Raw genomic sequence first — 72,089 nt, forward strand, 5'->3', positions numbered from 1 at the left:
TAACGAGAAGAATCTCAGCTAACTGACGATACGAACCATTTTTACAGAAACAAAACACAAGTCTCACAAGAAGCGTTAGCATTAGCCCTTAGCTAAAACGGGCAGATGCTACTTCCGGTGCTAACTAACAAAAACGATCTTTAAAACTTAATATTTTCTGCACAAACTACATATCATCTGAAAGCTGATACTCCACAGATTATTCGGTTATAAATTAGTTATAAGGTTAATCCAATGTCTCTTAGTCACTTTAGAATTGTTCCTGATAATCTATCATTACATTCATGGCAGCAGAGTAGGTTTAAAGTGTTGCAGTCCCGAGCTAACGCTGTCTCACGTGCTGTTTACGCAAACCTCTCTCTACTTGACGTAAGTGTTTAGCGGGACTTACTAACTGTCACTCGATTTTATTGGCTCTAACGGTTCAGAAAAGGTGTCAATCACCCAAATCGACCAATGGGTTCCAAAGATATGATCCTGCGTAGTATAAACTAAGCCCGCTCCGGCTCCATTACGCATTACGCAGCCAGAAGGGAGAGCTTCACCACAGAGCAGGTGCTAGAGATGCTAGCTGACGATAGCTATGATCATACCAGATGACTCTTCGTCGGATGATGAAGATCTCCTCCAGCCAGACCTGGATCCGGACAGTAGTGACTCGGATGTTGAACTTCCACCACGGGAAAGGTATGTAATCTCTCTGTTTTTATATATTATGTGGTTGGTGAAACTGCGTCACAGTGCTAGCTTAGCCAAGAAGCTACAGGAATGATTAGGCAAAATGCTAAATAGTGTTACTTGTCTTTTTGGAGTTACATTTTCTAAATGAATGGCCAGCGAATAAATATACATGTGTTTACTTATTTATTTGGTGTAATATTATTCATTTATAGTCCAATATTATCCTATAAATATAAGCCAGTGAATTAATCTAATCTCTTTTTTTTCCACATTTGTTAGATGAGGTGTGACCCCAGCAGGACAAAGCCACACACCCAGAAGACTTTCAGGGAGCAGCTTGCTGCAGAATTGTTGGAGTTTGCTGAAGGCCCTGCACCTCCACCACCCCCTCCTCCACCACCCACATGCATGCCCGAGTATTATGGGGAAGATGCCACCAAGGTCAGGAAGAACTGCAGGAGGTGCCTAGATGCTGGACTCAAAAGGGTGAAGACACCTGTGTACTGCAGGAAGTGCCAGGTCCCTCTGTGCTTCACTGTCAAAAAGAACTGTTTCAGGGAGTGGCACGTCCTAAATACTGGAACATTCAGGTAGGTATAAAGTTCAGGTAGGTTTATTTAAAAAAAAAAATACTTGTTTTTATATACCTAGTGTGATTTTATTGTATAGTGTGTTGGTAACATATTTGTTGTTTTTACAAACCTACAGTGTGGTTTTATTGTATAGTACGTTGGTAAAATGTTTGTTTTTACATGCCTATAGTGTGTTGGTAAAATGTTTGAAATAAATCTGCCCCAGTTGGAGTCAAATGTTACCTATGTTTCCGGTTGTTTTGATTGTGCAAGTACACCTACACATTGTATAGTGCGTTGGCACAGTTACATACACACACAGCTACACTTACACATACACACACAGCTACACTGACACACAGCTACACTTACACACCGACACTTACACACCTACACACCTACACACACACACACACACACACACACACACACACACACACACACACACACACACCACACACACACACACACACACACACACACACACACACACACACACACACACACACACACACACACACACACACACACACACACACCACACGTACCCACACAGCTACACTTACATACCCACACAGCTACACGTACCCACACAGCTACATACACACCTACACACACACACACACACACCTACACACACTCACAAAAATATTTTTAACATTTTTTTTTTTTTTTTAAGAGATTTTTTTTTTTAAGACATTTTTATTTATTTGTTTTGGGTGGAATGAATACCTATAGTGATAATTCAATATAATACAATAATTGTTATAGTCTGGTACCTGAAAAAGGTCAAATGGCACTGATGGAACCAAATGTGCCCAAATGTGCCCAAAGCTTATTCCGCCTGGACTTTATTTACATAAACCTCTCTAAAAAGGTCAAATGTCACTTGTTTTGCCTCAATCTTGATACAGGGTACTTATTATGTTATACTTTGGATTCCTAAAGCTTTTAGGCTACTAACCCATCATCCAAGGTTGGTCTTCACTATAAGTAATGGGTTTTCTTTAGGCGGAGACAGGAATTTACATTTTTTTGCTATGTTCCATCTAAATTTACTCTGACACAGAATAATCTATATTGATTCTGACACTTCTACATCCAACTCACAGATGTAACCTTGCTTTGACAACAACAATTATTCATATAAACTTTTAGAAGTGAAGTTATAGTCATTTGTTCTGGGAATGTCATTTTCGAGCCTGAAACCTGAAAAACAGGCTCGGGGTTTAACAGGTTAAAGGTGGGGTAGGTAAGTTTGAGAAACCGGCTCGTGATACACTTTTTGTTATATTCCATGGAATGCTCTTAACATCCCGATAGCAATGAATATCTTAAATGCTTTGACAAAAAATCTATAAACAAATGTCATCTGTGGAAGCCATAGTACTGTAAAAAGCACGGCCAATCATTTTTGTTTCTTCTTCTTTTGTTAGTACCAGCCAATGGGAAAGACTTGCATTAAAAACATAGGAAGTGATACCCACATGTGAGTCGTGGTTGAAAGGGACAGAGAGGAGAACTATCATTGTTTGAATCCATCCTTCTTTGCTATATTGTTGAAAGCATTGCTTGTAAGTATTTTTGGCTTTTGTAAATATTCTTAAGAAAATATCAACGATTATTTTGAGGTTTCAATGTTTAAGTAGATTGCTATTCATTGATGTTTGAGGTATGGTTAGCACATGTTTTGCAGTGTGTATTACACACAGTGGTGAACCGTGTCTATCACAACTGGACCTTCTGTAGACACACACACCCCCCGCCGCCGCCCCCCCCCCCCCCCCCCTCCGCGTTATTATAATGTCCGTCTTTTCACTGAATTGTCGTCTTGAAAAGGGTACTTACAACAATTCTGCGACAACTTCGTCTTCACCTGTTGCACTTGTCATTTCAACATTAAAAACAATAAAACGGCATGAATTGCTTCGTCGCCTTCATCTATCCCCTGCAGTGGCGAACCGTGTCTATCACAACTGGACCTTCTGTAGACACACACACACACACCCCGCCGCCGCCACCCCCCCCCCCCCTCCGTGGCATTATAATGTCCGTCTTTTCACTGAATTGTTGTCTTGAAAAGGGTACTCAACAATTCCGCAACAACTTCATCTTCACCTGTTGCACTTGTCATTTCAACGTTAAAAACAATAAAACAGCATGAATTGCTTCGTCGCATTCTAGATCCTCTGTCTCAAGCCAGTTAACTAGCGGGCCTTCTAGAATACCCTGGAACGTTCCAAGGTGTGGTTAAATGTTACCCGTCTCGATGTGGACAATGCTCGTTGCCAAAAGTGCTTAATAGTTCATTTGTGAAAATACAAACACAGGTGGAAGGCTGAGGTTACTGCAGCAGGCCAGGATCATGTGGAACTACTTGAGCAGGTCTCCCTTGGAAAAGAGATCAATGATCTCAAAGGGATTTTATCTGTATAAATAAAGGTTTGAAATGAAATGAATCAGAATCAGAGAGTGAACCTCCCAGCTGGGCAAGCCTTTATGCCTTCTTGTATTTTCACAAATAGAATAAAGGTTTCACAAATCTCAAACTGTGTTATAAAGAACCTTTAGAGTCTCTGGGATAATCCAGTCCAGATTTGATGATTCTAGGTCTAGTGGTTTCAGATCAGGACCTGGTCTAATGTGGTCTAGATTTAAAAAAAAAAAAGCAGCAAAATCTCCCTTTTTGTTTTGGCAAATGTTTATGTTAAAGATGAGATTTGTTTGTTTGTGCAATGCCGAGATCTCATGACCATTATTCTATTATGTATTTGTTCTCTAGTCGAATCTCAGGTTTAACATGAATTATACCGGTGCTATAACGGTCTGTTTGCATTGACATGATGTGCTATTCACGCGGCACACCTGATGGCGGGTATTATAAAAGATATTCCATAATCGGTTTTCTTCATATTTTTTATTGTGTGTTCAGTACTAAAAGGTCCAAGAAGTCCCACAATTGAATTGAATATTCATTTGACATGTTAACTATATCGTAAAGCGCTTCATGGGAGTAATTGTGGGATGATACATTTTCAAAGTATCACGATATGTATCGGTTGAGTATCGGTATCGTTCAGTGGTATCGGTATCGTAAAAAAGTCAACGATATGCATCCCTAGTAGGTCTAGTGGTTTCAGATCAGGACCTGGTCTAATGTGGTCTACATGTAAAAAAAAAAAGCACTGAAATCTCCCTTTTTTGTATTTTCACAAATAGAATTAAGGTTTCACAAATCTCAAACTGTGTTATAAACAGTGTTGTGCTAGTTACTGAAAACCAGTAACTAGTTACCATTACTAGTTACTTCATTTCAAAAGTAACTCAGTTACTTTACTGCTTACTTACACCAAAAAGTAATGCGTTACTGTGAAAAGTAACGTTTTAGTTACTTAAAAAAAGGGCTCCCATTATATTAATGCCCTTATAGCCTTCATTTCAGTACTGTTATTGCATTGGAGAATAATACAATCTGTTGATCAACTTGACATGCATTATATGCAATCTGGATAGCATCAATATTAGCTGGCTTTACATTTTTGTATATTCTTTCTCCAGGTAGTTGGAAAAAGTTTTCCGTTTCATATGCCGTGTGCCGCCCGGACATGCTATCATGCTAACTAGCTCCCTGAAAGCGGGTGACTCCACTGTAGCAATAGCCTGCATGTGTTCTACAACATACCGTGCAATGGCTTTATTGACTTTTCCCTGGCTAGCAGTCCCTTGGTTAAAATCCAGCCGCTGCTGCTTAGGTGCAGGTGGAGGTGGAGTGGCGTCGGCTGAGTCTCTGTGGTTTTAGCTACTAGCTTCGTCCCAGCATGTTGTTTCTGCAGATGTTTTAAGAGATTTGAATGACTGGTTTGGGCAGTAGATAGGCTCGTTGACCCGCCAGGACACAACTTACATTTAACTAAAACGTTTTTACTTTTCTTTGTGCTCGACAAAAGTGAAATAGTGAGAATATCTCCAGGTGGAGAAACTAGACTTGAGCTCCGCCGCCGCCATGATAGTCTTGTTAGTAAACAACACAAACACGCCCACAGCCCGTCTCCGCATGTGACACAGGAAGTATTTAAGTACATTTACTCAAGTACTGTACTTAAGTACAGTACTCATCTCTGTTCGCCTGGCTGTTGACTATATAAAAAAACTAACGGAGTAACGCACCATGTAGTTACTGCCAAAAATAACGGCGTTACAGTAACGCGTTACTTTGTAACGCGTTAGTCCCAACACTGGTTATAAATAATCTTTAGCCTCTCTGGGATAATCCAGTCAAAATAAATCGGCTATGCAGCGATTTAAGAGGTTCAAACACGGAGGATTGTTCGCTCAGCGCTGTAAATTAAATGTCCCTTAACTTTCCCCTTAACTGCCGAATCGGATGCTCTGAATCGGAAGCCAACTTCAGCGTCGTGGCTGCTTGGAGGTGTGGCGGGGCACAATGGCGGCACTTTCACACCAAGCCCCCAGGAAGTGTGCCGGACTCTGATTAGAACATTCTAATGCGCTATGCGCGCGACCTGCAAGTGTTTGTGTTACGTGTGACCTGGGCATTCTGATGAGAGTGATACTGTGTGCCAGGAGGTTGCAGTTTCAACGAGCGTTGGCTAGCAGCAGAAGACAAATACAAGCCATGGCTGAGGGTGCATTCACACCTAATAGTCCGCTCTCTGGTGCGCACCAGACCACAGTTTGTTACATTGTTTCATTTCTCAGAAGGTTCGGTTTGCGTTCACACGGGCAAAACTCAAACGGACTATACACTTTAAACACAAGTCATGTGCTCGGAAATGCTGTTCAACCATTGGTCAGACATTAAGGGGGTAAAAACGCAAATCCCGGCAATTTCTAGCCAGGTTATTCTCATGCTGCTTTTAGTCTGGAGATCAACAGACACTAGCGGCACACGCATATGATTATATAATCAGACAACGTCCGTTAAAAAACATTATTACATGGCATTGTTGAATACTCGATTCTGATTGGTCAATTCAAAACACGTGACACGTTTTTAATCCAGAACAGACAGACCGCTGTCAAGGATTTATTGACGGTTGTTAAGGACGCTCACATCTGTACAAAGAAGTTCGTTCGATTTAACTGTATACAGTTTGGCTGAAACTGACTGACAAGACAAGAGCGACAAGAAAACAGCGGAGAAGTAACGGGCAGAAACCCTCCTTTTTACGCAGCGGTCCAGACATAGGTCAGACGGCGAGACATATTCAGTTGCCAGTTACTTTGGCATTAGGGCAGGGATATCTAGATACGTCCCAAGGTTTGACATAATGAATTGTGCTACTTTTAAAGCAAGCAACGATGTTTTCAAATCTGTAATCAAAAAGCTCCTCAAAAACGCTATCGAAGCAGTTCCTGCCGTTGCTACGTTAGTTCAAATAGTAACAACGGACTATTTTTCTTAGCGGATGCATGTCAATTTAAATCAATACAACTATTTTTTAAATCAATAAAATCATTTTCTAAATCCACAAAAGCATTTCAATTAATATTGGGAGTCATGTCGTTACTTTGTTGAGAATGTGGCCATGTAATAAGCGGGATAATATGGGCAGCGACTTGGTCATTATGGGGAATCCGACAGGATCAAGATCCCTCCGCTTCGCGTCGGGCTCCTGATCAGCCTGTCGGTGTTCTTTTCCCCATAATGACCGCGCTGCTGCACATTATCCATGAGAGACGTTCTGCAGAGGAGGGGCGTTTCACCGAGGACAGGTGTTCTTACTTTTATGTAGCTGACGGAGAATTTTTACTTTACACGACACTATTCAACACTTAATTCTGCTTTACTCTTTAACTAAACAACCGCGGATGTCTTGAAAGACTCTTTCGCTAAAGATATTTGAAGAGATCCGCGTTCTTGTGACACGTAAATACTGCGCTTCCTATGTTTTGGTGCGGACTGCGTTCACACCAGCAATGCACCGCTCCAGAGTTCGCAAGCAAGCGCTCCGAGACCACCTATTTTAGCGGACCAGAGTCCGGTTGTTTAGTTCACTTCAGAGGTCTCGGACTGCGTTCACACCGACCCAAATGAACCGCACCAAGCGGCTAAACGCACCATAGTTCGATTCAACCGGACTATACAAGGCAGGTGTGAACGCACCAAGACGAGGGTCAAGCCCACGAGTAGCCTCCTGCAAAGTTTGCAAAAATAACGATGCGAGAGTCTGCGCTGACGAGCAACATGAAAGGTACGCCGTAGTAGAGCATTTTAGATTAGGCTAACGTTGCATGTTACGTTTGTTTAAGCTAACGTTAGCGAGCTGAATAGCAAACTCCATGAGGGATAATAATAATTGCAGGGGACAATCATTTCAGAGGAGCGTCCCTATGTTATGTGCGTTACAGTCGCCATCGTGTGGTGTTCAGAGGATGAAGCTCTCACGGCATTTCGTCATAGTCATGAAATATAATTATTGATTCGACACAGAGCGATTTTGAAAGCAATGTATTTCTACTGGTAGTATGTTTCGTGCCTAAACCAAATGTGACTTGCTCTATCGAAGTCAGTCACATTGACCCGAAGACACATTTTCATTTGTATTACTGGTCTCGGGGAAGCTCGCGAGTGTGTTTGTGTATTATTGCGTTTGTGCACCGGGGAAACACTCACGAGAAACACCGGCTGTTGTTATGCTTGCTGTGACGTTACATTAGTCCGTTCTCCGCTTGTAATCATGCCGAAGCTTCAAAGTTGTATTTATCATCTGAATTTGCCGAAACAAGTTTAATATTCTGAAAGCCAATACTTTGTTTATTTGAAAACATGAAAACAAACTGTCTTTTATATAAAATTGAAGTATTATTCAATTAAAACTACATGTTGCTTTAATCCCATGTAATTGTAGAATGAACACAGTCTTCCTTTGCAGATGTCTAAGTCAGGAGTCTTGAGTAGTCAGCATTACCTAGAATCATTGGACACATTTGTAAATATTATTTTCCACTTGTTACCATTGTGAGTCTATTTGTATGCAGCTCTGCGTGATTTTGTGGCAACAATTCAGGCTAATACACTACCAGAGGTGGATAAGTACTCAGATCTTGTACTTGAGTAAAAGTAGAAGTACTCAGATCGTGTACTTGAGTAAAAGTAGAAGTACTCAGGTCTTGTACTTGAGTAAAAGTAGAAGTACTCAGGTCTTGTACTTGAGTAAAAGTAGAAGTACTCAGATCTTGTACTTGAGTAAAAGTAGAAGTACTCAGATCTTGTACTTAGTAAAAGTAGAAGTACCAGAGTGTAGGAATACTCTGTTACAGTAAAAGTCCTGCATTCAAAATGTTCCTCAAGTGAAAATAGAAAAGTATTCTCATCAAAATATAGTGAAAGACAGTAAAAGTAGTCGTTGTGCAGATTGGTCCATTTCAGAATAATATGTATGATATGTTTTATAATGATTGATCATGAAAGTGTTCTCAGAGCTGGTGAAGGTGCAGCGAGTCTGAAGTACTTTGTAGACTGCAGGGTAGCTGGTGAAGGTGCAGCTAGTCTGAAGTACTTTGTAGACTGCAGGGTAGCTGGTGAAGGTGCAGCTAGTCTGAAGTACTTTGTAGACTGCAGGGTAGCTGGTGGATTTACTCCAGGTGGAACTAAAGTCTGATTCAACACTTGATTAGATTTCACATCATTCATCTGTGAAGTAACTAAAGGGATTAAATACATGTAGTGGAGGAAAGTACACCATGTACCTCTGAACTGTAGTGGAGTAGAAGTACACCATGTACCTCTGAACTGTTGTGCAGTAGAAGTACACCATGTACCTCTGAACTGTAGAGGAGTAGAAGTACACCATGTACCTCTGAACTGTAGAGGAGTAGAAGTACACCATGTACCTCTGAACTGTAGAGGAGTAGAAGTACACCATGTACCTCTGAACTGTAGTGGAGTAGAAGTACACCATGTACCTCTGAACTGTAGATAAGTAGAAGTACACCATGTACCTCTGAACTGCAGTGGAGTAGAAGTACACCATGTACCTCTGAACTGCAGTGGAGTAGAAGTACACCATGTACCTCTGACTTGCGTTCACTACCAACAATGAATCAATAATGTATTGAAAAGTTATTTGGCTGATTGTTGTATATCGGCTCAGCCAGGTTATATGGGAGGCCCAGTCTATGTACAGGTCACTAATTTTGAAATATTAAACTTAGTTTTCTTTTCTTTAATTTTTCATCCTCGTGTAGAATGCTATCACAAAACACACATTTGGTTGTTTATAGCATACAGAACATCTGATTTAATGTGAGGTAGGGAAATAATCATTTGAGTATGTGTATATAAATATGTAATGTACAACAGCTGTAAGATGCTTGGAAAGCTGGAAAATGCACCTTGAAAATGCTTGAAAAGTGCTTGAATTTGACTTTGGAAAAGGTGTAAGAACCCTGATTTAAGTTTTCCGCACTCTCGCGGGAATATCTCCGCAATGGAGTGAGGTTAAGTTTCGTACCATTTTCAGGCGATTTGTAATCTGTTTTTTGATATTTGTGGAGTTAGGTGGTCCGCGAGTGTTTTTGTATTGGTTAAGTGGTCCTTGGTATGAAAAAGTTTGAGAAACACTGCTCTAAAGTTATCTTCCAAGATTCATACTTCATAATCTTTGACCAAAACTTGGCCCATCTCTTGAGTCACACACACACACACACTCTCTCTCTCTCTCTCTCTCTCTCTCTCTCTCTCTCTCTCTCTCTCTCTCTCTCTCTCTCTCTCTCTCTCTCTCTCTCTCTCTCTCACACACACAGAGACAAACACGTATTAGGAGTATAGAGGGCCAGCTGCAACAACACAGACATGAATCCCTGTGAGCATAGTGTGTATGTGTGCATGCCACAATGAGGGAGAGCAAGGGACATAAAGAAATGGAGAGACCTTGGCAGAGTGGAACTGGTGTTCTGTTAATCGAAGGGAAGGGAAGGGAATGGGGAAAATGCTTGGCTGAGGGAGAAACAAAGCATGGCCATTTCTCTATGTTTGCATGGCAAATGCCTTCATCTGCAGAGAGACTGCTGCATAGGGGAGAGTGCACGTGAACAGTTGCTGCTACTGCTGCTGCACACTCACACACACTCACACACACACACACACACACACACACACACACACACACACACACACACACACACACACACACACACACACACACACACTCACCTTGGGCACACAGACATGCGCACACTCCTCACACACTTCCGTTCCGTGCTCACCTCTCGCACACACTCCGATGGCTGAGAGCAGCAGGACGAGGCTGCTGGCTGACGTTACAGCAGCACTGGGCTTTTTGGTATTCTATCTGCCTCGATGGGAGCTGCTGCAAGCCCCCAGCCCCAGGACTTAACACCTATCCCCTTCTGCCAGCTCCCCTCAACAACATCAATACAACATGGTGTGGAATGACTGACAGACTGAGGGGGGAGAACAGGTGATGGCTTAGGGACAGCTTTTTCTGCACTGATGAAAGTCTTCAAGCTTACCTGGTAAGACTGCTGATATACTCTTTTCTGAATGTGCATGCGTGCACATCACTGCAAGTTGCTAGATGCTGAAGTTAAAGTGGAAATAATGCAAAAGAGGATATTCGTATAGGTTATTAATGGTGTCCTGATATAGTCATCTTAGTCTGGTGTGTATTGCAGCAGAAACACCCAGCGTCTGGGTGCACATGCATGAACATATGTCTGTCTGCAGGGAAAGTAGAAGGACAGCTTTCATTCATTCACTGCAGCTTCCATGCTAGCAGCTAGCAACAGTGGCACTACACTGCTCTCCAGCCAGGACGTGTGCATCTACTGAAATGGCTACATTTAGGAGGGCATAGAAACCCTTTCCCACCAAAGTGACATGATGAAGAGCAACCTGCCAGACATTTTACTTTAATATAATGGTGCAGTATAATGTTAATTTACCTCAAACTAACACGTTTTCTGCAGCTCAATTTTCTAAAACAAATGTTGTTGTTATATATGATTGTTATTTAATCTCAATGTAATTTTACAATTAAACCAAAAGCATGTGACGTACAGACAGGTAAGCTGAGATCAGAGTTTTTACACAACCCTGTGTCCTCTGAAATTATTCTTTGGAAAAAACAGATTCTGATAACTTGCTAATGGAAAGTAACAGATGTACCGGCTGGTAATAGAATCGAGCTGTCAACGTGAACAGCATTGTTGCCCTGGTCAACTGATCAAAACGAGTTGTTAAGGCTCTAGTCCTGAAATGACATTACGACATCACAAGTAACCCCATAGCGCTCAGTAACAGCTGCCCTTAGCCTGGTAACATTAGAAAGTGTGTGTGTGCAAAAAAGATACACACATTAAAAGGCAGCATTTCCTGTCTAACTAAGAAAGGATCCTTTGGGACAGCTGGTCGTCATTGTACCTCATCAACACAGCTCAAAAGTCGATCAAAGTCACCTAGAAATATGATGATATAGAGAACAGTGGCCCCAGGGTTTGTTAAGCATGAGCAGCAGGAAGGAGTGTTTTGTGCTGACAATAAAAAGGAAATGTGTCGATATGAACAAAGAAGACCGAATCTGCAGAGATGTTGGAGCACAGAAAAACAGCACCAGAATTAGCTAGCAGACACAGTATTATTACCACCTGGAGCGGCTCTAAACAGGAAATGACATACATGCACAGTGGGCTGTATGATGGATGTATAATAGGATTTTCACAGCGGCCATGGCCGTCGTTGCCCCTCGGTGTGGCCATGAGGCCCCACACATAATTGTCCGTCCTCCGGCCACCATGGCCTTTGTGCCCCTCACACTGTTAAAATCTCAAAGTTGCTTTAAAAGCGTAAGAGCCGTGTAAGTCACACGTTGTCTCCTGCTTGTCTCTATATTATTAGAGAGCATCACATTTAACAAGTGATGGTCGCTCACTAACACAACATAACTTTTCAAATCCTACAGAGTTCCAAGCTCATGCGCATCAAAGTACTGTATGGCCTTTGTCTTCCTTTGTGAAGGATTAGCAGGAGGACAGGACTGTTTCTTGCTGATTTGGCCCAAAAGGCCCCATGGCTAGCCAGCATGCTGCCTGGAAGCATGTTAACGCTGTCCTACATCGTGATCATGGCTGCAGGCTATCATAATAGATACAGAAGCTGTAGTGATGACCCCTCTGTCATGGTGATAACTGGGGCAGATGAAACCTATTGAATGTACATCGTGCCATTCGGTCTCTATCTTGCTGATGGATATTGAACACACCGTTGTGCTGGCTGTAGGAGCAAAGAAAATATGACATTATTGATTCATCTTGAAATCCTGACAAACAATACAGTATATGCAGTAAGCTCAAGTATATAATATGAATTATCCTTTTTTCCTCAGTGTGTAAGGACTTGCTAGGATATGAAATACAAAAGGGTACTAAAGCATTTAAAAATCTCTATTTAAGCAATCTGTGATATTAATGAAAGACAACAATAATAAGAATCTTGCCTACTGTGGACATGGCCGTATCCACCATTGAGGTCACCGAGGTCCGGACCTCGGTAATTTTTTTCGAGCTGTGTATATAACTAAACTTGTGAAATAATTGCACTAAACGGGGTTCTTTGTAGTACTTCCATTTACTGACGATGGGGGCGCTGCATAAGTACGTAGCCTCGGTTAAAGCAAACAGAAGAAGATGACATGTATCAACAAACAACCGCAGCTCGGACTTGAACCGGAGCAGCAGAGGAGTGATGAGGTATCTAGATCTGAGTCCAGCGGGCTGCTTGTGTTTCTGTTCCTCAGGACATCATATGAGCAGCAGATCCTGTGTGAACGCTCTACGTTAGTCAGTGGACGTCCGACAACATGCACACTAACTTATATTGCAGCTATAGGCTATACTTTGGTTTACATTGCGTGAATAAACTAGCTAGAGAGCTACAGTTAATTACATTCATCCAATGTCAGAAGGATTACCTTTTAACAAACGTTGTAATGCTTTTCTTTCATTTCAATTTGAGTAAAATATTGGAGATATAACATTGTATTGTTTTCTTTGTACACTGACTCAGATATAATGAAAAGACTACGTCAGTCGAAGCTCAGCTTTGGTAAGGAAGAGACAGGACAGGCAGAGAGAGAGAGATGGAAGTCAGGGAGGAACTGCAGGTACAGTCACACAAAAGAATGTAGGCTTAATAACCCCATCTATCTATCTCTCTCTATACATCTATAACAATAGTCTTCATTTACAATATAGACAATAGGCATCATTGTAAAACAACATACATCTATTGCAGTTATGATGTCATAATAACATACAATTGTATAAAACACAATTTGCTTACATCTTTGTTCTCTTTTGAGAATCAAACAAAACAGATTAAAAAAAAAAGAATGCAAACAAACAAGTGAAATGAACTAAATGGCTGAATTGCTTTTAATTCACTGGCAGGAGCGACAAGTGAGGAGGCGACAAGTGAGGAGGAGCAAAAAGTGAACAACGAGGGAGAGATTGAACAAAGAGAAAGAGTAGAGGACAGAGAGAGTAAAGAAAAGGAAGAAGACAGAGGGACTAAAGAAGATGGAAGAGAGGCTGCAGGTTATGGAAAGGAGAGAGACATGGAAAATGAATGTTAACAATGTGTTGTGATCATGTTAGCCTCTTCTGCATGTCCAGATCATTAATAGTAACAATCAACTGATTCTTATGTATCACACTTTCAAAAATAATTTATGCTGACATTGTCAGCTCACTGACATGGTTTGAAATCAATATATTATCCAATGTGTGACCCCCCACAGGACTTAAAAAGCACCTAACTAGATCATGAAAGTCCCCCAAATCTCGGGGCGTATCCCCCGAACCCCCCTAACATATTTGGACCTCGGTATTTAGGAAATCCTGGATACGGCCCTGACTGTGGATAAGAGCTCCTGTTTGAACGGATGCCTCCCTGATTGCATCTCTGGAGTGGGTACAGGTGGACAATCGTGTTGGTTTCCAGAAAGGAACAAACGAGTGGGCAACAGTCTCTCAAACAGCACTAAACGTGCTCCTGCTAAAGAAAGCTTCACCTACTAATCATGGCTGAGCATTGATGCTGCGTACTGCAGACACAACAACCCCATCAGGTCAGAGGATGCTCTGATGTGAAGGGCTTCAAGGAGTCTTCCTGATCCGGTCCCTGGAGCAGCACCAGCCTTCAACACTGCTGAAAACATAAGGGAAGAATCCTGGACCATATATGAATGTCTACTAATTAATAATAATAAGGAGGAGGTGTGTTGCAGTGGGTTGTTGGTGTTCGGATCAGGGTTCAAACCCCGCTGCAGTCAGCATGTCGTTGTGTCCCTGAGACACTTCACCCCAAAGTGCTCCTGTGTGTGGGATTGCCCACAGTATTGAGTATGTAAGTCGCTTTGGATAAAAGCGTCTAACATGTAATGTAATGTGATAATACATGTAATTTATAAAGCACTTTTCAAGACATACAAAGACGTTTTACAAAAGTTGAGGGTGGTTTATTGTGCTAATTATAAGACTTATTGTTGTATTATGACTAATTATTATAGATAGACTAGATGGATATCATATTTTTATTATTTTGTCATTGTTTTTAATTATATATTTATGTATCATTTTTCACATTGCAAAATCATTTACATAACAAAAGCATTTACAAATATAAATAATACTTACACATAATATAGAAATATAATAATAAAGTATATTATAATACATATATCAAAATAGGAAAGGAAGAAAAGGAAGCATAATAAAAGGAAATTATTATTAGATTATTATTATAATTATTACATATATAAAAGTATTTACAAAACAAAAAGTATTTTCTAAAACGTAACCAACGCCTAATAACAAAACTAAAGGAGAAAAAAGGAAACGAAGAGACAAGAAGAGGAGAGAATATATTATATACATATTATATATTGAGCCCCATCCACTATCCTAAACCATGACATTTAAAAAGTTGCTTTAGCATTGTGAAGTCTTTACATTTGAAACATTGTTTGGTGGTTGTCTTCACTTGTGTTAAAATATCAGTTATTCGGATCTAATGGCCTCATTTCATGATGACAAATGCTCGCTTTGATCCTGTTTGATCTTCACATACATATAAGCCCTTCCCTGGCTCCTGCCTTTTATACAAGTAGATGTGTCCATTGAGTCCTGAGTGATACTCACAGCTTCTGCCTTTACCTCCTGAAATCACTGTCCATCTTTTACTGACGGCAACCTCCATTGGCTGCATCTCAAACAACTCAGCAGTGAGGCCCTCTGTGATTGGCTGTTACATGGCTCAGTGGGCGGTACACAAGGTTGCAATTGGCTGCCTCTGTCTCAGGCCATATCATAAGGATCTGTCCCGAGGGATATGAAGAATCTGGGTTACTCGACAGAATGGGATCGGATGCAAGCACAGGACGGAGCTCTGCACTGTAAAGATGACAGTACTAATTCAGCACCATTATTAGCTGGCAGGGAGCACTTCACAAACATACAAAAGTAATCAGTGTTATTTGTATTCATGAATAACATCTGCATATATGAATGCAAACATTTTATTTTTCAAAGTAATGTTCATATGTTATGATTTCAAATCAGATTGTTCAGACATTATGAATGAATAAACTCTATCACAGATGATGTCTACATAGCTATGAATAACTATGTTTATTTCAATAAATAAATACTTCCAATAATAAATCCAGACAATACGATGGTGAATCAGGTGAAGTTGTGCTGTGGGTCAGCCAGAGGTCAGTGTTTCTCTCACTCTCTGCAGGCAATGCACAATTAGATAGAATAGGAGAGATGACTAAAGCAGTAAGATAAGTGACTTCCTGTGCTGGAGTAATACATAAATGGTATGCGTGTCTCCAAAGCAGACTTGTTTCACTTAAAAGGTTGGACCGCTGTCAGGTCGCCTTGATAATACTAAATCATTGTATTCATTGTAATGCACATATATTGTAGTACAGTGAGCACATTTAACATTTAAATTCTTAAGCTTATACTTATTTTTGTACATATTTTTATTGTTATATTCGGGATTGTGGGAAACGGTATTTCGATCTCTCTGGAAGATTGACAATAAAGTTGACTTTGACTTATTTAAATAACTGTTTTCTATGTTATTCTATTTTATTTCACTGCAAATTTCACTGTAACATCTTGTGTTTATCTAATTATCTTTATTTTTATATTTATTCTAACTACTTTCCTAATAGAAATATCTATTTTTAAATTTGTGTTTATTTTATTAATTGAATTCCAAAATGATTGATTCTGATCCCTATTATTATACCAACCTGACTCACTTATTTTGTATTGTGGGTTTACTGGCTCGTGGAACTGGATTAATCATTGAATGCATCTCAAGGTGTTTTAATATTGCCCATTGCCAATATAATGAACACAAAAGTCTTTCGATTAAAGAGATGATTGTTTAGGTTTATGCATGGCAAAGGGAGGATATGAGAAATAGAGTAAAGGCGGCTTTACAAAATAAGAAACTGAAAGGTGAGATTTAAGTGAGTCAGATGTGAAAAGTACGGTGGCTGAGAGGTGCAATCGACAATTACAAAGTGTGAAACACTTTAACAAAGCTTGAGACAAATTTACACTTTATAAAACAAATTTACATTTTATAAAACAAAATTACATTAGCAAAACACTCTTACCAAAGAAAAAACAATTTAACATTAACAAAAACAAATTAACAAGATGCGAAACACTTTAACATTTCCCGAAACACTTTAACAAACGAGAGAATCAAACCGGAAAGGGAATGCCCATCATACCAGAAGTGACGTGCAAGTGATCGACACAAACTGAAGTTTGTTTTGGTGGATAGACCGCCGGTACCTATGGACGGTACGAGTGTGTTTATGGTCGTTAAACATGTTTTGTCCGTTCTGTGGAAACCACCTGGGCCAAGTGACATGGTTTTGCTCATCACGATATACTTTCTCGTGCGCAAGAGATACGTTCTCGTGCACACAAGAAAGTTACAGGTTCACCAAGTAGGAAGTGGAGCTGTGCCTTAAACACAGCCTTCGCTGTGTTTACCTTCATTAGACAGCTAAATAGCGACTGCAGGCTGCTTCGTTATAGCCACACACACCTCTACACATACATACACACACACACACACACACACACACACACACACACACACACACACACACACACACACACACACACACACACACACACACACACACACACACACACACACAGAAGTGCCCGATTATTACGCCTTATTATTCTATTTATGAAGGAGATGTCCGGTCCCCAGGGTGTGTGTGTGTGACTCCGGCATTTGTTTTCAGAAGATATTAAGATACTGCCGTCCGTTCCGGGACTGCGGTCAACTCAGCCGTCTCTCGCGTTTCCTTGGTCAAATCAGCAGCTCTTCATTTTTGAGTGCGCACTTAATTGGGCCTTTTCGGTAATCACGAGAAGCGGCACTGACGCTAGTACAAAAGTAAAATAATGCATGTTTTTTCTGCTTTATTCGCCATACAAATTATTTGTACCATAAGTTCTTAATAAAACTGACACTATTTGACTCAGTCCTAGTTTGACTGCTACCAACAATAAAATGAAGTACTTTTACTGTGTACTTTTTCAGTTATTCTCTGTCAAACTTCCCTCCTGAGAACAAAATCATGCCACTTCTGCTATATTTGATGAGGGATAAAATGATTTTTAGCCGTAAGTTCTTAATATAATTGGTACTGTTGGACTCAGTACTTGTTAGAATACAACCACAAATACAATGAGGTACTTTTACTGTGTACTTTTTGAGTAATACTCTGTCAAACTCCCGTCCTGAGTACAATCATTCATGTATTCTGCTATATTTGATGAGGGATAAAGTGATTTTTTGCAAAAAGTTCTACATGTAATTGATACTGTTAGACTCAGTCAGTATTAAGTACTATTTGGACAACTAGCACAAGTACAATCAACTACTCTGTACTTTTTGATTAATACTCGGTCAAAGTCCTGAGTAAAATAATTCCTGTATTGTATATGAACTATGAATTATTGTACTCAGGACAGGAGTTTAACCAAGTATCGAAAAGTACAAATACTTGTACTTGTGTTAGTAGTCCAAGTACTGAGTCCAACAGTATCAATTTCATGTAGAACTTATGGTAACAAATATTTGTATCCCTCAAAAATATAGCAGAATACATGAATGATTGTATTCAGGACGGGAGTTTGAAAGAGTATTACTCAAAAAGTACACAGTAAAAGCCGCGGGAAGTCATTTTGCTCAGGGGGTGCTGCCAAAAGTGGGGAGGGGGCCGCTTAAAAAAGAAAGAAAAAAGGCGGTGCAGGGCCGGGCCCGGCTGTCAGCGATACGAGCCGCATATATTGTTTGTTAAAGGCGAGACACTGCAGGCAAAAACATCGTTTTTCATGCACTGGTCAATTTTGAGATGTTGTGCTATTTTGATTCCATAACATGTTTTCTTTCAGGCTTTTGGAAGGAAAACGTACAAAATACACATTTAAGTGTTTATTTTACTATAGTTTGTCTATTTGCGTCTGTATATTTCTCCTAAATTCACCAAAAGTTAGCATTCTAACGTAACATAAAGTAAGTGCACCATGTCAACAGAGATATCGTTGGAAAGCTCCGTCTCCCCTGCACAATCTCATCGGATCCAAATATGGTCATTTCCTTTGTATCAGGGGTCTTAAACCAAGAAACGAAATCTCATTGGCTGGTGTCAACTTCTGACAACGTGATTCGTTCAGATGCGTCACGTGGTGTGCTAAAACACTTCCTGGTTAGCTTTCCGCTAGAAATGTAAATCTCAAAATGGCAAAAGAACGGCGAAAAAAAGACAACAACAATTGTCACTTGCACGAAGCAAGGTTATACAAAAAACAAATGACCCCGAACATGAAATACCTTCACGGAGTGCGTCGATGCGCAAGCTGTCATCCGAAGAACAGGAGGGTTTAGCTAGCGCCTCACTGCAATCTTTAAAGGTCGTTTTCTCAAAATGAGTTTTTTCTCCTACTCTGAGTCCGAAATTTCCACTTCAGTTGCACTTACATTCACCAAACCTTCCAGTTATATTCCTATCAATATTATGAAGGCTTTTACAGAAGGGTTTGTTCATATATCATTCATAGCCTGAATTATATAAGATTGTATACCTAGAAACATGGCGAAATGTTTTATATTTTAGGGCTGTTGACAGTATTTTCTGATTTATGGAGTGATAAAAAGAGATATCCAAAATCCCTTCTGTAAAAGCCTTAGATACTAATATGACTACAAAATGAAACGAGAATTTTGAACCTGGCTTTATCCAAAGTTCAGATTTCGGTTCCTGAAATGTGTTAAAATATGCGCACATTTAATGTGATTGGTTCATTTGCATATTCAGAAAACTTGTAATACAAGAAACAATTGCCTCATTGTAGGTAATTAACTGGAGAAATTTCTAGCTGATATCTTTAAGTGAAAAAAAATTACCCTATTCACCTGTTAGGCTTAATAAACCATTACAGACCTACATCACTTAGCAACAGCTGCACATGCCCACATGCTAACTATGGGTCTTACAAACCTACATAACATTACAAATAGTCAGAAAATATTATTTACAATATTAATAAGACTATGAATTCAATTTTAACTGATTGACAAGGCAACACACTACACAGCGGCAGCAGCATTAAAGGAAACATATCTTCTTACCTTGTGTTGGGGCTTCACAAAACTCCAAATGTAGCCTGGGGTGGCACTAATGAAGACCCTCATTAGAGCAGATACATACACATTGTCCAAAATGTTACTATGGACATGCATTAAAGTCAGATGTGTCAGTCTCTTCTGTGTCATATTACTCTAGTTGTAGAGGTGGTGGGCTGAGAAGTAGCTGGTGGTCCACTCTTTTTATTGGGTTGTTTGTTGAAAAAAAAAAAATCCTTTTTTGCGCCATTCTAGAAAGTTGTCACTCTGCAGTGTGTGTGTGTCGCGTCAATTACGTCACTCTCCCACGACCTACGACCTAGATCAGTGTTTTTCAAAGTGGGGGCCCCGACCCCCCGGGGGGCCGCCAGGGGGGTCACGCAAAGTTTGAGGGAAAGGGGAATCTAAATATTTTTTTAAAGTTACATTTTTAATTTTTTAGATGTTATTAATAATTGCATATCTATCAATCTATGTGTCTCCTTTGATGCCAATCTTTTAATATTTTTTATTTATTAATATTTTATTTTATTGTTTTTAAATCTCATGACCGCCCTTCAAGCCAATCAGAATCGAGCTGCCTCTACTGAGCGTGAAACTGAGTATCTGTTCAGCTTTTGGAGCAAGTGAGAGCTAGTGAATATTTCGCTCTGCAGCTGGATGAGAGCACGAATGTAGCAAATATTGATGTTTATATATATGAATATAAATATGTGTATTGTTAATATTACTGTTGAATATTATATATAATATTATTAAGGCATAAGTAGCTTTCAAAATGCTAAAAATATATGTTAATTGTTCATATTACTGTTCAAAATTATATAATGTTATAAAGACAGAAATCACTTTAAAAATGCTTTAAAAATAGGTTTACTGTTGATATTACTGTTTAATAATGTGTTAAGAATGTTTATAACAGAAGACACAATCAATGTAATGAATGACAAACAAAAGATAAATACAAACATTTTTTAGAAGAATAACTGATTATTAATTATTAATACAAATATATATTAAGAAAATGTATTAAGCTGTATGATTAATTTGTCATATTTTTCATCATAATGTACTCATCATTTAAATAAAAAAAAAGTGCAACATGGGGGGTCCCCGCCAGAGGATAATGCTATATGGGGGTCCTTGGCATGGCAAAGTTTGGGAACCCCTGACCTAGATGACTCGGATTTTATTTATTTGGAAAATAAATTCAAGCCACCTGACTGATACAAATATATACTATGACTATATGCTACTGTATACAGCTAATTTTATTTTAAGTAAAATCATAACTATTTTATGTAGTTTAATCATTTTTATTTAGGTGGTCACTCAGTTTTTCAAATGTACACCACTCGCCAACAGGGGGTGCTGCAGCAGCTGTGCTGTAGTCTAATAAGTACTGAGTCCAACAGTACCAATTTTATTAAGAACTTATGGCTATAAATCATGTTATTCCTCATGAAATATAGCAGAAGTGGCATGATTTTGTTCTCAGGAGGGAAGTTTGACAGAGAATAACTGAAAAAGCAGTGTGCGAACTATACCACGGTCACCGGGGGAGCCGGGATTTTTTTGTTGCGGGGGGGGGGGGGGGGGGGGGGTAAATGCTGATCCGTGCATTAATAGCAACAGCACAGACATAGGGAAAATCTGTTGCACACGGGGTGGTGCCACAGGTCTACATTTACATGAAACGTCCCGATGGATCATGTTCATGTCAACAGATTTCCCGAGCATGTATGGGCTACGCAAACTTCGATCAACTTGATAATAAGTAATCCACGGACCACCAATGTAACGTTTGACTGTTTAATTAAATCAACTTAAAATGTCTCAAAAATGTGATCCACTCACTCCACTGTTGGCTGGTTCAGCCAGCCGGCGGCCGCGGGACCACCGCAGCAACTTCGCCCCCCCCATCTCGAGCAGCAGGCAGGGAGGAAGAACAGGTGGAGTGGTCATCAGTAGCATCATAATCATTTTCTTCCACATCTCCTTCGACCTCTACTACTGTATGGTAGTTGTAGTCATCAAGTTAGCTTCTCTTGGCTCGTCTTCTTGTGTCTCTTCAGCCCCCAAGTTAACGTTAGCTGTCAAGTTAGCACTAGCACTGACGTTAGCTCCCTCCTCTCTCGGTTCTGTTGTAGCAGCAGTCACAACGTACGATGTGCTACCACCAGCTACATTCGGTTGGTCTTCTTGATCAGGTTGTTTGGCCGTCTTTTTAAAGAAATTGCCTAAGGTAAGTTTTTTTTTTTTTTCGACATGTCAGCAGCAGCAACAATGCCTGGTAAACATGCAGTGCTAACTAAACAAGCTTGTGAGTGAGTGGGTAGTGGGTGGAGCTGCGGGCAGCATACAAGCAGGCGACACTTTTTTCATGAATCATAAACTCTAAATATATAATTTTATTTCACTTATTTTACACCTTTGAAAAAAAAACATGCCCAAAATGGAATTTATTTGGTCATCATATCAGTATTTTAGAGAGCTCCCCCCAAATTTCACAAACCATGTTCCCAGGGGAGCTCATGTCACCACTAGGGGAGCTATAGCTCCCCCTGCTCCCCTCCAGTTCGCACCCTGTGAAAAAGTACACAGTAAAAGTACTTCAATTTATTGTTGGTAGCAGTCAAACTAGGACTGAGTCAAATAGTGTCGGTTTTATTAAGAACTTATGGTACAAATTATTTTTATCGCAAATATAGCACAAAAACATGCATTATTTTAATCTTGTACGCTTCTCGGTTGATTACCGTAAAGGCGCGATTAATCGCGCACTCACAAATGAAGAGCTGCTGATTTGACAAAGCAAACATGAGAGACGGCTGAGTTGACTGCAGTGTTCCACTGCACTCCGGCAGCACTGAGCCCTACATCGAGATTAAAGGTGGGGTAGGTACATTTCAGAAACCGGCTCGAGTGCACTAAAATTTGAAAGTACACAGCCGAAAAGAATCCGCCCCTTCAGACTTCCTTACACACATGAACGCGCACATGACGTCAGCAGACTGGTGAAAGTGGCCGCATGTTGCTGGCGAGTCATTGAAGTACTGCTGTAATGCACGCCCAATGAGGGCACGAGATACATTTGTGCGTACACGAGATGGAAGGCTGACAGTAAAAAGTACAACCAATCCGTTTAGCCGGTTGTACTTTTTACAGTATTACGGCTTCCACAGATGACGTTTTTTTATGGATTTTTTGTCAAAGCACTTCAGATATTCATTGCTATCGGGATGTTAAGATCATTCCATGGAATATAACAACAAGTGTATCTCGAGCTGGTTTCTAAAACTTACCTACCCCACCTTTAAGATTAAACACATTGATTTTATTTGGGAACACCCACATATACCTATGGAGTTGGTCAGATGTGTGTAAATTACTGTTCTTGGTCATTTGAAAACAAATGCCAGTTTCGGACATAGGCCTACAAACACACCGATCACACACACAGAGCGGAACTGAGCACAGCACAAACACACACGTCATGCGCCTTGTGGACCGGACATCTCCTTCATAAAACGAGTAATAGGGGGAATAATCAGGCAGTTTGATGTGTGTGTGTGTGTGTGTGTGTGTGTGTGTGTGTGTGTGTGTGTGTGTGTGTGTGTGTGTGTGTGTGTGTGTGTGTGTGTGTGTGTGTGTGTGTGTGTGTGTGTGTGTGTGTGTGTGTGTGTGTGTGTGTGTGTGTGTGTGTGTGTGTGTGTGTGTGTGTGTGTGTGTGTGTGTGTGTGTGTGTGTGTGTGTGGCTATAGCCTTCGCTGTGTGTAATGCCTCTTTCACACCGACACGTTTTCAGCTCCGGCTCGGAGCTGGAGCTTGAAAAGTACCGGTTTTTCCTGTTCACACCGCAGAGGCGCCGCCTCTTAGCTCCGGAATCCGGTTCGTTTCCAGCTCCAAAAAAATTGACGGTCTAGAAGCAAGACTCCGGAGCTAAGAGGCGGCGCCGCTTACGTCTCTCTTACGTCGAGGCGGGGGCATGGGGCAGTACGTTTGTGTCAATCACTTGCACGTTACTTCTGGTATGATGGGCATTTCCTTTCCGGTTCGATTCTCTAGTTTGTTAAAGTGTTTCGACAGTTGTTTGTTTTTGTTAATGTTAAATAGTTTTTTCTTTGGTAAAAGTGTTTTGCTAATATACATTTGTTTTATAAAATGTACATTTGTATTATAAAATGTAAATTAGTTTTATAAAATGTAAATTTGTATTATAAAATGTACATTTGTTTTATAAAATGTACATTTGTTTTATAAAATGTAAATTAGTTTTATAAAATGTAAATTTGTATTATAAAATGTACATTTGTTTTATAGAATGTAAATGTGTCTCAAGCTTTGATAAAGTGTTTCACACTTTGTAATTGTCGATTGCACCTCTCAGCCACCGTAGGAGAGAAGGAGCAGATGAACATTATGAGAGTGTGTGTGCCTCTCATGGATGTCAGAGCCTATGTGTGCATGTGTGAATGGGGAGGGGCCAACAGAATGGTGTGACAGTGAGGGTTAATCCTCGTCATCAGCGTTCATTCATGAAGCTCATGCATTAATGAGGAGTGGGAGTGGATAAGATGCTGAAGCCCACTGTGCAGAGCGGCAACAGGAGCAGGTATCAAGCTCTGGCATCCAATCCGTGCATAGTGGGTTGGAAGGGGGGGAGTGGGGGGCTCAGAGAGGGCGGGATTAGTGAAAGAGTGGCGGCAGCAGCAGCAGCAGCCTCTGAATCACATTGCAGGGAGTGAAAGAGGGAAAAGAAAGGAAGGAGACAGAAAGGAAGCATAGAGAATTGGCCTCTTCATCCCTCTGAACTGCATTTCTTGGAGGGGCCGTGTCTGTCTACCAACCCCTCGTTGCATGGACGCTTTGGCACGGATTCTCAGCGGCAGCCCCATCCTCCACCTCCTCTTCCTCCTCCTCTTCCTTCTCTCTGCTTCCTTGTCTCCTCCTCTTCTGCTGTCTGAATGAATGGATGAATGAAGCAGGTAGTCTGATGCTGTGGGCTGAGCTCCTCCATGGCTGCCAGGTTGGTCTCTCCATATAATGCCTTTTCCCGCATCCCTGTGTCCCTGTTGCTCTGTGCTTACAGGAGTGTGTGTGTGTGTGTGCGTGTGTTACTGAGGGAGGGTGTGTCACCTTGCACCATTTTACATCCAACCATGTCCGCTGCATCCGATGGCTAGGCTAGGTTCGAAGCACAAGCCCACATCCAGTGATGTCCACCCCACACACAGCATGATCATGTAATGTCATCTGTCATGGTGTCTGAGCGGCACCGAGCGGGGAATGCATTGAAATGAGATACAAAAATATATAGGCTGTTATTTCCCAACGTGCCCACAGTTAAAGCATGATGATCTAAAATGCAAGATTGAGTCTGATTGGAGGCTTCTGTTATCGACAAGTCTATAGAGTAAATGAAGGATTACATAACTGTAGAGCTTACCGTAGTCAGTCAGCGTTCACTGTGAAGTAGAAACTGACAGTCGTCAATACTGGCCTCCCAGCATGTGCTAACACGTGACTATTGATGTCATAATGTTTGCAGGAAGCCCAGATTGACCTCTATAGCTCGGTGCTGTTTGTTATTTGACCTTTGCCTGGGGGCTGCAATGCAGGGGGAGGAGCTTATCGGTCAGCCCCAGTTCTCCTGGTTAGTTCCCGCGAAAACATGGGGAAGCCATGATGTTCCTGGTGGTAGATGAAAAGCTCTAGGAATGGTCTAGGAATGAGCCCCAAGAGAATCTCATTCTTCCTATAACTGATTCTGCTATTTCCAGTCTTTAATATGGGTCGAATGTGAGACACTGAGGAGGAGCGTATTCACAAAGGATGGATTACTTCCGCTGATAGCACCATGAATTGTGCATCATTGAAAACCACTATCTGCCCCATCTCAAGGTCCGATTCACTAAAGACATTGCACTTATGACATTGCAGTGCAAACACTTAGCAGAATACAATTCCAGAGTCGATTACAATTTTCCAATTGTATGCGCTTGGTACAGTTCTCCATGTGAAATGTATAAATGTTCGCAAATAAGTGTAGGCAGAGAGAATTTATATGTTTGTATTTTTAGTATACAGGTCCTGTCTGCCAATGTGAAGAATCCTCCAAACTGCCAGCAAGGATTTTATATTTAACAGGAAGAAATTGTATTTGGGATTGAAAACCATAAACTCTATGAACACACTAAGCACTGCACTGTAACCTCACATGGCTATTAGCACTGATCTTTGGGAAATGGAGTTTTGCAGTGACGCCTATTTGTCAATTTCTGCCAAATGTCCTAATCTGAATATGTACGAGCACAGACATGTTACTTACTTGGCAGCACAGTTAGGGGTGCATGCCAACATTTGCCAGTGCGTACGGTTTATTACTGCCATAAAAGCCATACATCCGTTTGTGTATTTGTATTAGCGTAGCTGTTTAGACCTGCACTACAGTAACAGTACCTCTATGGTTGCCTATAATATGTAGTATATGTGCTCATCAATACTAGTTAAGCAATACTGTGATAATGTCTTGTGTATGTGGTCAGCTAGTTATTTGTGTCAGAAGTAGGAGAGTTTACTGGGACATTGGAGTAAAGATTCCTCATGCTGTTGCTGTAGTAGAGGCAGCTTGTGTGTATAGCTGCAGGTGTTAGTTGTGTCAGAATTTCATATGTTGTAATTGTTGGAAGATACCATTTTACTAATACATAACAAAATAGCACATTTGAATTGTCCTTAAACTAAAGTGTTCTGAATTTTTGAAGCATTTTATTCTTATTGCGGGTGGTAGTGTTCTGCGTTTAAGAGGTGTTTTTAATCCGTTTTTTGGAAGATGCAATATTTTGCTTTTTTGTATCAGCTTAAAGGTGGGGTAGTTAAGTTTCAGAAAACGGCTCGAGATACACTTTTTGTTATATTCCATGGAATGCTCTTAACATCCCGATAGCAATGAATATCTGAAGTGCTTTGACAAAGAATCCATAAAAAAATTTCATCTGTAGAAGCCGTAATACTGTAAAAAGTACAACCAATCCGATTGGATGGCCTACCTGCCTGTCAGCCTTCCATCGGGGCACACACTGATCTCGTGCCCTCGTTGGTCATGTGCGCGTTCGTGTGTGTTGGAGGAGGGGCTCTGTGAGGAAGTGGCAGATTTTCTCCGGTTGTGTATTTTCAAATTCTAGCGATCTCGAGCCGGTTTCTCAAACTTACCTACCCCACCTTTAAAGGAAAGTTAGCTTAAAAGACGGATAACATAACCCCATAACAGAGCTTAAAGTATAGTGAATTGTGCCCTTACAGGTGGACACTAACATCATGCACCACAGACGGAAACTAATGCTGCTTTGTTCCTGCTGGGTGTGTACATTAGCAACTGTCTGCTTGAGACTTAATGATGTGACTGTTTCACAAAGAGGCCGAAGATGAATACAGCTGAGAGCTCTTTCATTCTGTTGGCATCAATACTGAATATCAGTTGGTAGATATAAACCCTATAAGGACCAGGTCACAACGATATGTGGGTTAAAGATTTAACTACAGAAGGTATTGAATGTTAAGCACTGATGGAAGGGGAAGCGGTGAAGAAGAATCAGGGATGTGTCTGTTGGCAGGTCTGGAGGACGGACTGAAGTCCAGGCAGAGACAAAAGGGCAGAAAGGAAGAAGCGGTGAAGGTATGTTCAGATGATGGAGGAATGAATGGAACAAATGGATATAGGGAGGGAGGGAGGAAGGGAGGAATGATCAAAGGGAAGTAGTTAGGGCTGTAGGGAGGAAGGGATAGGGGAATATTTGGAGGGATGAATGAAGGGACACTGGCAAAACTGAAACGTTAACTTTAATTAAATGAATTATTTCACCAGATTTAACATAACTGTGTGAGGTTAGATGAAAGCAATACTATTAAGTTGAACCTAATATATGTTATACAAACGTAATATTATTTCTTTCAACTAACCTAATGAAGTTATGTGAAATCTGTTGACTTAATACATTTAATTAGTCAATGTTTCAGTTTTTTCCGTGGATGAATGAATGAAGGGAGGGAGGAATGGAAGGATGTAGGGATGTGGGTAATAATCAAATAGGAAAAGTAATGGATGAATTGAAGGGAAAAAGAAGTTGGGTCGTGATAAGAGACAAACAACGCAGGAAGTGTTGACCTGGTAGCTCAGCATGTTTAGAGGTGTGATTTAGGCGTGGACCTGCTCCCAAACCTCAGTCAACTAATTCACTTCACTCGTGGTGACCCTTGCGGATGTCCCGTAGTAATTCCAAAATCCAAGCTTCAAAGTGTCTCTCTCTTTTTCAGTACTACCACTGCCACCTCGGACCGGAGCACCCCAGCCTGCTCTCCTGTGCTGCGAAAGCGTTCCCGCACCTCCACGCCCCAGCTGAGCCCCGATGCTGACAGCAGCATGGTGGAGAAGGGCTCCTCAGACCAGGCCTTGGACCGCTCGCCCACCACTGAGCAGACCATCCAGCACCAACGCTCCACCTCCCAGGCCCTCCACCCCACCAACAGCAGCAGCCGCAGCGGGGGCAAGAACTCCAAGGTGAGCAGACAGAGGCCGACATTGGCTTAACCAAGATGTGCTTTAGTTTGCTGACACAAAGCATTACTCCAAGTCAAGAGAGGTTGGCATTACTGCAACAATATTGTCATTACTTTTTAGCTAGAAGTATTCTCTTAAAGTAACAAAGTAAATAGGTCATTGCTACAGTGCAGTGATTATGGTGATGTAGGTGTAGATTGATGGCACAAAATGAAACTCATAATGATCTTACATGCAGATGATCTACCAAGGGTTGACATGTACTGTATGTGTTCCTGACTGATGTCAAAGGTATACCACTTAACCCCAAGGTCCCCGTCGGCGGGGACCCTGGGTTTTTTCACGACACTGTGTCTCAGGGGATCTTAATATTTAAGAACCTATTGATGTGTTATACCAGATTAACGGGAATAATCTCGGCTAACTGACGATACAAACTATTTTTACCAAAACAAAACACAAGTCTCATAAGAAGCATCTAAATGACCCCTTAGCGAAAATCTGTCTAAAAAGGTCAAATGTCACTTGTTTTGCATCAATCTTGATACAGGGTACTTATTATATGTTGTACTTTAGATTCCTAAAGTTTGTAGTCTACTAACCCATCATCCAAGGGTAGTTTTCACTATAAGTACAACATATGTTTTGGACGGACACTATAATTTACAGTTTTTTACTATGTTCAATCTGAATTTTCTTTAAAATAACAAACATCTATATTGAATCTGACTTTTCTACATCCAACTCACAGGTTTATCATTACTTTGAGAAAAAGATTATTAATTTAACCCTTTTAGAAGATATGGTCATTTGTTCTGGGAATGTCATGTTCGAGCCTGAGACCTGAAAAACAGGCTCGGGGCCTAACAGGTTAAGTGAACCAGGATCCACCATGTTAACACGTACAGATGGGCAAGATGGGCACAAAGAAACTTTGCCCTTGTAAAATCTATAAGAAATAATATATTTTGGCACTACCATTTAAACATGGAAACAATATCTATAGTAAAATGTTGTATCCAAAACACAAACATTAGTAAGATCATAATCTGAATTGGCTGGTGCTGGTTGATTTGCTTGTTGGTTGAATAAGAACGTGTTGTGTTTGTTGGTATGAACTAGCAAAGCTGGATAGCTTACTTCTCTATGTGAGCCTCACTCAGACACACTTAGTGTGCTGAACTGTTCACAATGTGGATAGACAGGGACTTTGGTCACCTTACAGCATGTAACAGGAGGAAGGACACCAGTAGATTCTGTCGTGTTTCTTTGTGATGTGCTGTTCTGGACTGTTATTGAGCTGCTGTTGGGGTCGGACTCCGGTAGTGTGGAATGTCAGATCAAAAGTCATAAATCGAAAATACTCAGGTAAAGTATTACTATAAATACCTCAGAATCGTACTTCAGTTAAAGTACTTCACTACATTACACGACACTACATGTACAACAACATCAGAGACCGAATACTGTAGAGCTGTAGAGTCCGCCACTGATATGGTTAGATAATCAGGATGCATACAGCCTGTTATCCTACGTGACTCTGAGTATTGGAACATGTCATCTTTCTGTAAGCTCTCACTTGTAGTGTGTCCTTGAGGACTTAGCTCACTGCAGCAGTACACACACTGCTGGGTTCATGCAGATAGTCATGATACAAAGGTCTATATCTATGATCTAAGTCATAACATCACAATAAGGATTTCCAACAATTGTTCATATCTTTATCTAGAAATCATTGCTTACCTTGGAAACATCCTCAGATGTTAGGACACAGCATCATGGCCCTCGTGTGGTCCAAACATAATCTGTTTTATATTCTGAATGGCACATTGGGATACTAGGTGTTACTATTATTTGAAATATTGTATTGTACCGCATACAGAACTTTAATGAGCTTCCTCTCTTATCAGATATTAGCTGAGGTGAAGTAACAGACTAACACTTTGAAAACCAAAATTGCTGTCATGTAATGCTTCTTCTGTGAGTAATGTAAAACAACTACTTGAAGCTGATTGTTGTCTTTTTACAGAACAGAACACACCCACACAAACCCAGATTCACATTATTGATCATGACTGCATAACTCATCTATACGCAACTGTCATTTTCCATTTCGATTTCCTATCCAAGGACATCACCTTTAGTTGTTGTTTTGTTTTCTTCAAATCTTGCACTGACTTCCAATGTATTAGTTATTTTGATTACCACATAAAGCCATGGACTCTTTTAATTCATCCTTTTGCCATGTCTCTTTTATGTTTTGAATGGACTTCTTTCTTTCCTTCTCATGCATGCAATAGTCTCACCAGCGGCATACTAAAGTAAGCACGATTCTTTTCTGGATCTTTTATTTCTCCTGGAACTCATTATGTCTGGGACACACCAGCTGAGCTAGCTATCCTACAACTCCAGTTGCCTAAACATGTCTGAATATTGTTTGATTTCTTCTGCTTATTTCAAAGAGTCTGTCACAGAGCTGAAATGTGTCAGCCAACCTTTGAATAAGTAAAGTAAAAGTCTACTTAGTTTCCTGCTACGGCTGTCACTGTTTTACGCAACTTATACAAGCAGTATGTAAGTGTGAGATACACACCGTGTGTTTTGTACATTTTGATACTGTTGTTTTGTTATTTTTGATGATTCCTACAAATGAAAAGGCCTTTTGGGTCGGTGTCTGTGAGTCCTGTTTGGGATAAGGATGCATGTTTACATTTTTTCTTTGTCCCTGAATGTAATAGCTGTAAGAAATGCACATGTTTGCGTTTATTTCTGCAAGGTAACACTGCCTCATTGTGGCCCATATGTGTAATTGGTTAGGATATTATAAAGGCCCAATCTCACTGTAAACAGCTGGATGTCTTAGTCAGGCTTTAAACTCTGTAAATCCAACTCTATTATGTGCTTTAAGGAACTCAGGTAGACGTTTGAAATGTTATTTTGCATTAATGACACTGTTGAGGATGTATTACTATGAATGATTGTATTAATGAAGTTCTTTCTCCTTTTCTCTTCTCCCTTCCCCAACACCTCCACCATGCTTCCCTGTGACAACAGAAAAGTCCAAGCTGGTACAATGTAAGTTCCTTTGTTTCTTCTACTGTCAACCTTTTTCTGATGTGATGTTTGTTATTATGATATGGCAGATGTGGGAGTAAGTCATGAGCAAGTCTCAAGTCTTGAGCTACAAGTATCAAGCAAGTCCCAAGTCACTGTGGTGAGAGTCAAGCAAGTCAAGCAAGTCAAGTCATTGCTCAGGTCAAGCAAGTCAAGTCAAGTCATACAACATTCTGATGAATAAGCCCAGTTTCCGCATTTAAATCAGTTCAAAGACAGTGGTTATGAAAATGGATTCAACCCACACTATGATCTTCATTACATACACAGTTAATCATTTGAAATCTAATTTAGACCGATGACAATCATATTAGATTCATATTAACCCCAGAACTGCAGACAATATAGCGAGGACTCAACAAGTCTGTTCAAAAAGGCAGAATTCCAGGTAAGAAAATCATATATGGCATTTGCCATTACCTACACATATTTAATTTAAATGTCTGTTAACACTAGAACCGCCAACAGCGTCAGCGCCTACATAGATATCATTTTCAAATCATTTCATTTGTTCCTTTAAAACTCACTAAATTGGGTTAATTTTGAAATGGCTTCAGTTTATCATCATAACAGATACAAAAGTTCGAATTCATTTTACAATAAATCAAGGAATGATGCACTTCATAGTATTGTGGGGGTAGTTTCAGTAGTACTGAGTCCAACAGGATCAATCTCACGAAGAACTAATGGCAACAAAAAATAATTCCCTCATCAAACTTAGCAGAAGTGGCTTGATTTTGTTCTCAGCAGGGGACTTTGACAGAGTATTCCTCAAACAATACGCAGTAAAAGTACTTCAATGTATTGTAAGTAGTAGACTAATACAAAGTCAAACAGTATCAATTTCATTAAGAATTCATGGCGAAATTATATTTGTATCATTCATCAAAGATAGAAAAACATTCATTATGTACTATGGAGGGGACTTTGACAGAGGATTACTCACAAAGTACACAGCAAAAGTACTTCATTTTATTTCTGGTAGAAGTCAAACTAGAACCGAGTCCAACAGTGTCAGTTTCCTTAAGAACTTGTGGTAAAACATATTTGTATCACTCGTCAAATATAGCAGGAACAATGAAGAGCAGCTGATTTGAAAAACAACCGCGAGAGACGGCGGAGTGACCGCAGTGCAGAATCGCTGTAGGCTATAGTTTAAATCTCCTAACAATGTTGTCCATTTTAGACATAGGCTTATTATATTTACAGCCCTTAACATCCATTTTCTGGGCTCAATATGTGTCTTGGCCGTTTTTGTTCTGATCGCTAAATTCCCCTTGTTTATAATAATCACCGGTCCTTCAGCAGGTTGCTGTCGTGATTCAAAGTGTGATTTTAGCAAACGAGTGCTTTTGTTTTGAAATCACTTCCGTGAGTTTCGCCCCGTCCCGCGCTCAAATGACGATTTGAGTCATTTGACCATTTAGTAAGGTAAAAAGCAAAAAGCATAAACGCCTCTCAGACGCTCTTCCGTTTACGTGTTTAATAAAGAAAAACAATTGGACTTTTTGTCAGTTTTATTTTTCTTTTAAACCAAAAGACAAAAAACGGAAATACCAGCCTTTTTCCGTTTTTTCGTTTTTTATTTAAAACTAAAAAACGGAAACCAAAGCCGTTTTTCCGTTTTTCCATTTTTGTTGTCTGAATAACGAGACAACCTCATTTCAAAACATACACTGACCCCGGGTACGTTTTGTTAATTTGATTTTTCGTTTGAACCAAAAAATGAAAATACCAGCCTTTTTTCGTTTTAAATCAAGTTTAAGTCTTTTATCAATGTTAGTCAAGCAAGTCTCAAGTCCAAAAATATGCGACTCGAGCCCAACTCGAGTCAAGTCATGTGACTCGAGTCCCCACCTCTGTGATATGGTCTTAGAGACACATGCGTTTAGAGCACATCTCCATGCTTTAATGTCCAAAAAGCTCTTTATTGTTCTCATACTGCCTGTGCTGCAGCACCTCTTTTCACCCTCTGTCTGAAACCAGAGCCCAGTCTGCTCTGATTGGTTAGCTGGCCGGCTCTGTTGTGATTGGTCCACCTAGATGTCACGCACCTTAGCCGATCACGTACAATATGTTGCGCTACCCAATAGAAGCGCAATTGTTACATAGTGATGTCACTATGTTATGGAAGTAAACAAAGGAGTGTAATGGAGGTGTTTCAGGGGGTGGGAGAAAAACGTCTAGCCTTTGCAGACCATTCACATGCACAAAAACTATATGACATACTATAGGACAGAGAAACACCCAACTGGCTGTTGGCATGATGAGTTGTGCATTTCCCCTTTCAGAGAAGGCGGGTGGAAATGAATGATAAGATACAGAGAATAATAGAATCTGCATTTGAAACAGAGACAACCTGTTATATTTTGGTTGTGTATTTAGTTGTTTACAGTTATCACACAAAGCTGTAGCAGGATTTCATCCATGAGGTTGCTTTGCTTTAATTCCCAGTAAAAAGACGTTTGCTTGTGATGTTTTTCCCCTATGTGTGTGAATCTTTCTTCATAATTCGTGCGTACTTCTGTGTGTGTCTGTCGCTGGCCACACTGTATTTGTGTGTGGGAGAGTTTTTCTCAGGCTTCCATTCTATGCCTGGGTCATAGTTCACCCTCACCATAGTTCGGCCTCAGCAGAAAATCCACACAAAACGGACAAAAAGCGACATTGTACAGCTGACCAGTGTCAAACTGCAGCTGACTGAGGCAGAACGGCCTGTGTCTCACAGTGTGTCTCTTTCTCTGCAGCGTGTGGGACATGTTTGCTCTTTCTTATTACTGTTACCCTGAGTTGCCCTTTCCCTTGTGACCACTTCAATGGGGTATGGGCTCAGAGTCTTCAGGCTAATTGCTGTTGATAATGCAGTCCTTTATTCAAAGACACGGTTGCCCATAACGTTGGAATAATTTAGTTTTCAGACAAATTCCTCTCTTTTATTCCCATTTAAGTTTCACTGTGATATGTTTGGAAGAGGTTAATTAATAACGTGTCAAGATTGAATAAATCACGTTGTGACAATCATTTCATGAGAAGAGGTACTAAATAGGAAGCTCCCTCTGGAGGGATTTTTGTATTTGTAGACCTAAATGCACATAAACCTCCTGTATATAACACACTACAGGAAAGGGACAATTACAAAAAGCACAATAGGGCCTCTTTAAGAGTGTTTGCTTTTGTAAGAATAGAAAGAACCACAATCCACATACCTGCTCCTGGACAAGATGTATCAATGTCCAGTTCACTGAGGCCCAGGCTATACAGTAGTTTGTTTACGACCAAAACATAGCAGAAAGATCTTTTTATACTACAATGGTGAAAAGTTGTCAGCTTCCAAATTGAGCTAAAGGAATCTCCAGTTTAACCGCAGGAAAAATGATGAGTCCATTGTTACAGCAACATCTCCAAGGAGGAACAGACAGCGGCAGCCTCAATGTGCTTAATGGTGCTATGAGTCACCCTAATCAATGGGGGAGTACAGGAAGCACTTATAATTCTATTGTATTCAAGCTTTGAAAGTAACTTTGGCTTGTGTCAAATGTTTCCCTTTACGGTCTCCATGACATTACCTTTATTATTTACTGAAAATATGATTTAGCATCAACATAAAGCCACCAGTCATGATGTATTTTTATCAACATAATGTGGAGTTTCAACATTTTTTCAACCTAAAATGTAACACAACATTGTATTTTCTAAGTTTTCCCACAATATCAGAATTTCCTACAACTACACATACACACACACCTACACACACATACCATGTATACATCACTTCAGAGGACATTACATTGACTTACATGCATTTCCTGGAGACTTATCCTAAACTGAACCATAACCAACACATGCCTAACCCTAACCCTAACCAAGTCTTCACCCTAAAATGAATGATTCCCCTTATGGGGACTTCCATTTTGTCCCCATAAGGGAGGCGAGTGTAAACAGATTTAGGTCCCCACAAGTATAGTAATGCTAGACCACACACACACACACACACACACACACACACACACACACACACACACACACACACACACACACACACACACACACACACACACACACACACACACACACACACACACACACACACACACACACACACACACACACATGGAGGAAGTGCATTGATTCCTACACTTCCTGTTGTTGTGGTTGCCGTGGGACACAGTCTGCTTTATACTGACAGGCCAAAGGAGTATTTAGAGAAAAATAAACAATAACAGGAGAGTAGTGAAACCATGCAGCGACTGGGCAATGGTAAACAAATACTCATAAGCACACGCACACACTCTCCAGATGAACTTGAGTAAACCCAGACCCGTGTAGGACCTCCCCCCCCCTGCCCTCTTTCTCTTCTTTCACTTCTTAGACCAATAACACACTCACTCTGGCTCCTCCTGCTTCCAAACCCTCAGCGCTGTCACACAGCTCACTCTGAGGAGGACCCTCAGGGTTATGTATCCACATGTTGCTCCAGTCGTACCTCTTCTTTTTTCTACCAGTTGTTTTTAAGTTGGACATCAGTAGTGTGTGTGGAGTTATGGTGCGGATGGACTAACGTGAAGAAGAGAACCTTCTGCACAGAGAGAAGAGTTCCTCCTGCAGCCAGGCTGATCCTTGCTCTGATGATAACGATCTACAGTGTGTGAGATCCAGCAGAACGTCATGGACAAAGAACCTCCTGCCTTATTCTGAGACCACCAGCAATGCTTTTGGAATTAATTGACTTCATAATACTTCATCATCTTTTACAAAGTCTGCTTCTCCTTTTGGATACTTGAGCCTCTTCCTGAGAACATATGTTGGGTTTGTGTGCAACATGAAGAATGCACATTAAAGAAGGATAGTATAAGAAGGGGGTCGTCATTTTGCTTTCCATCCTGTACCCTAATACATCGTTGTTATAGTGTGTGTGTGTGTGTGTGTGTGTGTGTGTGTGTGTGTGTGTGTGCGTGCGTGCGTGCGTGCGTGTGCGTGCGTGTGTGTGTGGACTCGATCCACTGCTTTTGATATATGTAAACAGAACAATATGAAGGAAAGGAAAGCAGTCACAGATAAAACAAGTTGCCAAAAGGACAATAACTGGAGACAAGACAAAAGGAGAATAAAAAGAAGGATGATGACTCCAGTGCAGACTCAGAGTGTGTCAGCCCTGGACTCAGACTGGGACAGAGACTCAGAGTGTGAGGCGGGGGGGCCGGCCCAGTGGCAGCAGTGGAACTGGGCCTCAGAGCGGGTCCCTGCTGTAAGTCAATGGATCACAACCAAAAATCAGAAGGACTGGTGAAAAATATGTCATTTGTAAAAAGTGAATGTATTGAAAATCTGTGGCGTAGTTTTTGAAAACTGTGTCAAATTTGACCAAAAGTGACCTCAACTTCTGGCAGTTTGAAATCAGAACAAGTAATGAGTCTCATGGTATGCACATGTTTAGAATCCAGCTCTTTCTCTCGGCCTCGGTGCCTCTGGTCCTCTCCTGACTGATCGGTGCAGTTCATTCAGAAGCAGCCGGTTCATGCTTTGCTTTGATCAGACTTGTTGATGAATTGCAGATTTCGCCTCAGGAAGGACCAGTCTATTGTAGTCCCTTTTGAGTATATCACTCCACAGTGTGATTAGGTCAAACTGGCAATCACAACAGTCCTCAAAGTTATTGACGCAAGATTGAAAAGTCCAGCAGGGTACATCATCTGGGGACCATGAGTGTAAATGGCAATCCATTCAACATTTGTTTACTAGAAAATTGACACGAGTGCCATTAGTTCCATTTTTGGCACTGTAGGAGTATATGATATGTATACACTGTCAGTATATAAACATGTATTTTGTCTCCGTAGGTATTGAGTCCAACCTACAAGCAGCGCAATGAGGACTTCAGGAAGCTCTTCAAGCAGCTGCCGGACACTGAACGCCTCATCGTGGGTGAGTCTGAAGCAGGCATCAAACTGCGTCAGGGTCGCTATAATGGAAGTTCAACAATATCACATTATCAATACATTATCAAAAGAAGAAATCGAAAATATATATAGTTTGAAGATAAAATAGTTTTAACGGAATTTGACTGTGTTGCCACTTCTCTAAAAAGATAAATCTGCCCAAAATGAATCTAAAATGGCTTGTTTTACACAGACCTACTGCATTGAATACCTGGCTTTACTTTAAAGAGTGTAAGTTGTTGTGTTTTATTGCTATGCATTGAACATAATATGGAGTATTCATGAAACTATGTCACCACGTCAGGGTTTTTATCTACTTAAAGGTGGGGTAGGTAAGTTTGAGAAACCGGCTCGAGATACACTTTTTGTTATATTCCATGGAATGTTCTTAACATCCCGATAGCAATGAATATCTGAAGTGCTTTGACAAAAAATACATAAAGAAAAGTCATCTGTGGAAGCCGTGGCGCTGTAAAAAGCACGACCAATCATCTGAGCCGGCCCGGCTAAAGTAACTGGATGGCCTACCTGCCTGTCAGCCTTCCATCTGGGCACAAACTTATCTCGTGCCCTCATTGGTCATGTGCGCGTTCGTGTGTTGGAGGAGGGGCTCTATAAGGAAGTGGCAGATTTTTTCCGGCTGTGTATTTTCAAATTCTAGCGCACTCCAGCTGGTTTCTCCAAAATTACCTACCTCACCTTTAAGGGTCCTTTGAGGAAAAAGGTTGGGAACTTGTGGTCTATCAAATAATGTTATCACGTCCCATAGGCTTAAAGCAATGGAGAGCAACTAAGCAAAGGGGGGGTGGGGGGTGGGTGAGGGAGCATATTTCTACAAACTTTGTCTGAGAGGCTTACAGTCTTTGAAAGTGCTCGTCTGCACTGATACACTCAAATGTACTTCAATAGCAAAGATGACAAATATTGAAAAGGTGTTGCTCCCATGGCCTCAACTGCTGACATCCTGCCTTCATCCTTTCCACATGACCTCTTAGTCAATAACATTATCCTTTGCTTTTCAATGCTATGGACTCGTGATTGCGCTCCCATGCTCCCTAAGCTCCCTAAGCTCCCAGCTCAATGGTAGAGGTCTGTTTTAAAACACAGTTGTCTTTCGTTGACCTTTGACCTTTAACTCCTTCCAGACTACTCCTGTGCCCTGCAGCGAGACATCCTCCTGCAGGGACGCCTCTACCTCTCCGAGAACTGGATTTGTTTCTACAGCAACATCTTCCGATGGGAAACTCTGGTGAGGACACGCCTCTCACTGTTCATATCGAGCTCGTAGGGGCTGTACAATACTGTAAAGAATGGATTGGAAAATATTGGTATTGACTTTGTTTTGGCCATAAACACGAAAACAAATCCTAGATAATTAGTTTCACAAAAATATATTTTTATCACAATTTCAACATAAGCATGCAGCACTTTTCCTCTGTCCATTTGTTACTGTATATAATTAAGGCTGAGTCTTAAAACATATATTTGGAGGAGAGACACATGTTGGTATGAAAATGATTCAACAGAAAGACATGATTAGAGCTTAGAAAAGTGACTTGGGTGGTAAAAGGTATTAACTGATACATGATATCTGCTCTTTCCTCTCAAGCTGATGGTGCGACTGAAGGACATCTGCTCCATGACCAAGGAGAAGACGGCCCGCCTCATCCCCAACGCCATCCAGCTCTGCACCGACAACGACAAGGTACTTCCTCATCCATACCTTTATTATTCACTACTGTACAATCTCATAAAAAAATCATTTTATATGTAAGAGGCATTCTTACCAATAAAGAATAGGCATTAGCAGTAAAAAGAAGATTCAGCCTTTTGTCAGACAGGTTTTCAGTGTTCCAAATAATACAAATGATAAAAAAACGACTTCTTCAAAATACTTTTCCATGAATTCATCCATCTGTATTCTCACTGTTTACTGCCTGTACTCTTCGTTCAGCACTTTTTCAGCTCTTTCGGGGCGAGGGACCGGACGTACATGATGATGTTCAGACTGTGGCAGAACGCTCTCCTGGAGAAGGTGAGACCACCCACGCTGTCATTGTTCAGGGGGGCGTGCTGCTAATGTTTATCACTTAAAGGTAGGGTGGGTAAGAATGGAGAAACCAGCTCGAGTGCGCTAGAATTTGAAAATACACAACCGGGAAAAATCTGCCCCTTCCTTCAGACTTCCTCACAGAGCCCCTCCTCCAACACACATGAACGCGCACATGACCAATGAGGGCACGAGATAAGTTTGTGCACAGATGGAAGGCTGACAGGCAGGTAGGCCATCCAGTTACTTTAGCCGGGCCCGCTCAGATGATTGGTCGTGCTTTTTACAGCGCCACGGCTTCCAGAGATGACTTTTTTTAATGTATTTATTGTCAAAGCATTTAATGTATTCATTTCTATCGGGATGTTAAGAGCATTCCATGGAATATAACAACAAGTGTTTCTGAAGTGGATTACCTACTCTACCTTTAATATACACTAAACAAAAATATAAATGCAACACTTTTGTTTTTGCTCCCATTTTTCATGAGATGAACTCAAAGATCTAAAACATTTTCTATATACACAAAATAACCATTTCTCTCAAATATTGTTCACAAATCTGAAACAATCTGTGATAGTGAGCACTTCTCCTTTGCCGAGATAATCCATCCCACCTCATAGGTGTGGCATATCAAGATGCTGATTAGACAGCACGATTATTGCACAGGTGTGCCTTAGGCTGGCCACAATAAAAGGCCACTCTGAAACGTGCAGTTTTGCTTTATTGGGGGGGTCTGGGGGGGTCCGAAAACCAGTCAGTATCTGGTGTGACCACCATTTGCCTCACGCAGTGCAACACATCTCCTTCGCATAGAGTTGATCAGGTTGTTGATTGTGGCCTGTGGAATGTTGGTCCACTCCTCTTCAATGGCTGTGCCAAGTTGCTGGATATTGGCAGGAACTGGAACACGCTGTCGTATACGCCGATCCAGAGCATCCCAAACATGCTCAATGGGTGACATGTCCGGTGAGTATGCTGGCCATGCAAGAACTGGGATGTTTTCAGCCTCCAGGAATTGTGTACAGATCCTTGCAACATGGGGCCGTGCATTATCATGCTGCAACATGAGGTGATGGTCGTGGATGAATGGCACAACAATGGGCCTCAGGATCTCGTCACGGTATCTCTGTGCATTCACAATGCCATCAATAAAATGCACCTGTGTTCGTCGTCCATAACATACGCCTGCCCATACCCTAACCCCACCACCACCATGGGCCACTCGATTCACAACATTGACATCAGAAAACCGCTCACCCACACGACGCCACACACGCTGTCTGCCATCTGCCCTGAACAGTGAAAACCGGGATTCATCCGTGAAGAGAACACCTCTCCAACGTGCCAGATGCCATCGAATGTGAGCATTTGCCCACTCAAGTCGGTTACGACGACGAACCGGAGTCAGGTCGAGACCCCGATGAGGACGACGAGCATGCAGATGAGCTTCCCTGAGACGGTTTCTGACAGTTTGTGCAGATATTCTTTGGTTATGCAAACCGATTGTTGCAGCAGCTGTCCGAGTGGCTGGTCTCAGACGATCTTGGAGGTGAACATGCTGCATGTGGAGGTCCTGGGCTGGTGTGGTTATACGTGGTCTGCGGTTGTGAGGCCGGTTGGATGTACTGCCAAACTCTCTGAAACGCCTTTGGAGACGGCTTATGGTAGAGAAATGAACATTCAATTCACGGGCAGCAGCTCTGGTGGACATTCCTGCTGTCAGCATGCCAATTGCACGCTCCCTCAAAATTTCAGAGTGGCCTTTTATTGTGGCCAGCCTAAGGCACACCTGTGCAATAATCATGCTGTCTAATCAGCATCTTGATATGCCACACCTGTGAGGTGGGATGGATTATCTCGGGAAAGGAGAAGTGCTCACTATCACACATTTCTTCAGATTTGTGAACAATATTTGAGAGAAATGGTTATTTTGTGTATATAGAAAATGTTTTAGATCTTTGAGTTCACCTCATGAAAAATGGGAGCAAAAACAAAAGTGTTGCGTTCAGTGTATTATAACTCAACAACGTTTCAGTAATTGAGGCTTTGGAAGTGAGAATTGGTTGGTTTTCAACATTTATGATTTCAAATTCCACTTCTGCCAAATACCACATGGACCACATTACACCCCTGCACTTTATTTACTATCATAAATTGAGATTTTTAAAAATGTTTCATAGTTATCTGCGACCCAAGTTCTGTTTTGACAAGCTCAGAGAGTGACATGTATTTCAGTCTCTTCCTCTCCCCTCTCACTTCTTTCTCAGCCTTTATGTCCCAAAGAGCTGTGGCACTTTGTCCATCAGTGCTATGGTAATGAACTGGGTCTGACCAGTGATGATGAGGACTATGTCCCTCCTGATGAAGACTTCAACACCATGGGGTGAGTTTTAACACAACCATTCAAACATGATGCATCCACCATGTGTTCCATTTCCTGCAGTTATGGTAAGAAATATTCTGGTGTAAACACATAGTTATGTTATTATGAACATTACAATTGATTTGAGTCTGACATGACAGCTTTCTTTCTTACTCGTTAAGTATTAGGGAATGTATTATTATCAATTGGGTGATGTTATATGGTAATGGTTGGTAATGGTTATGAGTGATTCACTAAAAGAATACCACATTGGTAGAAAGAAAAAAGTTTAAAGACCAATTGTGTATTTAAATGTGCCATTTGACAACTCCAATGAACTAGGAGTCATACAATTAAGGTTTCAAGTTTAGGAAGATGGTGAAATATTCTGCAAATTAAACCAGTACCCTAATATTATGTAGTTTTGGTGATACAGAACAAGGGATACATACAAATGAAAAAAACACGGTGATACACAGGTAAGCCGGACTAAGAAATAAGTAGCAGAGTTTCTATGTGTTTTTTATTATTTACAACTGAAATAGTCATCAGGGATCCAAACAGTCAAAATATTTGATGTCCATCTTGCAGGACAATAAGTCAATTAAAACCATGACACCCCCATCACACCATGCATGTGTGCAGCCCAGTGCGGGCAGTGTGCAGCAAGCTGGTAACCTTGACCTACAGCTGCTGTCCGTCTCCATGGTGCAGGTACTGTGAGGAGCTTCCTGTGGAGGAGAACATCGAGCAGAGCCACGACACCAGCAACAATCTCAGCAAGAACCCCGAGGCCAAGCCCGATGTGAGCCCCCTCGTGCCTCACAGACCCTTCCCCGAAATCAGCCCCCCGGAGCTGCCCAGCACGGAGCCCCCAGAACCTGTGAGTGCACGGGACTCCCCGCACAACTGTGTTCGTACTGTGGGAGATAGCAAACATTGTATCTTTGGGCACTTCTAAAACACACAAGAAAGTTAAATAGCTATTATCTACAGCGAAGCCAAATTAAGGAATAGACAAAAAACATGCATGTCAAGTTGGTGTCTGGGAGACTATACTGACAGTGGAGACTTCTGATTAGAATAATCAGAGCAGTAATTGCTATAAGAGATAATAATGTGGTTGCCTTTTATTTCATAGAAGTCTTGATAAAGCCCCCAAGGAGTCTGAGTGACATAAATAAATAGGATTTTGTAAAACTGTGCCATCATAATGAACCATCATCACACATTACATAAGTTCTCAATGTGTCCTCATTATCGGCACAATGATGAATGCAAAGCACATGTTCCACTGCTGTACTGTTTTAACCGAAATGATAATACTGCATTACGACCAGTGTTGTGCTAGTTACTAAAAACCAGTAACTAGTTACCATTACTAGTTACTTCATTTCAAAAGTAACTCAGTTACTTTACTGATTACTTACACCAAAAAGTAATGCGTTACTGTGAAAAGTAACGTTTTAGTTACTTAAAAAAAGGGCTCCCATTATATTAATGCCCTTATAGCCTTCATTTCAGTACTGTTATTGCATTGGAGAATAATACAATCTGTTGATCAACTTGACATGCATTATATGCAATCTGGATAGCATCAATATTAGCTGGCTTTACATTGTTGTATATTCTTTCTCCAGGTAGTTGGAAAAAGTTTTCCGTCCCATATGCCGTGTGCCGCCCGGACATGCTATCATGCTAACTAGCTCCCTGAAAGCGGGTGACTCCACTGTAGCAATAGCCTGCATGTGTTCTACAACATACCGTGCAATGGCTTTATCGACTTTTCCCTGGCTAGCAGTCCCTTGGTTAAAATCCAGCCGCTGTTGCTGAGGTGCAGGTGCAGGTGGAGTGGCGTCGGCTGAGTCTCTGTGGTCTTAGCTCCTAGATTCGTCCCAGCATGTTGTTTCTGCAGATGTTTTAAGAGATTTGAATGACTGGTTTGGGCAGTAGATAGGCTCTTTGACCCGCCAGGACACAACTTACATTTAACTAAAACGTTCTTTTCTTTGTGCTCGACAAAAGTGAAATAGTGAGAATATCTCCAGGTGGAGAAACTAGACTTGAGCTCCGCCGCCGCCATGATAGTCTTGTTAGTAAACAACACAAACACGCCCACAGCCCGTCTCCGCATGTGACACAGGAAGTATCTAAGTACATTTACTCAAGTACTGTACTTAAGTACAGTTCTCATCTCTGTTCGCCTGGCTGTTGACTATATACAAAAACTAACGCAGTAACGGAGTAACGCACCATGTAGTAACGGTAACCGAGTTACTGAATTTAAAAAGTAATGCGTTAGAGTACTAGTTACTGCCAACAATAACGGCGTTACAGTAACGCGTTACTTTGTAACGCGTTAGTCCCAACACTGATTACGACACATGAAGGGTTTGCATAAAACATTTGTTATACTATTACATTTCAACAATGTGGATGTATCATGTTGTTAGTGCACATACAGTAGGAAGGAAGTGCTTCAAAGGAAAGCGCAGATTACAGTTTACTCATGAAGATCAGTGTCATCATGACAGTTGCTCAGCCAATGAATTCTCTTGTATCATTTACTCGGTGGGTCTGCTCTATCGGAGTTTGAGAATTGTTACCCTTTTTTAAATGTTGATCTATCTCTTTTGAGTTCCCCAACTTCATGGACTGGAATACTGAAGCTTTATAAATAAGTGTGATGTGCTTTTACTCTTCAGTATCACTGGTTGATCATGTTCTCTTCCCCTGGTCTAGCAGTGTGACCCGGCCCCCGTGGAGGACGTAACCAGCCCCTTACCTGACGCAGACTTCCTGACCCTTCCCCTACCCGAGAACCTCGACAACACCGCCCCTTTGCAGCCGCTGGACCTCAACGAGAACGAGGACCTGCCCACCGAATTAAGCGACTCATCCGACACGCATGATGAAGGTGAGTCATTTCACCCTGCCTCGTAAAAAGAAATCAACAAAGCACTTCAGACAGTTCAGTCCCAGGGTTTTCTCTCTATCAAAGTCCATTTCTCATATGTTTATCTGATTAGTTTGAACCGTAGTCTCACACAGAAATATTGTTTATGCAGGTGAGGTCCAGGCTTTCCACGAGGACCTGGGTGGCCGGCAGTTCATCAACGAAGTGTACAAGTTTGGTGTGGACAAGATGTATGACTTACTCTTCACTGAGTCTGACTTCATGAGGGACTTTCGGGAGCAGAGGAGGTTCTCAGGTAAAGTCAGGGGCATCTCCACCAGTGTCACGCTATTGCATCAAGACAGAATCTGAAGTTACAAAAAAGTCAACAACCTAAACAAAAGGAAGGGCCTCAGTTCTTCATAAAGCCCCCGTCACACTGTCCCGAAATTGACACCCGATGGACACACGATAAAGGAAATGTTCAAATTCGGCTGTGATCGTAGCAACATCGGGCCATTCGTGAGGGCATCTAAGCCATCGTATGACCGCCGGTGGAGTTTTGGCTCCGGCAGCAACTTCGTGAGCGGCAACTTCGTAAGGCACTCGTGAGGGCATCTTGTCAAGTCGTGTCATCTTCGTGTTATCATCGGTGCATTCACCCTCACTCTGATCGGGGCGAATGCCCGATGGCACCGATGATAACAAGATGCCCTCACGGTGGCCTTACGAAGGGCAAAGTTGACACACGAATTCAACACGAAAATGAACCTTCGCAAGGTCCTTCGGCAATTTTTTGGCATGCCAAAGATTTTGCCACCGCTCACGAAGTTGCTGCCGGAGCCTGAGAAACTCCACCAGCGGTCATACGATGGCTTAAGATGCCCTCACGAACGGCCCGATGTTGCTACGATCACAGCCGAATTTGAACATTTCCTTTATCGTGTGTCCATCGGGTTGTTTTATTGCAAAACAAAATCATGTAAACATATTATGTAAATAACCCAATTTGTGTTACTGTGAAACTAAAAAGGATATAATATATTATTTTGAAGGACAGTTGACAGGAAGTTGTTGTTGTTATGGAAACAAAATTACGGAGAAAACGTAATATTTTCTACATATAAAGACGGATAAAGTAAAGAACAAAGTCTGAAGATATCAGTACAGTATCATAGTACTGCAACATAATTGTTTTTGGTACTTTCGTTGCAGTTGTATGTCTTAAATGTAATGTAAATGTTGCCTTCGTGTGTGGTTCGGGGCCATCTTCGTGCGAAATTCACAATTCCATATTCCCTTTACGAAATACGAAATCACAAAACCAAACTTTGTGTAATGAGTACTGAGGATTACTTCAGGGGTAGTCTGACTCTGAAATGAAGCTGCTCTCTAGTCTGATGGTTCGACTGCCGAAACTTCTACATTGTTTAGCAGAAGGAAGTGGGGTGAAAGGTTGTTGCTGGGGTTGGTTCTTTAAATACCTCTCTTGGGATTTGAGATAGCCACTAAAAAAAACTATTATCACTGATGCCATGCAGATTGGTCCCAACATACCCTGTCTACCAGGAGCCCTCGTGTCCTGGGCCGTGCACATCCTATGTTTGTAATGTTTCCAGTCAGAATGCTTTTTATTGCCACTCTGTGAAAGTAAAGACGAGAACTTGGCATGGGATTTTTTCTTTTGTTTCCTTTTAAACTGGCGAGTGATGTTAAGGAAATCCACAATCTACAGAATGATCTCCATGTTGGGGTAGAGTTGTGGATGTGGGTAGGGGCTGAACATACAGCCCTTCAGTGCTCTGGTGAGAACAAGAGAAGAAGATTACCACTTCAGACTGACTGGGCTTTGTTGCCAATGGGGGAGATTGTATTACGGTTGTTTTGCTAAAACTGAGCTGAAATAAACAGATGTGATGCCCCTGCATTTTAGCCTGTGATATTCTGGAAATTTTCCAACAAATCTTAAGTGATAGCTCCTCAGTCTTTACTAATGCTACCCCTTTCCCTTATTGATGCCAGCTTTCAGCTCCAACCCTTCAATGCTGTATTTCTGCTGTGTGTCTTTGTTGGCTCGGAACAGGGCCGTCTCCGCTTCCCTTATCGTGATGTTGATGCTTGTGTTTCTATCGTAGGCAATGAATGCAGCAAAAAGATAACATATTGAAACAAAGATGTTTTAAGAAATACCCCAGATTGCTGGTTATATTTGATTTGATATAACATAATTACCCATTTAAAAAAAATGGTCTGCATCAAAATAAGTACCGTAAAAGTGAAACATGAAGGAATGCATTGTTAGGGCTGAACTTACATCTCTTTAAACGACTACAAGCCCTCTGTTTTTCTAAATATGAAATGGCATATTGTGCTCAGTCGTGATGTGAACCGTGATTGAGAAATCGTGACCTTCTATATTTTTTAAGCTGATTTTAAAGAGTTTTTCTGTGTAATTCTACAACTGACTGTTCATCAGCCGAAGTGTGTGAGGTGAAAGGTGCGTGTTTTTATCATACAAACAAAACAGATAGATTAGATATGTAGCTGTGCTCAAACACTTCTCAGGGTCCTTTGAAGTTTAATTGTCAGATGTTCTCCTGCAGATGTGGTGTATCACACGTGGAGGACAGAGGAGGACGGTAACCAGTCAAAAGAGATCATGTACACCATCGCCCTGAACAATCCCCTGGCTCCAAAGACAGCCACGGTCACTGAGACACAGGTGAGGACTGAGGAGCAGCCTAGTCCCTGAAGGTCTCACTGGAATGCTTTATTCATCGTGAAAATGTGTGCTGTGTGACTTCAGACTCTGTACAAGGCCAGCCAGGAGAGCGAGTGCTACATCATCGATGCAGAGGTGATCGCCCACGATGTTCCCTACCACGACTACTTCTACACCCTCAACCGCTACATGCTCACCAGAGTAGCCAAGAACAGGTGTCGTCTTAGGTACTGAAAAGATTTACTCTCATTATGTGTTTCACGACAAAGAGAAGTGTGTTTCCCTCAAGGGCCAAGTGCTGAGTTAATGCATCACAACAAAACTAAAGCACTTTCACTGTGATCCATTTCAGGTGAATATTTTAGAACACGCAGAAATGCTATAATACATGTGTGTGTGTGTGTGTGTGTGTGTGTGTGTGTGTGTGTGTGTGTGTGTGTGTGTGTGTGTGTGTGTGTGTGTGTGTGTGTGTGTGTGTGTGTGTGTGTGTGTGTGTGTGTGTGTGTGTGTGTGTGTGTGTGTGTGTGTGTGTGTGTGTGTGTGTGTGTGTATCCTGCAGGGTGTCAACAGAGCTTCGGTACAGGAAGCACCCATGGGGGCTTGTCAAGGGCTTCATTGAGAGGAACTTCTGGAGCGGGCTGAACGAGTACTTCAGACACTTAGGTTAGCACAACACAAACAAGATGTTACAAATAACTCTGGTCTTTTTGAACCTTCGTCTTATCCCTTTGTATTGTGCTTGTGGTCAACACTGGTGCTGACTGTATAGTAAGTATATTTTGGTCAATTTGGCTTTTTTCTTTAAGCTGATTTTAAGGAAATGTTTGTTATAAACCAATAGAACAGCTGTGCAAGAGAGCTATCCAGGTGTTTGACAGAAAGCCACATTCATACCACCACTGTACCATCCTTGAAAAACACAATTTCTTGAGCTTTGACAATTTTAAGTCTTTTAAAAGTATGTGTTTTATCTATAAATGTTTACATGCCCCCCCCCCCCCCCCCCCCCTCCCTTATGGGAATTCATTCACAAAAAAGACACTGGACGCTGCACTAGGTCAGAAACCAGAGGAGACTGTGAGGTCCACCGCAGACGGACCACTTTTGGACAAAATGTCCTCTAATTAAAGACAGCTCGTTGTGGAACAGCCTCCCAGCTGAGATACGGGATAGTCCCACTCTCAATAGCTTCAAAGGTCAACTCAAAGAAAGGTTGAGAAACAACCAGACGTGCACTCACCGCTAAATGCACTTTAACACAAGGGCATCTCCTCTTCACTTTATGCAGCTCTTGTATCGTCTCTTGCACGTTATATGTCGTTGCTGCTAGATTGTACTGCCATGTGGTAAATACTTGTGTATGCTGCTCTTGCTCCTTTGCACCTTTTGCATATCATGTATTTTGTTTTTGCTATGTTTGTAAAATGTAATGTTCTTAAATGTGTTATGTGAGGGACTGCGGATGGAAATGAGCTCAAAGCTAAATCTGGCACTGTTACGCTTCATACATTTGAATGTTTTAAGTGTTCGTTACTGTGTATGGTCCCTGCCAAATAAACGATTAATAAATACATAGAAAGTAGATATTTAGCTAGTTCGATGTTTGAATGTGAAAGAGCTACAGAGTATGGGGGAGGGAAGAGGAAAATGTTTTGGCATGTCGCTTTTTATGACTGTGTAAAGTTGACAAAAGTCATAATGATTCATCTGGTTGAGTTTAAGTCATGTGACTCAAGGCAAATTGCAGCTTATTTTGCCAGAAGAAATGGTCAAATCGTTTTCTAAATAAACTGAACCCAATACCGACTCTCACTGAAACCTTAACCTCTCGTTCTCTCTCTGGTGTGTTTCTTCTAGAGCTGGCGCTGAGTAAGCTGGATGTGATGTTGATGGAACCTCACAGACAGTCACCTAAAACCAAGGCTCTGAGGATGTGTACCAGCCGCCGGAGGAAACGGATACTAGTCCATCACCTCAGAGCTCCGGGGAACATGGACAAGGCTTTGAGCCCCGTCAGCACTCCTGAGAACGAGGAGGACGAAGACATCCACCTCACCAAACACGTGGCAGGCCAGCCCTTCAGAGGCCACCAGCTGATCTGTGGTCAGTGAAGCACTGTAGAACTGACATGACAACATAAGAAATGTGGCCTCCTTGTGCATTTCAGAGAAAAAAGTCAACACATGACAATCTGAATTTATTTATTTCTGTTTTTTGCATTCTCCGGTAGGTTCCACACAGACCAGACACATACCTGACTCTCCAGGCGGTTTTGCACTCTACAACTTCTCCAAGCTCCTGCTTCTCATCGGCCTTGTGTGAGTTACAGCATGTATTGTCCCTGTTTGGTGACAGACCAATGTTTCATAACATATGACCGACAGAAAACTCCAACTGCAATCATCTCCAAAATAAATGTTTTCCATTTACTGATCAATACATGCTTTTACGATTAAGACTGCAATCACTTTTCTGTCCCCTGTTTGGACCAAATGCCCTTCCAATTGCTTTGTGCAAAAACAGAAAGTCATTTTTTCTTGATTAAATACTTGATGATAACGAGTGGTTGATCATCTGAATCAGTGTTTCTCAAACTTTTTCATACCAAGGACCACTTAACCAATAAAAAAACACTCGCGGACCACCTAACTCCACAAATATCCAAAAACACATCGTTTTTTACAAATCGCTTGAAAATGGTACAAGCAAGTGGCAAAATGTGTGATGAAGGTGTTTATCTGGGCTATATCATGCAATCGAAAGTGAAACTTAAGCTCGCTCCATTGCGGAGATATTCCGGCGAGAGTGCGGAAAACTTAAATAAATAAATGTATTTCAAATGTGAAATGTTACCAATATACTCACGGACCACTAGGGGGCGCTCACGGACCACCAGTGGTCCGCGGACCACACTTTGAGAAGCACTGATCTGAATGTATGTCAATGAATCGTCTGTCATTTGGCAGAACGTTACTTCCACTAAGCCAACCCAATGTCTGTCAGGGTTGATATTTGCATTCGATCACATCTCATGGTAACTGCAATAATCTACCAGGAACATTTGAGGATGTTGTCTGTCTTTCTTCTTTATTTTTGTTTTGTTTCATTCTTTTGTAATCCCCCTGTTCTCTCTGTTCTTGTCTTTAATTGCATCCCATAGGATCTCTCTAAGGTATTTCTATTCCTGCCATGGCCCTGTTCCGTTCAGCAAGGCATGTGATGTGGAAGAGGAGGCTCTGTTTCACAGTCTGTGTCTTCTCTCCTTCTCCCTGTGTAGCCTGGTACTGCTGGTGGTCCTCAACGTCATGCTGTTCTACAAGCTGTGGATGCTGGAGTACACCACTCAGAGACTCGCGGCCTCGCAGGGACTGAGAGCTGATGAAAGGTAGACATGGACACAGGGAAAGGAATCACTTTCTCTGGTTATGCATGTGTGTGCATTATTGTGTTGCTTCAGATGCTTGGAATGCAAAGGTACACACACACACACACACACACACACACACACACACACACACACACACACACACACACACACACACACACACACACACACACACACACACACACACACACACACACACACACACACACACACACACACACACACCAGCATCACATCCCATGTGTTGAGAGAGAAGCCCATTGCAAGTCACCAGCAGTTTGCAGTATACCAGAATGACTAGGGTTCCAGGAAAGCCTGAGCCAGCCCTAACGTTAAGCTGTATCAAAGAGGAGAGTCTTCAGCCGGCGCACACAGTAACTGCTGGGAGGGTGCCCCCCCCCGGTCGCACGCAGGAACAGGAGCTCCATAGCTGAACGCTCTGGCCATTGTACTTTTGGAGACTCTATGAACAACAAGGAACAATGCATTCTGTGACCACAGTGCTCGAGTAACAGGGTGTTATTAGCTCTTTGATAAGATGGAGCCAGACCCTTAACATAAGGGCCTGTTTGTGAAGAGATACCAGTGAGAGCGCAGCTAATAAGTGATGCCATGCCGAATCTCCAAATGTTGCTTCAGCCTCATTTCAATTTTAATCGATCAGGTTTTTTACATCCTCCATCTGGCCCTTTCTGGCTCCTCCTCAGACGGTCATTTCTTCTTTCTTTTGTTAAAGGTGGGGTAGGTAAGTTTGAGAAACCGGCTCGAGATACACTTTTTGTTATATTCCATGGAATGCTCTTAACATCCCGATAGCAATGAATATCTGAAGTGCTTTGACAAAAAATCCATTAAAAAAATGTCATCTGTAGAAGCCGTAGTACTGTAAAAAGTACAACCAATCCGTTTAGCCGGGTCGGCTAAAGTAACTGGATGGCCTACCTGCCTGTCAGCCTTCCATCGGGGCACAATGGAGGAGGGGCTCTATAAGGAAGTGGCAGATTTTCTCCGGTTGTGTATTTTCAAATTCTAGCGATCTCGAGCCGGTTTCTCAAATGTACCTACCCCACCTTTAAGGTAAAGTCCAGATTTCTGTGTCTCATTCCTAATCTTTGCTTGATTCCATCTGATAAAATGATAGATTTTCTTATACAGAGTCCAGCCAAGTCCATGTTTACGGTCAACCCTTTTCTGCCTGTGTCTCACCAGCGGAGCTCCGGACACCCAGCTGGAATGGGTGCAGCTCACGGACTCCCAGCAGCGCGACGATGAAGAGGATCTCCAGAAGTGGAAGGAGATCATCAGATCCTCGGTGGTGCAGCTCGATAAGGTGAGAGAGCAGGTCAGACTAAAATACTGCACCATCAAAAAGAAAACGTCCCCAGGATCATACAACAACAAAAGCCTTAGTTATTGCTAGGTTGTTCAGAGGTTTCATGAGGTGCGTACAGTCCTGCAGTCAGCACGTCCACAGATTGGAAACCCAGAGAGTGAGCTGTGCGATGTACTGAAGTGTACATGCTTGAACCCAAAATAAATCTATATAGTTCTAATTGTATGATTTATTTAAAATATGTTCAAAGCCAGTGTTCATCCACTCACCAAAGCTACCAGACAACAATACCAATGTTACCTTGCAGAACACGTCAGTTTCTCACCCTCTAAAACACCAACATCACACAAGGACACAAACGATCTGAGCGGTCCGGACCAGCAGAAGGACTATCGTGGAAATAGTTGGCCTTTATTTTGGGATATCAAATATGTTGCTCATGCCCCCATACACAGCATTGCATTGTGTTGCCCCCCTGCCCATACCCCTGTCTGTATCCCCTGACTACAAAATAGTACAAAAAATATACAACCACAATTCTAAAATTCAAAACTAGAATGTTTTTTGTAGAAAAGTTATGTTTTGGTTTGAGTACAAATAACTTCACTTAAGATATCCTCTAAATCAGGGGTCTCAAACTCAAGGGCCGGGGGCCAAATCCGGCCCGCGACTTCATTTGATGTGGCCCCGCAAGAGCTTGCAAAGAATATAATAAGTTTATTATACGGTTACATGCCACTTTACAGAAGCAGGTTGCCCATAAACTACATGTCCCACAATGCATCTCATTTTGTGACCTGCACACTGAAGAGACTTGCAATTATTTGCCCTAGACTTCTGCTTTCAGACGTAGTTAATTACTAAGTTATTATCCTATCCGATAATAATCCAATTCAGAGGCAATAATGTAATATAATACATTATTTTATATTATATATTTATATCGTTACAACCGGCCCTTTGAGTGCAACCTTTATGCGAATGTGGCCCGTGATGAAATTGAGTTTAACACCCCTGCTCTAAATGCTAAACATTATAAATAAAACAAGTGTACAGCAGTGCAGTATTTTGATGAACCGAGGCTGAGTCGCTCACCAGGCTGAAGCGAGCTCTGTTTCCATCAGCCATAAACAGAAGATCAGAAGGAAGTGATCTCCTTCTCTCCCTCCATCAAAGCTCTTTACTCCAGAAACAATGTTTAGGGACAGAGACATTTTACTGGAGACGACTGTAGCTCCAGCACCTTATTTACAACACACTGTCTGAGGTTAAGCTGCTTCAGTTATCTGTCTCAGGCGCGTCCGATAGAACAGATACTGCTGGTACAATTAATCCAGCAACAGATGTAGTTGCAATAATATTTGGCCACATTCCGTTTTTTGCAGGATGTGACATACCTATTATATCAAAATGTTTAGTTGCTGTTGTCACTTCCTATATTTCCAAATGTGTCCATTCTCGTGTGGTTGTACATGGAAAAAACAGAAACTTGGACCTTAATTAAATGTTTTATGTCAATAAATGACACATAATTGTATAAGGTTAGTTGAAACATCCTCTTTTTTATTTAAATGCATCGGTAATGTAATGTCTCAGTTCTTCCATTTTTTTATATTCAGATGTTCTGACTCATTTTCTCCTGCCTTCTCATCCAGATAAAAGACTCCCTTCTTCTTCTCCATAAAAGCATTGGCCTCAAGGACCACCCGCCACACCCTGCGTCTGAAAAAAGGAGAACCCAGAATAACTGATCGATAACGTCAAGGCATGCGGACACGATGTGCAATATTCATCCTACCTTTCTGAGCCCATGGAGGGAAGGTGGCCTTGCTGGGTGTTCAGTCCCAGCTGCACCCCCCACTCAAGTGACCTCCTCAGACCTGCGGGAGATGAGATGGCATTACACACTGCTCTGTCTCCAGAAGAGAGACAACATCTTTGGCAGGATTTGTCTGCAGCTTTCCTTCCATCTCGATCATCCACATTCCTTCTCTCCACGCGATGCTGCATCAAAACGCTTTGTTCTTTGTTCACATCCAGACACAGATCAGACTGACCCAAAGCATGCAACTTCTTCTCACTTCCGGTGCTTTGCCAATTGAGAATCCATATTGGAATTATATATGCATTCGCTTTCAGAGGTGCACAAAGACATAGACATGTTCCTACCCTTCAAGGATCTCAAGCAGCTGCTGTGTCTCTTTGTTTCATACCTTGAGAACATGAAGAGAGACTTTAGCTCATCCACAGCCTGCAGTATCAAAGCTACACTGGAACCTGATCCTTGAACGAAATGTATTATATCAACAGATTCCACATAACCGTGTTAGGTGAGTTGAAAGCACTAATATTAAGTTTAATAACAAATATTAGGTTCAACTTAATATGAATATCTTTCATCTAACCTAATAAAGTTATGTGTGATCTGTTGACATAATACATTTCATCCAATTCAACGTTTCAGTTTCTTCAGTGTACACGCAATCAAAATGTAACCTCATACATTTGTGTGTGTGTGTGTGTGCGTGTGTGTGTGTGTGTGTGGTGTGTGTGTGTGTGTGTGTGTGCGTGTGTGCGTGTGTGTGTGTGTGTGTGTGCGTGTGTGTGTGTGTGTGTGTGTGTGTGTGTGTGTGTGTGTGTGTGTGTGTGTGTGTGTGTGTGTGTGTGTGTGTGTGTGTGTGTGTGTGTGTGTGTGTGTCAGATTGTTTTGTAGTCAGGGATATTTGTACTGGGCATGCCGGGCAGATCGGGGCTGGTCCCTGAGAGCTCATGCCATACTTTGTGATTTATTTTATTTGTATGCTTATGTGACTTCATGGCACGCAGTATTCTGAGCTGGCGCTCTGCGGGCCGAGTGACGTGGTGATGCAGAGGGTTGCAAGCAGAGAGAATTCATGGAAAGAAAGCAGGGACTCTGAGGTCAGCGTGGCACAGCTCCTACTTTCCTAATGCGTTGCCAAGGAAACAAAGAAATATTTTGTTCACAGCCAACCATTAATGTCATTCCAGTGTTTCAATGATTACTCCGACACATCTCACTGCTTCATCGCTGCCAAGGCTCTCACGCCAACATGCTATCCTAAGGAGAGGCACCGTTGCATAAGCCATGTCTGGGTGTTGCATCAATTCATATGTGACTGTGAGGCGAGGCAAGTTGATTTATATCGCACCTTTCAACACACGGCAATTCAAAGTGTCATGTATTTGTTCCGTGGGTCATGAAGCAGACTGAACGTGAGATGCAGTGAAATGAAATGTGTGCCATCCTCCTGCACTGTTCTTTGTTTGCTTCACTTGTCCTTTATGCTTGCTGTTCTGATTGACAAACATTTCTCAGTGGCAGATGATCTATAACAGAAATGACCTCAATGGATCCAGCAACAGGCCCACATGTAGTTGTTCAGTTTGAATTAAGAAGTGCCCATAGTGGCCTGCAATGAAAACACATAATACATTTCATTATATATATAATATATAGATATTGACCTCCCAGTGGTCTCTGCTTCTGGGGAATGTTAGTCTAACTCAACAGGGCGCTGTTTATCCCGCCAGTGTTCATATTAGTTTGAGAAAATGTGTTCATGTCCCAGCTGGAAGACTCGTTTCAGAAATGTAATTAGTCACTGCAGCTATAACAACTCGTCTGATGATATATTCATGAATCTATTGATTACTCACACCCTTCTGGGAACAGTGTAATATGTGTGATGTCTTGCAAGACTTCCATGCCTTTATTTTTATAATACTGGTCCAACCTGTGAAAGTGTTTTATGACTCGAGGATGAGCGCCAAACTCTTCAATGTATGACAAGTCGAATGGAAAGCATTTACTTTTGGTTTAAAATGTCACATTTGAAGGTTTATATACAAGAAAGCTCTTTCAGACGTTTGCTTTGTGCTTTATTGAGTGATCGATGGAGAGGGAATAGGGAACGTATTATTTAAATGTCTTTTTATATCATTGGGGTTTGGTGAAAGGCAAAAAGGGAAATAGGTGCACCTCAAAGCTTCTTTAATCTTCTACCATGCTATGCACTCACACAATAATCTTCGCAGCAGCCTTGACATTAATAACTATAGGGACGTTTTTGCTGGATAAAGATTCTTCAAGCCCTTCCACAAAATATACGGCAAGGCAAGGCAAGGCAAGTTTATTTATATAGCACTTTTCAACACAAGGCAATTCAAAGTGCTTTACAAAAAATGAAAGACATTAGAAAAAATACATGGATAAAAGTTACAGTGCAGTTTAAGATGTGAATAGTTCAATTAAAAGCAGCGACAAAAAGAAAAGTCTTATGTCAGTATGTGGTTTGTTTCTACAAGATAAGACACAACATGACTCGGGACCATCAGGTGCATAAAAGACGGTCGTTCTTAACAGATCGAACAGGTGAACTACAAGTAGAGTACAGTTACGGTATGAATTCGTTTTGGGCAAATATTCAGATACAAGTGCAAACTTTTCTTTTCATTTTTGAATCTTATGAATCACACATAAATGATGAATGCCCTATTTTCTCTCCATATCGTTTGACACTGCAAATGTAAGACTGTTCAATTAGGAGGTGCAATTTGATGACCTTATTTACTCCAAAGCCATGTTTAAAACAGTTAAAATGAGATGATGTCATTTCACTTGAAATCATGACTTGTTAATGGGATATCTTGTAAAATACCACCGAGGTCACGTGGCTCCTCTACTGTATATACAATGCATGGCTATTCTATTAATGCTAGCGATTAAGATCATGTTGAACTCCATGCATCGACACTCGAGGTTTCAGTTTAGCGCATGTAAACACTGGAGATGAGCCTGAAGAGTAGACACCCTGAGGTTTAATCACCGAGCGTCAGTCACAGTGAGGCCCATATGTGGTATGTGACAAGTCTGTTTGTGCAATCACAAACATGAACCAGCTGACATCAAAATGGAACTTTTTTTTTTGTGACCTTTATTTATCCATTGATCTCTTTTTCAAGGGAGACCTGCTTATAAACGAAGATGGTTTGATTGGGTATATTTCTTAAAGGAGCAGTGTAGCATTAGGGGGATCTCTTGGCAGCCATATATCATAGCATTCATGATCATGTTTTTTTAAGAGTTTAATCATGTGTTTTCTATGCTCTGTAATGTTTCTGTTTGAGGTATGGGGATCTAGGTTGCACTCTGCAGACTGACCACTAGATGTCACTAAAACCTACACACTGAACCTTTAGAGTCGAGTTTCCATGACTTCACAGAATGCACCCTCAACTTTCAGCACTCCACACACACACACACACACACACACACACACACACAGCTGCAGTATCTCTTCATCCTGCCTTCAGTCATCTCACTTGGTTGTAACGCGTTGTGTTCTCCTGTGTGTGCTTACAATATCTGACCTGTCGTCTGAAACCTATTTTGATCTGCATATATGAACAAAAAGTATTTATACAGATATAATAATGTAATGCATATTGTTGTGTAGAGTTATAGTACATATTATAAGGGCTTAAACTACGCTGGCAGTGGTTTGAGGATAAACAAATTATTTTAAGGAAAAAAAATGATTCAAGACAGAGGAATGAATAAAAGTGCAAAACAATTCATGGATCAAGTGTGATTTTTTTCATTCGGTGATGTCAGATTATAGCTTTCAATACTAGAGCACTTACCTTACCTGAAATTGAACATGTTTAATTGATTATTAATAGTGTACAGATGTCCCATTAAATATAACATATTTGAGCTGTTCACACTCATAACCTATAGGTGGCATGCTTAGCTCTAAATATTCTTCTGAATGTCTTTCCAAAGCATAGGAAAAGATGACGATGCTGGTCACTGTTGTAAAGGAATCATCTGCCACAGGAAAAGGGGTTATGTATATTTATTGAAAGTACAAAGTGTATAAACATAATATATACAGTATATTCTGTAAACGCAGTATATCCATCAGTGCTGCACGAGAGAGGCACTGACTAATATTGACAACATCTTATCCCAAACTAGATATTTGATACTTATTGTAGTGACAATTGCTATAATCTCAGTAATAACTCTGACACACACACCACTGTGTGCGCCCTTACTCACGATATCAAATGATTGGGCGAGGTTATGTTGTTATTTCCTTTTATATTTCAGATTTGTATTTCATTGTGCTTTCCATTTGCAATCAGAGCATGGAGTGCCCTCAGCAGATAGCGCGTGTGTGTGTGTGCGCGCGCGTGTGCGCGCGCGCGCGTCATGCCTTCAGACTCCACCAACAGCTGTCCGAGTGAGCCTGCACAACAGAGACAGAGGTGAAGTCAGTTTGAGGTTGTAGATCCATCAGACGAAAGTGACCAACTGTATTACTGTTTAAATAATAGCACAGAACCAGTGTTTTATTTTTGTAATACTTTATGCTCAAATCCTAATAATTTTAATTGGTATTATCTAATCCATCAAAAAAGGGTAATTCATTGTTTTAAGATAAATATTTTACTCTTCATAATGATTGTTACTGCTTGCCCAGTTTTATACAAATATTTTAATTAAAAATGTCTATACATTTTTTATATCTTTTCAATAACTTATTAGCCAATATTTTTGTACTTTTTTTTTTTTTTTAAATTATTTTTATAAAAATATTGTTATATGTTATGAGGGACACATTTCATGTGGGACAAGAGACAAAAGACTGTTCAACATTTCAAAATGTTTAGTATTGCATAATGTCATTGCGCAGAAAAAGATCATAAAATATTGTTTTTTAATAACAGAGTTTGTGTCACTGACTTAGTCACAATTTTAGTTTAGTTACTTACTTTGCCATTAACCTTAATGCAGTTTGGGGTAATAAATACATAATGTATGCAGCCAAGGCCTGTCAGCCTTCCATCTGTGCACAAACTTATCTCGTGTCCTCATTGGTCATGTGCACATTTGTGTGTGTTGGAGGAGGGGCTCTGTAAGGAAGTGGCAGATTTTTTCCAGCTGTGTATTTTCAAATTCTAGCGCACTCGAGCTGGTTTCTCCAAAATTACCTACCCCACCTTTAATATTTGTTGTTGGTATTTGTTTTGGTAACACAATTTGTTTCAGTAACTTAGTTTCAATTGATTTAATTACACTACTGAAAAAGGGGGGTCACAGGAGGGGTCCAAGCACAGTATTACAGGGGCACTGGCCCCTTGTCTCCCCCCCCCCCCCCCTAGAAGCGCCCATGTAACTGAGAGGAAACTGCCGCTGCTGGGTGCAGCGTAACTGTCTGTTGGATATCCAACTTCAAACTAACTTCACTGTGCTTCAGCGTAGCTCAGACTTGAGGAGGAGAACGGGTCCGAGTCTCCAGCGGTGAGTCCAGCCGCTGAACGCCCAGCGCTGCAGCTCCACTGCGGGATCCGGAGAGCTAGAAGAGTGAACGACTTCAGAGGGTCTATTCAGCCTCCCTTTGTTGGGAAAGTAAAACTGAAGGGGAGGATGTCTTCACAGAAGCTACCGGGCTCTTTTGGAGTCCTGTTCCCAGGATACTCTCTGCCCATGAAAGCAGAGCGCAGTCGGAATAAGGAGAGGCTGGAGGCCAGTCTGGCCGGTTTGTGTGAGCTGGAGCTCCTCAAACAGAGGCAGGAATGCCGGGTGCTCAGCGCTCTCTGCCTCGGGGACTCTCCGGTTCCCGGGCGTCCGCCTTGGGGAGCCCTGCGGTCGGCACGCTGCGCCCTGGACGCACCGAGCGGCAGCGCGTCGGAGGACCTCAGCCTCCAAACTGTGAGTAACTGTGAAATGATGCGGTTTTAGATTGCATGGGCTGTAAATGAGACCCTGCTTTCTGCTGGAGTAAAAGGCAGTTTGGTGTGCATTCTTATAGATGCAAAGTTGACTAAATTGTAGGTTTGTTTGTCGTGCGCAATGGCAGCAATTTCGAAAACTTTGCATATGAAGGGCCCCGAAACAGGATCCTGAAATGATTAGAGACACTCAGCCTGATAAGGTTCGGTCTTATCAGCAGGGTTTGTTGTCATGTGTGACCTGGCCCGTGTGTCTGCTGCAGACACAGATCCGGGTGTTGGGGAGGGTTGGCAGGCATATGGGTTATTTTGTATAATTACTTTATATGCTGACTTTTTAGGATTACATTTGTCATGGCTTTGTTACATGTTTCTGATCTGAGTCTCCTCTTGGAACACTGCAGGTCCCTGGACCTTCTTATGGTACATTAACGATTGAATTAGATTAACAAGCACTGAGAGTATTGGGAACATTAGAAGAAAAGAAAATCCTCCTGGCTATCATTGACCTCAGTGTGCAAATATGAAGCCATGTCAGGAGGGCCCCTGAAGTCAACCTCAACATTACCATTTAAGGGAAAACCTGGGGATAGGCTCATTACCTTATCCATTCCATGCGGAAGACAATGGACTATCCAGACATATCCCCTGAGTTTGGATAACTAATGCTGTAACAGTTGAGGTCATTACTTTCTACAGACTGCCTCACTCCTCCGGATTTGTTCTAGTTCTATCCAACTTCTTGGAACTCTTTTAAACGGATTCAAAAACCAACATCTGCGTTTTTAGATGAACTGTTACTGACTATTGGCTAGAAAAAAAGAAAAGTTTTCTTTGGCAGTTACTTTAGCCAAAGAGTCTATTTGGCATCTGCTTGATGTTTTTACCAGATGATGCTTTGGAATATAAACGACATGCCTCAGGATACAACAGTTTGGATTTTCTAGCATTTGCCAAATGTAATGCACATTGTTGCAAACATGGCAAACTATCAGAATAACAGACACTAAAGCAGATACAAACTGTAACGCTGCAGAAAACACTGTCTTATTATATTGTTTTATTATATTATGCAAACAGGAAACTCTTGTGAGAATGTCACAGCGTTAGCATTTTTACATGTTAAAGAGTGTGATATTTCCTCTTGGGATCTGTACCTGAACTTGTGTGGAATTTTCAGCTGTTTCTGAGATTAACTAACTTGTGTGAAAGACCTGCAGATGCTGTTATAATAATAATAAATGGGATTTGTTTAGCTCTTTTCCTAATGCTCTAAGACGCTTTACATAAAATCATCTATCTCCAGTTTCCTCTGAGGCCAGCGAGCCTGCACGATATCAGCTCTGTGCAGCAGTGAGACGAATGTGTTCTAGAACAGGGAAGCAGCAGATGAACTGAACGGGCTATGAAACAGGATGGATTTTGTCTGGCTCTTCACAAATACATATTTTAAGTATCACAAGTGCACCATGGTGTGTTTTACAGAGATTTGGACATGACCCAGCTCTCCGATTGCTCCATTACAGCAAACGGTTCTCAACAAAAAAATAAAATAGAAACAACACTGTAGACGGGGAAAAGGAGCCCGGCGCTGTGTTACCACCAGAACTATTTTAGGACTTTATGCATGTAGAGAATTTGGAGGAAAAACCCCCAACCATTATTAGCTAATATAGTCCTGTAAGTAATAGAAGACATTTTAACACTGAGATTAAAGTGCAGTGGTTTGGTCAAGAGGGCTTGTCTCACATCTATCTTTCCCAGACTTTTACCCAGACCATTGTTTAATTCCTAAACTGTGACACAGGATATCTGATTCCGTGTTATTAAGACCGTCTGCACATCTGCTGGGTTTCCAACTGTTCGCTGAAGGGAACTAGAAATGGAAGGCATTCTTTCTGTGAGGTCTTTAGGACCCCACCAGTGTTTGGACTATACATTAACTTGAATCTGATAAGGGTTCCAGTTGCTACATGTGTCATGGCTATAACTTCTTTAAAAGATAAACAAATCCGAAAGCAAGCAGAAAACAGCTCAAGCACGGGATTGACCACCAAACAACGATCAACTGAATTATAGTACTTCTTACCAAAATACCGACGTTTTGTCAGGACCCTTTAGGTTCAGGCAACACATCTACTTGCTCAGTTTACAAAAATATCAAGATTTGGGAAAGTCGATTTTCGTGTTAGGGTTACTTTACTGATGTTCATCATTGAAATCAGTTGAACGTTGAGTCTTGGGTTCACATGGGACGCAGACTGGGGGCTCCTGGGGGGAAGTCCTGTGTGTGTTGACCCATCAATCCCTTTGCTGACGGAGTGCATGGCGGGCCAGAGCACTTTCTCTGCTCAGCTGATATTGCTGCTGGTACATTTCTATTGGAGTGAGGTTTGTCTCAAAGAGATGCTAACGGTTCATGACTCATGTCGGTATTTGTTGACAATGATTGGTAACAAAGACACATTACATTTCAGATCATTTGAGTACTTTTTGGTTCCAGACTTTTGACTGTTACAGCCGTTGATATCGTCTTGCATTATATGTAATCAGGTTAGGGTTACTGACATCTCAATGTTCCAGAGAGAGTTGAATATGAAGAAAACATGCAGTCAGTCCTTAAATAGAGCCAGACAAGCGTGATACAATAAACATGCACAACTTTCAAAGTGTTGAAAGAAAAGTTCAACATTTGTGTAGCAACCCTTATTTATAATCTAACAAACAGGTTTAATCCAGTGGTGTTCATCACATTTCAAATGTTTTATTGGAGATCTATTGACACCAGTTACAAATGTCCATAAAGATATTTCAGATTAGAACAGTTCCAGACCACAGTGAACATTTTCGGCTATTATTCAGTTGTTGCCACTTTAAATGTGTTAATCTTTTATCTGAAAACCACACATACCGCATCCATTTTAATTAGGCTAATAGCCTCACAAATGTTAAATGTCAAGCTAAAATGTTAGTTTGTTAAGGAATAGTTAGAAATGTATGGAGCCTGTGCCGGGAGATGTTTTGTTTAGCATAAAGATGCAAGCATGGGAGACCACCTGTGAATCCCACTGATACACATGGTGCCTAATCTGTGTAATCTGACCACAATCTGGTCACAGCAGAAATGTGAAAGCATCATGGTATTTTCTGGAACTACTTTCTTGGGAGCAGTGGCTGAAGCCTTGTTGTCACGCGAGGTTGCCAGGGTGGCAGCAGAGTCTGCAGGAAGTCACTGCACTCTGATGAAATCGTTCAGACTGTGGAAGTTGCCAAAACCCATGTGCTTAGTGCTACATGTTCTAAGCCACAGTCAGAGAGTCTGGAAAGAGGTCTGGTCATCGGGCTGCGATACTCCCTCGGAGACCCTCAGTGGTTTGCAACACACTCAAGTTCTCAGCCATGACTGAAGATCTTTAATCTTTTCTCAGGCCGGTTCTGCTCCAGACTCGTGTTCACCGTTACACTCAGGGTCTCCCAGTTCCTACTTAAAGTTATTCTCCCTCTGCGGTTGTTCCCATCAATCCGAGGGTCTGATTGGCTGACGGGTTTCCAGTAGAGGATCTCTTCCCTCCCTCGTGTTCATTGTTGGATTCTTATACTGCAAAAGCTGAAGCGTTTAATTAAATGTATTTCAACAGAATTCACTACCAGCAATAATATTAAGTTTAAATAGGGACAACTTAATATGATCTCTTTCAAGAAGGTCTTTGTTGACATAATGCATTGAATTAAAGTAAACTGTTCAGTTGTTACTGAGTAGGATGGTAGCTAAATAACAAATAATTAGCATCCCTTAATGTTTTTTTATTTTTAAACTTAACTTCAAATAAGTTCTATAAATGTCACATGCATTTCCCTTGCCATAATTCAATCGACACAATTAGTTCTGAGGGTATAAAGTATCCTTCATCATAGGATTACGCTCAAGTGTAAATAATTATTTTGGAGCACATTTCTGGTATGGTATGTGTGTCAATGTTGATATGCACTCAATGAGCTGCACTGACACACTGCTCACTTGGTCCCCTTGTTGATATTGCTGCATATGGCATCTGCTTCAACCGCCAGGCTGAGGGTTTCATGACCCATAACTCACTGCAGACCGGGGGGACGTGTGACTTCTACCGGGTAACGTGCTTTATTCAGTAGCACTTCTGTGTGTGTGTATTCATTAGTGTGTGGAGGAGATATATCAAGAGGTGAAGGGGCAGAGAGTGATGCAGGGTAAACAGAGTTGTGAGAAAGAATGTGTGTCTGTGTGTGTGAGAGAGAAGCTGTGTATGTATTCGTCAGCCAGAGCTGCTGACAGCCATGTGACAGCTGACAGCAGCTGTGGAGGCAGCATAACCTTCAGTGTGTGCGTGTGTGTGTGTGTGTGTGTGTGTGTGTGTGTGTGTGTGTGTGTGTGTGTGTGTGTGTGTGTGTGTGTGCACGCGCGCTCTGCATAATCAAATAAGGACATTGATAACCAGAACGGCACTCAGGGAGCACAGAACTCCACGAAGGCCAATGGGGCGTTCAGATGCTCGTTGGGTGGTCCCATTACCTGAGCGTTGGGAAGTCGTTCTCTCGACTTCGTGTTTATTAGCTTTAAGTTCAAACATGGCAACAACCTGGATGCTAAAAGGAATAAAGTTGTACGTTGCTCGGGGCATTTCTGATGAGATCACCCAAGCTTATATCTGTTTCAAAGTAGTGTTTGGAGTGAACGTTTCGTCGTCTCAAACACATGTCCCATTATTGTAACAAAGTATATTTACTGAGGCACTAAAGTACAGTTTTGAGGAACTTGTTTTTCATTCTACGCTACTTTATGCTCCTCCACTACATTTTGGAAGCCAACATGTTTTACTCCATTGCATGTATATAGTTACTTTACATGTTCAGGTCATTTGCAAACATGTAAATCAATAATTAAATACATATTAAACCCAGTGTAGGTGAAGATATCCAGCAGCAGTGTAATAAGAATTAGCTCCACATGTTTCAGCTGTGATAAACACATCCATGCATCAATAATCATTATCTGTTTGTACACATAACGAGTACTTTTAGTATATTTTGAAACTTGTACTTTTACAATTATGTATTGCTATTTTACATTAGTAAAGGATGTGAATACATTTTCCACCAGTGACCTTAGCCCAAAAGCCTTATATGGTGATGTTAATGAAAGAAATACATTCCTCAAGCCAAGCCAACAATACAACCTCCTTGGCAGTAAGTAAGGCTGATGATCAGGACGCTTAAACTAATGTTCTTGCCGTTAGGTGAGGTGAAGAACAGCATCAGGTTAACAGCAGACATCTTAGAGGACTTCAGTGAACGATGTGCTGTTTGAGGTTATCTTAGTGTCAGCGTGGAGTTGCTTCTTCGATTCGACCACACATCGAGAGAGTGAGCAGGAACACTCTCCCCTTCAACAACAGCCGCACATGAATTCCCCTTGAGCAAGGCATCAACCCACCGTTAAATGCTCCTGCAGCCATCAGTTCAAGTCTTTCCTGGAGTGCACGAGGTACATGTGGCACCGTGTGTATCTGTTGACAGAGTGTGTGTGTACTGTCCTCTACCACACAGTGAGTCTCAGTGGAGAGCTTTGCAGCTGGGACCGACGCGTCGCCGGAGCCAACGCAAACATTCTCAACTCTAATGGATTTGTTTTGCTTACGTTTCGCACCTTGCTGAATTGGGCCAACACAGTAGCATGTCTGTAGCTGTTTGGGCTGCAGTGGGGTAGCGGGGTGGGCCTGGGGGGTCTTCACCGAGCTGGCACGTCACTTGTGAGGTCTCCAAAACAAAAACGACCACTTGGTTACTTAAAGTCACAGCTGTGCAGCTTCAGGGTGTCAAGGGGAAACAATGCATGCCTAGGAGCTGGGACACTTAGCCCAGAGCCCGTCCGGCCTCATCATTGCACCAACATGTTTCTTTAATAACATTAATGACATAGAAATGTGGCAAGCTTTTGTTACGAACCCTTCTCATGCTGCTGTTCGAGGTGAAGATGGTGAATGCAAAACTGAGATAGAAATCCTGCAGGCCCAAAATACAATCAAACTGTTGGGGATAAAAACAGAATCAAGCCGAAAGCGTATTTCCAATCCGTCATGCAGGACAGATTGAAGGGCCTCAGAAACCTTGCTATGGTTGGCGGGCGGTGCGGAGAGGAATGCAAAGAGAACTTAGGGAACATCGAAACCAGAAAATACAAACGGGTGTACAGACTGCTTAGCCAATGGGTGAGCGCGTGCCATTTCCACAGGTCAAGCAGAACTCTCAATGATATCGCTCTGTCACATTCCTTATGTAGTACAGCTAACTCGTACACAATGGTGGAAAGTGTTTGTATAAAACATTTTTTAAATAAGCATAGTACATGCCAAGTATGAACCACCTGATCCACGTAAGATAAGCAACAACACTCAGGACAAATGGGACTATTTTGGAAGAATACTGTTTCTGAATTGATTCCAGTAGACACGAGATAACACATGAATCCAGTTTGTTCTTGGAATGGAAAACATATATATATCAGTCACACTCACATTACAACTCATTCCTTATGTGATTAAAGAAAAAGAGTCACAGGATCAATACATCCAACAGTAAGCCCCCGTGTGTGTACACTGTCTGGCTTTAATCAAGAGAAAGGAAATGACGGCGACCTCTGCAGGATACTGAGGGCCATTTCCTAACAATATTTGTTTCCAAGAAGGATCAACTAATTTGAGTAGATTCTTAAACATCTCCATCTGACTCTAAACCTCAGAGCAGTTGGAAAGCAGTCAGTGAATGGATCCTTGGCAGCGCTGGTCCTGATCCTGGATCAGCTAGATCCTCCTAAAGTCCTCTGACTGTGCTACAGTAGGTCCAGCTGAAATATATATTGATATGTATCGGGCAACACCAGCTGCCAAATGCCCCTTGACCTCGCTGTGAAACCTGAGCTGGACCATGGATGTTTCATCTTCACGCTTGTTTGCCATCTGAAGACACTACCCAGGAGACGGAGAACCGTGTTCGGCCCAGCGTTGGGGTCCCTTCACATCTGGTTTAACACAGAGCTGTATTAGTGGCCAACATTCCAAGGTGACTTTGAAAATAAGCTTTCAGCCATTCCCAGTGCATGATTGAATAACACAAAGGGCATTCATATTTCCTTTCAAGTTACATTTTGCATATATTATATATAATACCTGTGTCTTTCTTTAAGATAAAAAAGCTGAACGGGGAGTTGTAAAAAAAGTGATGGTGCAAGGTCTTAAAAGAAGTTACAAGATCCAGTCCTCAGAACTTAGTTACATTTAATTCAGTGATAAGAAAGTGAAGGAAAGTAGATCTCAGTGCCTACACTTGTTACTTTGTAGTGTACTTCAACAACATAGCCTAAACTGATTTCACTCTGTAACTTTGGACTAAATGCTACCCAACCGTTACTTACGAACAAGAGCAAACTAAATACTGGAGACCACAGCTCTAAATGCAGGCCTACACAAATGGCATCAAGCTGCTGCTTAATGTGAAATGGAGTACATACATTTGCTGTTGTAAAGTATGGCAACATGCCTTGTACTTAGAGGTCATGGATGTACTCATAACGTAAAACAATCTGAGTTTGCAACGGACACTTCACACACTCCATCGTTGCATTGGAAGTCACGTGACCAGCAGTGAGTGCAGCTGCCCCTGTCAGCATAGCACCATACAAGTTATACATGTTGGGGCTTTCCACGATTCAAGAAACATTATCCTGGTGTCGAAAAGAAGCCACCGTTAGTTCCATGGGGTTGATGGAGCAGTCAGTAATGATTTGGTACCAACTGTTAGCTAAATAGCAAGCTAGCTAGTGTGTACAGAAGCATCAGACACATCATTGGTGCTTTGACTAAGTTAGTTCGCTGTCTTTCTACCAACAGAAAGTCATGCAAAATAAAACAAGCACTCAACACACAGAGAACCTTCTTATGACGCAAGCCTCCAGTCACAGGCAGAGCAGCTACACGATTAAAGCTACGGTTATGGAACTGTTTAAGTTATAACACAAAATGCGTTCCTCAAGCCTTCTATACAACGTTCAGAGTGTGATTAACTTGGAGCTTAGCTTGAGATGCGAGATAAGATCAGCAGACATCCTCCAGCTTGCTATTTCTGACATACATAGGCTACCGCACATCCTCCAGACCATCACACTTTGTACGATGTGGTTGGTTCTTAAAAGTATAGTAGTACCTTTATTTAGAACTTCATGTGCATGTAAACTGTGTGTGTTGTGGGCGATAAAGGGTGCAGACAGAACATGTGAAGACTTAGTGTTTAAGCAGTTGGACTTTGCAGGGCAAGGGTTTACATTATTGATCACAGGAAATAAGACTGAATGTTTTAAGGCGGCTGCAGGACTCTTTGATTTTCAGTCCGTCTCTGTTTGTCTGAACTCCTTTGAAACGTTACTCCCATGAATCCGTGTTTCCTGGTTCGCTTTTTTTATCCTTCTCTAATCCCCTAACCTAGAAGGGAGAGCCTTTCTGCTTTCCATCCCATCTGTACCTCTCCATCCTGTATCTCGTTGTTGTCATTGTGACAGCAATTCAAACCTTTTAAAATGATTTTTAGATTTGGCGTCTAATGTTCAAGGTGCCTGCTTATCAGGACACACACGTACATTGTTCTGCATGACTGAGAGTCCTCCACTGTGAAATGACCTTTCATTGAGACAGCCTTCTCAAGAAGCATTCCTACCCCCACACCCAACCAACCACCCACACACACACACACACACACACACACACACACACACACACACACACACACACACACACACACACACACACACACACACACACACACACACACACACACACACACACACACACACACACACACACACACACACACACACACACACACACACACACACACACACACACACACACTCAAGCGGTTTATCTCTTCATCTGCACTCATGTTTCAAACAGGCGTATGTCTCGATTTACTTTTCAAATGTAGTTGTGGGAGAGTTCAGTGGAGCTCGCCTATATTCTATATTCATGTCCATGTCAATGAAAAGACAGGTTTAGTGCATTACACCCCTACATACACAATAAAAGTAGCCTGTCTCCAATATGTCGTGGCTCAAGTCATTCCTAAAATGCATCTATCTTGGCGAGACTTGTCTAAACATCACAATGCATAATCACATTTCGACAAATCAAATCTGTTGCCAAATGCATTCCTGTGAAAAGACAAGAGCTTGTGTTTGTGGAATGCATATTACAGTTTTTCTCAATCGCTAAACCCACTATTTAGAATCAAAATTCCTTTCATCAAACCAACAGCACAGCCATCGAAACAGAAAACCATTCCTCTACAACAGTATACCATGTATCATTGATATCACACAAAGTGCAGATGCTAAGCAGTGTTTTGCAAAACAGATCACACACTTCTCTAAGTGAAGTTACAATTCTCTACACAAACATCAAACATCTTTTGTGTAACTCATGTCTACAAAACTAAATAATCTTCTCACAGTGGATAACACTTACTCCTCATAAACTTAGACCATAGCTACACTAATTGACACTTGATGTGCAACATATTAACACTTGTTATCAGTCAATCACCCCATTGAAAAAGGTAACCGCATGGAATGTACTGTATACCTTACAGTAATGATGTTACTGTTAGCTGATATCAATGACTTTCCTATAGTAATTGTAATTAGTGAGAATCCTATAAAAGACCTCCCTCACTTCAGTAAGATGTTTGTGTGAACAAAATGGCTGATCGAGTAGGTAGAGGAGCTCTGAGAGGAAGAAGGAACCATGTTGTTCAGCGAGGAAGAGGGAGGGCTGATGTTCAGAGAGGAAGAGGGAACCCTGATGTTCAGAGAGGAAGAGGGAACCCTGATGTTCACAGAGGAAGAGGGAACCCTGTTGTTCAGAGAGGAAGAGGGAACCCTGTTGTTCAGAGAGGAAGAGGGAACCCTGTTGTTCAGAGAGGAAGAGGGAACCCTGTTGTTCAGAGAGGAAGAGGGAACCCTGATGTTCAGAGAGGAAGAGGGAACCCTGATGTTCAGAGAGGAAGAGGGAACCCTGATGTTCACAGAGGAAGAGGGAACCCTGATGTTCAGAGAGGAAGAGGGAACCCTGATGTTCAGAGAGGAAGAGGGAACCCTGATGTTCACAGAGGAAGAGGGAACCCTGTTGTTCAGAGAGGAAGAGGGAACCCTGATGTTCACAGAGGAAGAGGGAACCCTGATGTTCAAAGAGGAAGAGGGAACCCTGTTGTTCACAGAGGAAGAGGGAACCCTGATGTTCAGAGAGGAAGAGGGAGGGCTGATGTTCAGAGAGGAAGAGGGAACCCTGATGTTCAGAGAGGAAGAGGGAACCCTGATGTTCAGAGAGGAAGAGGGAACCCTGATGTTCAAAGAGGAAGAGGGAACCCTGTTGTTCACAGAGGAAGAGGGAACCCTGATGTTCACAGAGGAAGAGGGAACCCTGTTGTTCAGAGAGGAAGAGGGAACCCTGATGTTCACAGAGGAAGAGGGAACCCTGTTGTTCAGAGAGGAAGAGGGAACCCTGATGTTCACAGAGGAAGAGGGAACCCTGATGTTCACAGAGGAAGAAGGAACCCTGTTATTCAGAGAGGAAGAGGGAACCCTGTTGTTCAGAGAGGAAGAGGGAACCCTGTTGTTCAGAGAGAAAGAGGGAACCCTGATGTTCAGAGAGGAAGAGGGAACCCTGATGTTCAGAGAGGAAGAGGGAGGGCTGTTGTTCAGAGAGGAAGAGGGAACCCTGATGTTCAGAGAGGAAGAGGGAACCCTGATGTTCAGAGAGGAAGAGGGAACCCTGATGTTCAGAGAGGAAGAGGGAACCCTGTTGTTCAGAGAGGAAGAGGGAACCCTGATGTTCACAGAGGAAGAGGGAACCCTGTTGTTCAGAGAGGAAGAGGGAACCCTGATGTTCAGAGAGGAAGAGGGAACCCTGATGTTCAGAGAGGAAGAGGGAACCCTGATGTTCACAGAGGAAGAGGGAACCCTGTTGTTCAGAGAGGAAGAGGGAACCCTGATGTTCACAGAGGAAGAGGGAACCCTGATGTTCAAAGAGGAAGAGGGAACCCTGTTGTTCACAGAGGAAGAGGGAACCCTGATGTTCAGAGAGGAAGAGGGAACCCTGATGTTCAAAGAGGAAGAGGGAACCCTGTTGTTCACAGAGGAAGAGGGAACCCTGATGTTCACAGAGGAAGAGGGAACCCTGTTGTTCAGAGAGGAAGAGGGAACCCTGTTGTTCAGAGAGGAAGAGGGAACCCTGATGTTCACAGAGGAAGAGGGAACCCTGTTGTTCAGAGAGGAAGAGGGAACCCTGATGTTCACAGAGGAAGAGGGAATCCTGATGTTCACAGAGGAAGAGGGAACCCTGATGTTCACAGAGGAAGAGGGAACCCTGTTGTTCAGAGAGGAAGAGGGAACCCTGATGTTCACAGAGGAAGAGGGAACCCTGTTGTTCACAGAGGAAGAGGGAGGGCTGTACGTATGCGTGGTGGAAGAGTTGAAAGGGGACCAATGCGAACAGTAGTTTCGGACAACACCCGTGCAACTATTGTGGACCACGTCATAAACCATGGCATGTCCCTCAGTGAGGCTGGCCAAAGGGTTCAGCCCAATATACGGAGATCAACAGTGGCATCCATTATTAGGATCTTCAGGCACGGAAATAGGTAAGCTACTGTAACGCTTTTTTACAGCACTTCATGCATTTCTATTTTTATGTAGGTTTCGATCACTGTTTTTATATTACAGTACGTAACATTCTCAAATATGTATTGATAGAACTGAAAGAGCACCCCGCTCTGGTGGCGAGGAAAGGCCTTTACTCCAGAACAAGAGTCTGCCATTGTTGATATGGTTGTGGCCAACAATGAAATCCGCTTGAGGGAGATTCAGGCCAGAATAATTGCAGACCAGGATGTCTTCAGTCACATTCCATCTA

At 41.7% G+C, this 72,089-nt stretch overlaps 2 protein-coding genes and 1 long non-coding RNA gene across 6 annotated transcripts in view; all 3 read left to right on the forward strand.

The window, feature by feature from the left end:
* The first annotated feature begins 10,513 nt into the window (after positions 1-10,513).
* Positions 10,514-54,879, forward strand: gramd1ba (GRAM domain containing 1Ba). 4 transcript variants are annotated; one of them, XM_034098315.2, is made up of 19 exons: positions 10,514-10,754; positions 28,294-28,537; positions 31,592-31,612; positions 37,489-37,573; positions 38,733-38,836; positions 39,197-39,292; positions 39,542-39,622; positions 41,908-42,023; positions 42,717-42,885; positions 44,745-44,919; positions 45,071-45,214; positions 47,502-47,620; positions 47,705-47,847; positions 48,180-48,283; positions 49,478-49,723; positions 49,851-49,938; positions 50,898-51,005; positions 52,215-52,335; positions 53,994-54,879. In XM_034098315.2, the coding sequence occupies exons 1-19, from the start codon at positions 10,732-10,734 to the stop codon at positions 54,087-54,089; spliced, it is 2,283 nt and encodes a 760-aa protein (XP_033954206.1). In that variant the 5' UTR covers positions 10,514-10,731; the 3' UTR covers positions 54,090-54,879. The 4 variants fall into 4 exon arrangements, with proteins under 4 accessions (XP_033954206.1, XP_033954209.1, XP_071061580.1 ...); XM_034098318.2 differs by having other exon boundaries at positions 44,748-44,919; XM_071205479.1 differs by lacking the exon at positions 10,514-10,754 and adding an exon at positions 24,688-25,006.
* On the forward strand, positions 12,951-14,638 carry LOC139435101 (uncharacterized). Its single transcript, XR_011644375.1, has 3 exons — positions 12,951-12,986; positions 13,303-13,399; positions 13,686-14,638. It is a non-coding gene; the product is annotated as an uncharacterized lncRNA (long non-coding RNA).
* A 4,773-nt stretch (positions 54,880-59,652) lies between the features above and the next one.
* Positions 59,653-72,089, forward strand: part of dact3a (dishevelled-binding antagonist of beta-catenin 3a) — a 24,463-nt gene continuing 12,026 nt past the window's right edge. Inside the window, exon 1 of the mRNA XM_034099735.2 lies at positions 59,653-60,079. Within this exon, the coding sequence (XP_033955626.1) occupies positions 59,795-60,079 (285 nt within the window). The 5' untranslated portion in view covers positions 59,653-59,794. The remainder of the gene's footprint in view (positions 60,080-72,089) is intronic.

Source organism: Pseudochaenichthys georgianus, chromosome 14 (assembly GCF_902827115.2).
Source record: "Pseudochaenichthys georgianus chromosome 14, fPseGeo1.2, whole genome shotgun sequence".
Taxonomy (NCBI): domain Eukaryota; kingdom Metazoa; phylum Chordata; class Actinopteri; order Perciformes; family Channichthyidae; genus Pseudochaenichthys; species Pseudochaenichthys georgianus.

Bases quoted from the DNA above. Each gene is read 5' to 3' on its own strand.
- gramd1ba (XM_034098315.2), top strand. From the start codon at position 10,732: ATGAAAGTCTTCAAGCTTACCTG. The intron at 44,920-45,070 runs GTGAGTCATTTC...TTGTTTATGCAG, and splicing joins ATCCGACACGCATGATGAAG to GTGAGGTCCAGGCTTTCCAC. The intron at 47,621-47,704 runs GTGAGGACTGAG...GTGTGACTTCAG, and splicing joins CCACGGTCACTGAGACACAG to ACTCTGTACAAGGCCAGCCA.